The sequence below is a fragment of the Adiantum capillus-veneris genome, chromosome 7, assembly GCF_014529385.1.
Source record: "Adiantum capillus-veneris isolate H3 chromosome 7, ASM1452938v2, whole genome shotgun sequence".
In the NCBI taxonomy this organism is placed as follows: Eukaryota; Viridiplantae; Streptophyta; class Polypodiopsida; order Polypodiales; family Pteridaceae; genus Adiantum; species Adiantum capillus-veneris.
This window is the reverse complement of record NC_140937.1, coordinates 103,700,461-103,772,549: the sequence shown is the minus strand read 5'-3', so window position 1 is coordinate 103,772,549 and position 72,089 is coordinate 103,700,461. Positions and strand designations below refer to the sequence as shown.

Here is a 72,089-nt window from a genome sequence, read left to right as displayed (position 1 = left end):
TCTTATTGGTACGCCATGCATACATATCAAAAAATAGAATAATAAGCCCTTGGCTTCAAGGACAATCTCAACTATGTGAGCCCCTGCTATACGTGCCTTGCACGATTACACTAGCATGGATACATCACAATGCATCATTGCGTAAAATGTGAGCTTATATCCACGTAGTGCCAAATATGTGTGTCATTATCCTTAGCACATAAGAGAAGACTTGCTTCGCATGAAGTCTGGAAAAGCACTTTTGCTTTGCACAATAGAGATATTTTTTTTCAAATGAAAGGTTAAAATACAAAAGAATCAAGCATAAATTGAAATTTATTAACCTTGTCGGCCCTCTGAGACGAGTGGTTGTCTCTTGAATCTAGCTCATAGCCATGTATCCTGAGAAATTTATAGCTATCGGATGTGCCCTACATGCCATCGTGGCTTGGGTCATACCGACATCCAAGAGAAAATCATATATACATGGTGCCAAGCTTCCCGTAGTTCGTATGCTAAGAGAATATTCCAAACTTTGGAAATTTCTATGCAAGATTCCCTTAAGTGAAGCTTTGCTTCGCATAAGTTCATAAAAAAGATGAGACAGAATGCGGCTTGAGTGCTCATACCTAACAGGTGCTCGTTGTGACACAGATATGTCAAAGCAAAAAAGAATAGACCTTGTTGAGATTTTGTAAAGAAAATCAACCTTGCCAAAGCGTACATCTTATTGAGAATCCTTAGATTGCCCAATCTTCAAAAAGATAGATCATGAAGCTTAGCTATCAAATTTCATCTTACTGCCGATCTCTACTCGACTGAAGCAACATTTGCTTGTCAAGTTGCCATTGTAGAAAATCCTGCAAAAGTGAATAAGTTCAAAATTGAAACTTAAATGTAACATACTTATCGATTTCTGTAACCATTGTCCTTGGCATCGAAAGTTGGAATATCTGGTCATATAATTCTGCTTCCAATTTACTTCACGTACCTATTTTCGTGCACATTGGCAAGATACAATGTCTTTGAAGTGATTATGCATCCAATGCGTGGAGCCGTGCTCCTAGAAACCTTGCTTTCCCCCTTCTCTAGGTAGCACAAGGAGGAGATATCAAAAATATAATAGCTGACATAATACACAAGCCGGTTATTAAGAATCCTTGTATGGAGCCTTGTTCCCTAGTTAACATTGATGTACCGTGGTGCATCTTATGCCATTTTCATATTAAACAGAGTTTAAAGGAAATTAACCATGCCAATTGTCGACATTGTCGAGTAATAGACCGGATCGAAAACTTAAAAACATCTACAATAATTGTAGAAACAAAGCGTACCTCGATTGCTCAATACTACTGGCATGTACCATACTACTGGAATATGTTACCATATACATGTGGTATCGATGTGTGTGAACACACTAGGACCGCCGGGACATTTTCTTCCCTCTTTAGGAGGTTTTTTCTCCCGAGCATTGTATATTCGCCCATCACTCTAGGGCTATCTATCTTTCCATTGCATACTAAGTAACACGTTCTCTATTGTGTGGCTTGAGTTTCCTTCGTCTTCTCCAAGCTGTGTGCATTTCTCTGCAACCCTAATTCCAACAATTGGTATCATAGCAGGTTACATCCTCCCGGGCTTAGTCGCCAGCTCCTCCAGCACACGCCTGCTCACTTTCTCCAATTACAGTGAGGTTTGGCGAGCGTTCGCAGCTCATATTTTTTTTTCGGGCTCATTTCGGCCTCCGTTTTCACTACAGGCAGTACTGCACAGGCTATTTCGTCATTTTGTACATAATTTTTTTCAGTGCCGTTTTTTGCATAACAAGTGCCTTATAGTCTTCTACGGTTTGTGCTATATAGCACAGGTTGCTCCCGCTCCGTTTCTCCTATTTTCGGGCAGTTTTCACATCAGGTGCAGCATTTACCATGGCTGACAACAACAATACAGATGTTTTCAAGATGTTTGCTGCTGAGGACAAGTTGGATGGGGACAACTACCCTATGTGGGCTTATATGATGCAACATGTTCTTGTGTCAAAGGGTGTCTGGAACATTGTGCAGGGCATTGATGTACGTCCTGGTTCTGAGGATGTAGGCGATGTTGAGGATGTTGCAGGTCTTGCTACAAGGATTGTAGCTGTTAGAGTTGTTTTGCCTACGGCAGAACAAGCTCGTTGGGATGTTAAGGATGCGCAGGCTCATGCATTGATTGCGTTGTCTGTGAAGCGCACCATTGTTCCTCACATCCGTTCAGCAAAATCTGCAAAACAGGCTTGGGATATTCTAGCAGGTCTTTATGCAAGCCGCAATGAGGCTAAAATTGCTTTGCTGCGTAAAGAGTTGGAGTCGAAGATTATGCATGAGGAAGATGATATGGACACTTTCCTTGCTAGTGTCAAGGATATCAATGAGAAGCTTATTTCTGCAGGTGAAGTCATTTCAGACAGTTCCCTTGTGCAGACTGTTCTTGATGCCTTACCAGATTCCTACCGGACTTTTGCTAGTACTTGGAGACTTATGACCCAGGGAAATCCAGAAGTTGTCAAGTTTGATGCATTATGCACATTGCTGTTGCAAGAGTCACTGTCCAAAAAAAACAGGACTAGACAGCGTGCAGTTGAACAGGCTTTTATTGCTTCTCAAAGAAAGGGTGGTAACAGCAATGCAGCCACTTCTTATGGTTCTGCTGCGAGTGGCAAAAATTATGTTCCTAATGCTTCTGCTGGCAATACTTCGTCTGGCAATTCTGGTGATAAGGGCAAAAAGAAGATGCGTTGCCATTATTGTAAAGCCAATGATCACTTGATCAAGTCGTGTCCTAAGTTGAAGGCCAAAGAGGCTAAGAAGAAAGAGGGTGGCTCCACTGCAAATGCTGGTTCCACTACAAATGCAGCCATTGTTGAGTCTTCTGTGAAAGGAGACTGTGTTGCTGATGTTGATGCAGAATGGGCTTTTAGCGCAGAGTGCACTTACAATCCTGCTGTCCATGATGCATGCTTGTCAGTTGCTGCAGATTCACATGTGTGGTATTTTGATAGTGGTGCTACAAAGCACATTACCTCACATCGTGAATTGTTTACCTCTCTCGACTCTGTCCCTCATGGGAATTCAGTCACTTGTGCCAGCAATGCCTCTTATCCGGTTCAGGGAGTTGGAAAGATTGTGCTTACTGCTGCAAATGGAAGTTCCTTTACACTTGTTGATGCACTTTATGTACCTGGGATCAAGAAGAATCTCTTGTCTGTATCCGCACTTGCTAGACTTGGACTTGTAGTCAAATTTGTTCCGTGAGCTGTATAAGCTCACTTTGTATGACAAGTGTGGACAAAATTTTGCAAATGCTGTTGCAGATTCAGGGCTATTTCAGATGCAAAACTTTGGCATGCACGTTTTGGTCATCTGAATTTTGCCAGTTTGCTGCGTTTGCAAAAATCTGATATGGTTGCTTCTTTGCCGCCTCTTGAAGCACCTGTCAAACATGTTTGTGAAGGCTGTATTCTGGGTAAGATGTAGCATTCGAAGTTTCCAAAGGATGGTTTAGTTCGGGCCACATGCAGGTTGCAGCTTGTGCATAGTGATGTTTGTGGCCCATGCAAACTCCGTCCTTGGGCAATTACCTGTACTTCGTGACTTTCATTGATGATTACTCCAGGCATGCATGGGTATTTCCACTTAAAGCAAAGTCCGAAGTTTTTATGTGCTTCAAACAATTTCTGGCTATGGCTGAAAATGTCTCGAAATGTACTATGGGCACCCTCCGTTCCAATCGAGGGGGGGAGTATATGTCTCATGAATTTAATGCATTTCTGGCTAGTTGTGGGATAAAACACCAATGTACAGTGCCTTATACGCCTCAGCAAAATGGTGTTGCTGAGAGGAAAAACAGGTCACTGACGGAAATGGCACGATGTATGGTCAACATTCAAGCTTTACCGCATTCTTTTTGGCTTGAGGCCATCATGTGTGCCACTTATGTACTTAACAGGTGTCCTACGAAAGCTTTGCAGACTATTACTCCATATGAAGCATGGCATGATAGAAAGCCTTCTATTGAGCACGTGCGTGTTTTTGGCTAGTTGGCATATGCTTTGGTGCCACAAACACAGCGCAGAAAATTGGATGATAAGGCTGTCAAATGTATTTTTGTTGGTTATAGTGCTGAAAGCAAAGGTTACAGGTTATATCATCCGCAAACAAAACGTATTCTGGTTTCGGGAGATGTAGTGTTTGTGGAAGATTGTGTTCAGCCCTTGTTGTCATGTACTAGAGACAATAATGTAAGCTCACAAGACATTTATGACACTTTGTTGCCTCTTTTCAGTGGTGGAAATACGAATGTAATTTCCAATGAGGCAAATGTACAGCCTATGGGGGTCTCTGAAAATGTTACAGATCAGCCTATTACTGATGCAGATGTACATGATGTACTTGATGAGGAAAGGGCTGAAAATGAGCAGGCTAGAGGTATGCCAAAATGGCTGGTGCACACATTGCGTGACAGAAATTTGATGCACCTTTGTCTAGTCGTACTCGTTCAGGCTCTTGCCATGCATCTTATGCATAAGATTGTTATGCTTTGGCTGTGTCTAGCTTACATGATGTTGAGGAGCCTCTGTCTTTTGATGAAGCACAGAATTTAAAAAATTGGATGGCTGCCATGCAATCCGAATATGATGCACTTATAGAAAATGATACATGGACTTTATGTGATTTGCCTCCTGGCAAAAAGGCCATTGGTACGAAGTGGGTTTACAAGTTGAAATGCAAGCCGGATGGTGAGATCGATCGCCATAAGGCTCGACTTGTTGCAAAGGGTTATGCACAGCAAAAAGGCATAGATTATGAAGAGACTTTTGCTCCCACTTGTCGTATGACTACTGTGCGTTTTCTATGTGCATTGGCAGCTCATTTTGGTTGGGATGTACACCAATAAGACATTGTTACTGCTTTCTTGAATGGTGACATATTTGAGGAAGTTTATGTAGCGCAGCCTCGCGGTTTTGTCATAAAAGGACAAGAGGACAAAGTGTGCAGATGTAAGAAGGCTTTGTATGGGTTGAAGAAATCTCCTCGTGCTTGGTATGAGAAAGCTGACACTCATTTGGTTAAACGAGGCTTTTGTAACAGTCCAACAGAAAGCACATTGTATGTAAAAGCGTGAGGATGATGTACTTCTCATTGTGGTTCTTTATGCCGATGATTTGCTGATCACTGGACCAAATGAGAGACATATTGCTGAATTTAAGGCTGATTTGAATGCTACTTTCAAGATGAAAGATTTGGGGCTATTGCATCATTACTTGGGTATACAATTTAAGCAGTGTGATGGTGGTATTGCAGTGTGTCAGAAAAGTTACATACAGACATTGCTATGTAAGTTTGGACTTGAGGATTGCAAACCTATTTCCACTCCCATGGAAATTGGTTTGACGTTGAGTCTACATGATGCTGGCGATCCTGCTGATGTCACTCTTTACCAAACTGCTGTTGGCTGCCTCATTTATGTATGCAATATGCGGCCAGATATTCAGTTTGCAATCTCACAGGTCAGCAGATTTATGCATAGCCTAGGGTCTAAGCATTGGCAGGCTGTCAAAAGGATTTTCCGCTACCTTAGTGGCACTTTACATCTTGGCTTGTTTTATCCCAAGGGGAGATCATTGCCGCTTGACTTACATGATTTTTCGGACTCAGATTGGGCTGGTTGTTTTGACACGTGAGTGTCCACAAGTGGTTTTTGTTTCATGCTTGGCAGTTCATGTATATCATGGTTGAGCAAGAAGCAACCTACTGTGGCCACTTTGAGTTGTGAGGCTGAGTACAGGGCAGTCTTCGCCGCTACGGTTGAGTGTGTATGGCTCATACGCCTTATGGCTGATTTGGGTGTTGGACACAACACTGCCAACACTATCTACACTGACAGTCAGAGCGCATTGGCAGTTGCGAGAAACCCAGTTTTTCATGCTCGCACAAAGCACATTGAGGTGCATTACCACTATGTCAGGCAGAGGCTCTCAGCAGGAGAGATCAGCTTGGCTTATGTGCCAACACAGGACAACCTTGCAAATCTTTTCACAAAGGCATTATCTCGTGAGAAGCTTGAAGCTTTCCGCAAAGCTTTGGGCTTACTCCCCTTTGTGGACTGATCATTTCCTCAGGGCATGGCACTTCCCTTTACTCATGTGCTAGCTCTCATTCACCGCATCACTCCAGGGGGATTTGTTACCATATACATGTGGTAGTGATGTGTGTGAACACACTAGGACCGCCGGGGCATTTTTTCGCTCTTTAGGAGGTTTTTTCCCCCGAGCATTGTATATACGCCCATCACTCTAGGGTTATCTATCTTTCCATTGCATACTAAGTAACACACTCTCTATCGTGTGCCTTTCGTTTTCTCCAAGCTGTGTGCGTTTCTCTGCAACCCTAATCCCAACAGAATATACCCGTGGAATCCCATTGGATTTGTCTTGCCGATAATGAATTGAGCATGACCATTTCTGATTGCATCAAATTTAGTATATCGGTCTTGGAGCCATGTCCCAAAATCTGGAACTAAAAAAAAAAGCCAATCTCCGCTCCCTACCTCCCTATATATATACCATTGTCCTGGTAGGATTCCCTGCCCATATAGCAATCGGTTCTTGGCCTGGTCTGTGACCCCCCCAGGGTTTCCCTTGGCATGACAACCATTGTATGTTGTACATTATTATCAAGAAAAAGACGGATTACCTAAGGCTCATCAAGAAGATGTGCATGGTGTTTCATATAATCCAGTCACTTCAATCTCCTATGACAAACACCCTTTTTGTTAGGAGAAACACGTGTCTCATCCCTCCACAATGTATAAATCAAATCTTCATTTGATCGGATATTAGGCTATGGCGGTGTTGCTTTTGTAACATGCAACTAATAAGAACATGCCACTGCTGGCATCAACATCGACTCAGAAATTTGCCTTGTACAAGCCTCGATGGCCAATTTTGGACCCGTGATACTTTTACAATAGGAATTGGCTCTTCTAAGTTCAACATCATTGACAATGCCACATTCTTCAAGAATAGCTCCTCATTAGAACCTGACTGCTCAACAAGAGTTAGAGTGTTGTGGACATTGGAAAGGATTTCCCAATGAATGGTAGCCTCCTCCATCGCAGAGTTCTCATAGATTGCTTGCAAGGTAGGATGTTTAACAACTAGAGTCAAGATTCCTTGTTTCACTTTGTTATGGCATAAGCCGCACATTACGGTCCTGCGGATGTCTGAACATTGCGGACTAGGAGTTCATGCGGCTTTGGGACAGTTCTTCATAAAATATCATGGGACAGGACGGGGTTTTGCATCGTTCTCGATCTGCGCTGGACCAGCGGGTGTATTTGGGGGGACATACCAGTCTTTGTGGATATCTCTCATGCAATCAATATATCATTCTCATGTAATTTTGTGTTTTGTTACATATCAATGAAGAAGACAGTGTTCTATTCCTGTGTATTGTCTTCTATTTTGTCTTCATATACCTTGTTGTTCATATAATGTAAGGAAGTGTCCATTCTCGTAGTGCTTATTGCTCCATTGTAGAGCATTAGGCATTACATTTGGCGACCACGATGCACGATGGGTGACCTGCTATGAACATGCATGCACACTAGGTCGTAGGGTCCTCCTGACCCTGTTGTTCCAGTTTTAAGAAGACGACAAAGGAGAGGCGGTGCGGACAAATTCATTTTTTCTACACCTCAGGCTGAGGAACATGTGTCTCTGTCGCCAAGCCCAGTGCGTGGTCGGCGTATTCAGCACGCGCAGCGTACTTCGTGTAGTCAGTCATGTCTTCCTGCCATGTGCTCTCCCTCACCCACTCATGTTGCTCCACCACCGACTCCGGTAAGCAGTCTCGGGGTTTCACCGCCATCGTCCCCGCCTTTTATTGTTCGGCAGCTCTTTCCAGGAGGGGGTACAATTGGGCAAGGGACTATGGCGCAGCCAATGGCGGATGGTCAGATTAAGTATAGTCACTTTCGAGGTCTTTCAAAGGAAGAACCTGATGCACATTTGCGACAATTTAATAAAGTGTATGGATTAAATAATCCTGGCGCTGTGGTTCCTCTCCATCAACAATCGGTGTTTGAATCCACACTTTTAGGAAAAGCTGCAAAATGGTTGTGAGAGTATCCTGATGATCACTTTCAAACGTTTGTTGAAGGGTCCAGAGCGTTCTTGCGTCGATTCAAAATGTAAAAGACAGTCCCTCAACATTTGAAAAAGCTTCGGACGTTGCGTCAAAAGTCGTTGCCAGTGGAGGATTATGCTGCAAATTTCCGGATGCTTTTGCAATGGGTACCTCAGGCACAACGGCCGGTAACCGAGGTGTTGAATGATTATTTTTTGTGAGGACTCAATAAGAATCTCAGAACAGTTATGGAAACAGTGGATAAGGTAACCACTCCACTGGATAATGTTATTGCAAGGGCTGTGTAGCAGGAGAGGCTTTAGAGGATACAAAATCACCAAGGACATCAAAGAAAAAGGATCTCAAGAAATCTAATCGTAAATCTCAAGGAAGTGGCAGTGATAGTTCGGAGTCGGAGAGTGCAAACCCAGAATCCTCAGATTCAGGCAATAGTGGTTCGGTGAAAGAATCGAAGGAAGCACCTCGAAAAATATCCCAGCGTAAAGGGAAAGGTGTTCCATCCAAATTGACGAAATCTTCTACCATGGTTAAAAGTTTGAAGGAGCTGTGGTGTACTCAGTGCCGAAATCTGGGACATGCCGCTCAAGAGTGTGCAATGAATCAGACATGGTGTGCAATTTGCACAGCCAACACCCATAATACAGTGGAATGCTATTACAATGGTCGTGGTCGTAGGAGTCGGGATTCTTCTACATGGCAGTCACAACAGTCAGGACATGGACAAGAGCCTGCGATGGCGTTGGCCCACGCTCATGCATTAGAGGTGCCATTTCAAGGACCAGCCGATGGACGGGGTCAAGGAGGGGGTCGCGGTCGCGGAAGAGGTGGCCGAGGTCCTAGTCGACCCAAGACCTGCCTTTTCTGTTTGGGAGATGGGCATTGGCGGTCGGAGTATTCAGAAGCTATGGGATATGATCAAAAGAAACAGGAACGTGCTGCTGGAAAGCAGCCGAGTGTGGCTGTGGTTCAAATTGAGGGGCTGGACGAATCTGACCCGGTGGTTTCGTTGATTACCTGTTTTGGCAAAAATGTGATACTAGCAGTCGATGTTAAGCTCCTGGATTGGGCAACTCAAGAGGATGTACGTAAAAAGACTGTAACTCGGATGCCACATTCAATACCACCACTGCAATCATGAGGACCATCGGTGCCCTCTTCAGAAAAGAAAGAGGGAAAAGTCCGAAACAAGGCAAATACCATGGAAGAGGATAATTGGGATTGTATTTGGAAGGAGGTTCTAGAATCACCATTACAAGTACGATTGGGATCGTTATTGAAATTGGTTCCTAATCTTCATAACACTTTGCTGAGTCAAAAGTTCAAAGCAATGAATGAGATGGAAGTTGATATTGCAGTAGCTGAGAGTGAGCGGGAGCATTCCGGAGCTTTCAGTAAGATATCATGGCACATAGATCGACAAAGTCCTGTTAGAAGGAGGTGCGGGAGTGAATATTATTATTCAAGCGGCTTGTGAGCGCTTTGGTCTTAGTGATTGGGAACCTGCACCCTTTGTAATTCGCATGGTGGATCAAAGAAGAGTATAGCCAGTAGGATTACTTCGAGGCATTGTGCTGGATGTGGCTGGTTTGTCTTTTGCTATTTTGTTAGTAGTGTTAAATATTGAGGATCACAGTCAGGATTATCATATTATTTTGGGGAGACCATGGTTACGTCAAGCCAGGGTAAAGCATAATTGGGAAGCAAATATGCTGACAGTTAAAAAGGGTCGCAAGAAAGTTCGGGTGATGTTGGGAACATGCAGACAACCAGTTCAGGTAGCATGGCCTGTGATAGCGGAGACAGTGAATATGGTGGAAGGATTAGAATAGGACGAAGAGGAGCAATTCCTGAAGGATAACCTTGATTTAGTTTCTCTCTATCTTGCAGATATTTCTATGTTTTTGGAGGGGATATCTTTAGGGGATCAAGGAATAGTAGAGCAGGGGGGCAAGAAAAAGTCTTGCCTATTCCCAAACCATTGGAGAAGATTATTAGGCAAGAATAAGAGTTTGAAGCACAGATGAGTAAAGTAACAAGGGTAAAGGAGGATGAACTAGAGACGGTCTTTCTAGGAGTTCAAGAGGAGTCTCAGTCAATTCATATTAGTAAGCAGCTCGAGGGCAAGTTTTTGAGGAGACTTGATTAATTTGTTGACAGAATTTAAGGATGTTTTTACATGGGAATATGTAGATATGAAAGGATTGGATCCAAAGTTTATCAGCATACGATTCATTTAAAACCAGATGTAGTGTCGGTGAAGTAGCATTCATATAGGATGAATCCAAATGTGGCGAACCAAGTTAAGGTGGAAATTGATTGGCTGTTGTTGTAGGTGGGTTTTATTACCCCTATTGACAATTCAGAATGGATTTCTCCTATTGTGGTCGTACCAAAGAAAAACAAGCAAATTCGAATCTGTGTGGATTATAGGAAGCTGAATGTAGCTACTGTTCTAGACCCTTTTCCGCTTTCATTTTTGGATTCTATTTTGGATGATGTGGCAGGGCATGAGATGTATTCTTTTCAGGATGGGTTCAGTGGATATAACCAAACTCAGATGGTTGAAGGTGATCAGGCTAAAACAACTTTTATTATAGCATGGAGTGTTTTTGCATGCACAATAATGTGGTTTGGATACGAAATGCGCCCTCAACTTTTCAAAGGGATATGTTTCAAATTTTTGGTCCCTCCTTGACAGATTTTATGCGAATCTTTCTCGATGATCTCAGTGTCTTTGGAGCGCAATTAGAGCATTTGAAGCAATTGTAGTTATGTTTTATGAAATGTAGAGAGGTGAAATTTAGTTTAAATCCTCTAAAATGTGCATTCGCAGTGCGAAGTGGGAGATTATTGGGTCATGTAATTTTTTAGGACGGCATTTCAGTGGATTTGAATAAAATAGCAGCTGGAAGCACCTTCGCCAACGAATTTGAAGCAGTGTGCAGTATTTCTGGGCCAAGCTCGTTGGCATGGGAGGCATTTGAGATTTGTCGCACATTTAGCAATCCCTACTAATCAGGCAGCACATTCCAAAGTTTTTGAATGGACGTAGGAATGTGATATGGCCTTTAGGAGATTAAAAATTCAGTTGTCCAAAGCTTCGATCATGATCCCTCTGAATTGAGGTCAAGATTTTCATGTTTTTTCGGATGCTTCTGACAGGGCTATTGGCAGTGTGTAGATGCAGGAACAAACTCAAGGGTGGTTTCGACTTGTCTGTTATGCCAGCATACAATTATCATCCGTAGAAAAAAATTATTCAGTAAAGAAAGAGAATGTTTAGGGATGATTTACTTGGTGAAGAAGTTCCGTCATTATCTGTTGGGCCAGCGGTTTTTCTTTCATGTGTATCATTTGGCTCTTTTATACCTGGTGCGCCAACATAATATGACAAGAAGATTCGCCAGATGGGTGCTCTTGTTACAAGAATTTGATTTTGAGGTAATACATCATCCCGGAGCCCAGCATGCGGTTGCTGTTTACCTGTCCCGGCTAGATTCTGGTGAGCCGCCGACGGGGGGTTGCTGATGAATTTCCGAATGCGCTCTCTTTTTGATAGGAGTAGTTGCGGATGAGCCTCCAGTTATACAATCATCTTGGATGATTCCCAGCATTCCCTGGACTTGGTATGAGGAGATGTTCCATTTTCTCGACAGTGGAGAAATGCCTTCATTCTTGTCCAGACATCAACGTCAACGGATGGCTATTTGAAGCCGGAATTTTGAGATTGTCATGGGGAAGTTGTATTATCGCACAGTAGTGGATGTCCTGCTAAGATGTGTCCTACCACACGAACAAGGATCTGTTCTAGAGGAGGTTCATACAGGCATTGTAGGGGGGTCACTTTGCAACTTTGATCACGGCAAGGAAAGTGCTACAATCTGGATTATGGTGGCCAACATTGTTTCAAGATATGAGGGGTTTTGTACAACATTGTGATGTGTGTCAGAGACTGGGGCAACCTACTAAAATGTCCAAAATGCCTTTACAACCAGTATTACCCTTGGAGCCTTTTCAGAAATGGGGATTGGATATTATTGGTCCTTTTAAACCATTCGCAATTAACACTAGTAATAGGCATATTTTGATGGCCACAAATTATGCGACTAAATGGGTGGAAGCATGGCCTTTGAAAGATAGTACAACGGTTTTTGTAGCTGGGTACTTATATAAGGATATTTTTTCCAGATATGGCTGTCCCATTGAGTTGGTTAGTGATCGGGGTAGCCATTTCTTGAATAAGGTGATGGAGAGAATATTATAATTTTATTTTGTGTTACACAGGAAATCTTCTCCATATTATCCTTAGGCGAATGGGCAGGCAGAATCAACTCATAAGCAAATGGTTCGCATCTTGACAAAGCTAGTTAATTTGCATAGAATGGATTGGGATGTCAAACTTCCTTCCACATTATGGGCCTATCGTACAACATACAAAGTGGCAACATGACTAACTCCTTTCAAATTGGCATTTGGAATGGAGGCAATTACCCCAATGGAGCATGTGGTTCCTAGATTGCGGATGCTGATTGCGGATAGGCTTCTTCCGAAAGATTCCATTGTTTATCGTTTGGATGTTTTGAAAGAATTAGATGAAGAGCGATTGAGCAATTTTGCAGTGTTGAAAGATCTGCAATCCTGGTGGAAGAAATGGCTAGAACTCCCTAAAGCACGGCAATTTTTTGCGGGTTCAGTTGGTTCTTGTATTTAATTCCCACCTTGGGAAGATGCCCAGGAAGCTGAAATTACAGGGGTCTAGGCCATTCTGGATTATTAAGTCATCTGGGCCTACCTCCTCTTATTTGGTTGATTTACAGGGGGAGGTGATTTCTGTTCCGGTGAATGGGTTCCGATTGCGCCATTATTTTTCACCTACCTCGATTAAGTGCCCCTTTGCTGTGGTCTAAGAGCCGGAAGCCGCCTTAATCATGATTGGGGATTATATTTAACATGCAATCTCAAAAAGCAGAAAAAGGGCTATGATGGTTGTGACACCGTGGCATGCCCTATTTTGAGAACTCTTTGTGAGTGGTTTCGTGCATGTAGTAGATACTTTATATTTTGTTCGCGCTATTTACAGGGATTTTGCAAGGCTGCACTTTTGCGTTCTTCTTTTCTCCTGTGTGCCTTTGCCACCATGATGGCTTCTTTGCTACAGTGCATTCCGTTTACTCATGTGTAGCAGCTGGCTCTCAGACGGGTGGACGCATGGTTGCAGGATTTGCGGCTGCGTGTCTTTGTCAACCTCAATTGGCAAGGTATTCCTGGTCACCTGCAGGCTACGGCTTTGATCGAGCAGTTAGCTCTTGGTGATATGGTGCATGTCAACAATCTGCAGATTCAATTAACAGCTGAAAGAATTTCAAGATGTTGTTGCCTGTCTAGCGATGGTGTTGTGTGGCTTCACATGTTATTCCTGCTTCCTGCTGTGTAGAGGTAGATCTGGAGTTCGGATTGAAAGTGAAGGGCGAATACAAGTTGTCAGGGCTCACTGATGCAGCGATAAGAGATGCATATCATTGGTTCTTGGAAGCAATTTGGTTGCAAGCCAAAACCTACACCATTTCTGCTAAAGCGCATAATGTATTGCATTCAACGAGCTTTGGGCCAGTGGCTTGGGCAACGGTCGTCAGAGAACGATTGCTAGAAGAATGTCAACGAGTGGTGGGGCAGATGGGACGCATTACCGCAACAAATACCAAGGTCGGGCAACTTCTTACACTAGTGTTTCCCTTATAGGAAGTTTTTCCTCTTGCCCTTTGCCCTTTGTGCCACTTCAAGGATGATAGATTTCTTGCACGCAACACCACGCAGTCGGCACAAGCTCCAAGTTTTGTGCCTGTTGAGGGTTTGTCTCAAACATCTGCTCGAGTATTGGATGTGGCTGGTGTTTCTACTGCAGTGGTTTCCTCTGGTTCATAGGAGATGGCCACTGTAGGGACATCGAGCCAAAAGTGAGGACGGGAGGAAGTCCTGCTTTCCACACCACCTCCTGCTGCGACATCGTCTCTGATCAGTGGCCGACTGCCAGAGGATTCCGTAGTTGCGCACTGGCGTCGAAGAATGCAGGAGCGGGCTACAACTTCCAATCCAGTGGGAACTGGCTCTGCGGGTGTGGACACTTCCTCACAACCAGAAAACCCTGATGTTATTAGGGTAACTGCCAATGTGGTGGGAACTAATCCAGTCACTCTACCTTGGGAGACTCATACCGCAAATCTCTCGGATCAGCTCCAGGCGTACAAAGCCTTTTTGCCGCGGATGGCGGATTCCCTGCGGGTCAGTTTGGCCAGTACCGCAACTGAGGCTCGGTATTACCCTATCATTATGTTTCCTTGCCAACGCAATTCATTCCAAGGGATCCTTGGCTAGAGCACCCTGAGATAGATCCACAATTGCTGGCGGAGGTTTACAGGGCCCATCGGCAAGATTTTCGGGGATTTGGCTACATCAACATTTCCTCCTCACCAGAGCGTGAAGAGGAACAGCGACCGGAGCCTTCGACATGGAGAGGCTAAAGTTGTGGGTTCGCGCAATCTACCGTGCGTGCCAGGCGTTACGGCATAAGCCGCACATTGTGGTCCCGCGGATGTCCGGACATTGCGGACTAGAAGTTCATGCGGCTTTAGGATAGTGCTTCATGGGATATCATGGGATAGGACGGGGTTTTGCACCATTCCCGATCTGCGTTGGACCAACTGGTGTATTTGGGGGGGCATACCAGTCTTTGTGGATATCTCTCATGCAATCAATATATCATTCTCATGTAATTTTGTGTTCTGTTACATATCAATGAAGAAGACGATGTTCTGTTCCTGTGTATTGTCTTCTATTCTGTCTTCATATACCTTGTTGTTCATATAATGTAAGGAAGTGTGAGGGTATCCATTCCTGTAGTGCTTATTGCTCCATTGCGGAGCATTAGGCATTACACACTTTAGTGGAAATGCCTTTAGCCCTCTATTTAAAAACGTTCACAATCTCACAAGCAATTGTCTTCTTCCGTTCATCGTCTAGGGCATGCACAACAACCTCTTCTTTTTTCTCAGTTGCACCCCTCATTGTTTTCGCTTCCTATCTCTCTCATACTTCTTGATCACAACAAGGCTTGGGTAGAGAGAGAGAGAGAGAGAGAGAGAGAGAGAGAGAGAGAGAGAGAGAGAGAGAGAGAGAGAGAGAGAGAGAGAGAGAGAGGCCCACAATTTCGAATGATTGCAGAAAGTGTATGGCTATAACTGAAAATAGGCTTGCATGACTTTTTCCATGAATTTAATTAACTATTTTTATTTTGAACTAAAAATGATACACTAGAATCCCTTCTAACAAGCATTGCTAGCTAGGATTGTCCGGGACATGCTATTTTGGTATACGTTAACATGCTTCTAGACTTAGGTATTTGTGATCACATAACACCATGACAAAAAAGAGGGTGTTTGTTAGCTCAAAACACTTTTTGATGACTAAATAATCATATTTATCTACTTATTTTTCGCAGATATTCTCTCTCCCTCTCTATAGGGCGTTGGCTTTAAGAGGTAGGCTGGGAGTATAAGGTATTCAAGATTTGAATCACACAGTTTGTGAAGTTTTTAAGCCTTCTAATTCATCCCTTATCGACAAGAGCTACACATGTACTGCTTTTAGTAGAGTAGCTTGAAAAAATCCAACCTTGTACACCGTGTCACTCGCCAAGTTACTCATTTGTTATGTGTTTTACAAGTTAATGTGTAATTTTTTAAACTTGCAATTGGTATAAGTCATGAAGATTTAGGTTAATTAGTTTTTACCATCATCCAATACAAAAGCATTTCAAACATATATCCACACAAAAAAGTACAAAAGAATAATCGATCATAGGACCTCTATATCCAATTCAATTCTTTTTTGGAATAAATGTTTTATATTTCTATTTCATGATGCTATCTGAGACAACATAACAAACAACATTGCCGACGAAACTGGCAAATCCCAAGGTTCACATTGAGACCGGCCAATATCGGAGAAAACTCCATGCCTAACATGAGACCATGGGAGAGACTTTGGCCACTTGACATTTTGAGAAAGAGTGGCATTTCGATCTACAAATCCACATACCAAAAAGAAACCAATAGCTAATAAGCTCATGCAAATTTTTTAGAGGTTTTGGGAAACCACGAGGTCACATCCCAAGTGTGACTTGTTTTTACGTAACTTGGATTTCGAAAGAGCAACATAAATGAGACTGTAATTGCATCCACCAAGTCAGTGTTCGATATGAATCTACCAAGCCATTGTAATTGGATTGTTGGATAGTCCTAAAAACAACATCTCCCAATTTCTTGTTTGAAGTGGTATTTGAAGATTTTGCTCTTGGTAAAAGCAACGCATACCTTCCTGCAAAAATCCACTTCCCTTCAAAACCCACCCCAGCCTCTAGAGTCTATATCAACGTAATAGTCCTTGTTGCATTGGACACTCGATGGCGAACGAATTTTTACGTCTCTAGCTGACGCGGGAAGGAGACACCTCCCGCCCTGGCGCGCCGGGCGATCCTTCAAATGCCGTTGTCGTTCTTATCGTGTCAGCGCCAGACTTCGTACCTCCCAGCACAATTCTCCACAGTCATGTCCTCCATCTTTGAGCAGAAGAAAGCCCTTCGTTCCCGCATCAGGCGTGAACTGCGCCTCCGTTACCCTTCTCTCGCCCTTGAAGAAGGTACACCTTAACATTGTTCAGCTTTATCCCTTCAATGGTAATCGAGAAGCGTGCAATGTGCTTTATGCATCCGCCACTTCACGGGTTTTTGCACAGCCTTCCTGTCCACTTCTTACCTGAGCTGATATGCTCACCCAGCACTTTGAGCAACGTTGGGGTGCTAGGGTATTATAAACTCAACGGTAATTGCTGCATTTTTGAAGTAGATCATCAGCATTAACTTGTCATTGGAACATCCCTTCATTCGTGGCATTTTCAAAATTTCCACTTTATTCACACAAGTAGCAGTCACGAAAAGTTTTCTATTGCAATTGCTTGCAGATCCCATGATTCAAAAGTACATTTTGGAGTCTCCATGGTATAAAAACAGTCACCACATCTGCGCTTACATAAGTTGCCCTTCCATCCGAGAAGTTGGCACGACACAAGTAGTCTCTGATATTTTCCAGAAAGCAGAGACAGGTGTGTGATCAAATTGTTTCTAATTTTCTTTTGGGTTTTTGTTGTGTAAGGTTCTGTACCAAGTGTCACTCAATCATTTTCAATTAATGAAAGTTTCCTTTGTAGTTTTTTGTGTGCTTTATTCCTGGAAAAATTTTGAAGCTTCAAAAGTATTCAAGAATATGCTCCTAGATCTACCAATTTGAATTTGAACTTGCTGAGGGAAGCATCACTTTTAGTTGGCATGCCGCACAATTCATCCAGTGGATCTTGCCCAAGAGTAACATCTATCAGTGGTGAGTGAGGTAAGAGGGAAAGTTAATACAATCCATTCTTCCATGTATCCCCTCTGACTTCTCCCATCTATCAGGGGTGAGTGAGATAAGAGGGAAAGTTAATACAATCCATTCTCCCATGTATCCCCTTTGACTTCTTGGTCGGAGACTTTTATCTCAGATGGATACCATATGCTTGTGAAAGGTGACCTTCATGCCAAGTTTGCAAAGCTCATGTACTAATAGGAGCTGGAATCACAGTTGAGAACATACAATACTTCAGAGAGATGTGTTCTCCCTATGCCGTTTGAATAAGCTCCATAGCCTCCTCACTGTGTGTAGTGACCAATGACTTGTATCAATGATAATTTTACCGTCATATGACCTGTCACATGGCTCTATGTGCAAGGTGGACATGCTAGTACTACATTAGGTTTGTTTATTTTGGAACCCTCTTTGCATAAATAATTTCTACAAGTGTTTGATGAATGTGGCTACACTTCTGTTGGCATCCGACAACACTAGCATGTAGCTTAGGATAAATGGAAAGTCGCTATCCACTTCTCAAGTCACATGGATCACTGGGTTATGAGATACGGCCCTCTCAATACCCTAAAACTATGCATGTGCACATGTACACTTTGAGGAAAAGTCAACAGCTACGACGGAAGAGTTTCAGGTAAAAGAGTAGGTCATACATTTTGTATAACAGGACAGGTAGGGACAGTTCTGAATTCAGAATTCAGAGTGGGAATACCAAGAGGCGCAGGTAAGACATGATCCAAAGGAGAACACGCTTTGAGCAGTTTAGATACACCTGACGATGACTATTCAGTTGGAATTTGAACAGAAAGAAAGCTAAATCTTTGGCGAGAAGAAAAGGAGGGGGGCTACCCAATTGGCTTTTACCAGACGATCAAGAAGTAGACAAAATGAAACCTAGGCATAGAGGCTTATCCAAAGGGGATTAAGATCAACAAACATCTTGAAAACAAAGTCAAGGAAAAAGCAAGACAGCCTTTCTCGAAATATTGAGCTGTCAACTAAAGATTGCACCAGGAGATAGGGCCAAAATAACTTTTATCATTGGATGGGGTGCATTTATGTATCAGCTTATGCCATTTGGATTATGTAATGTCCCAGCAACATTTCAGAGATATATGATGGAAATTTCCAGCGAATTCTTGCACAAATTTTGGCAATCTTTGTTGAAGTTTTCACTATCTATTCATATGAAGAAATGCAACCTATTCTTGGAGATTGTATTTGAGTGATGCAGGGTAAAGAGGATTTGTATATTTGTCACAAACGGGAGCGCATAACAATATCAAATATTCACGGATAAATAGAATTTATCACTTAATAATGAAGCCAATTGATATATATATATATATATATATATATATATATATATATAGAGAGAGAGAGAGAGAGAGAGAGAGAGAGAGAGAGAGAGAGAGAGAGAGAGAGAGAGAGAGAGAGAGAGAGAGAGAGAGAGAGAAAAGATCGACATAGTACTGGGACCAAAAGATGGGTTGGTCCCCCCCTGTAAAAGTTTCTCTATTACTGGGGAGAAGTCTTTACAAGCACTCGAATTGAACGTATTACCACGTTCGTTCTAGAATGAGACTTGATGGTACTCGGAAGCTTCGGCTTCCTATTCTCAAGGCAAAACCCTATTTGTAGGAACTTTCGTTCATCCTCGAGAACTAAAGTTCTTACCTCTGGATTTCACCTTCCAGACCTAGGGCATGGCATCCCTACGTTCCATTTTCGACTCTATTACCAGAGTCCCCTTCCCCCAGACAAACTTTGCTTTCTTGGTCGTGAAGTTCGTCCTTGGGAATCTGCTCCCCTATCCAAACTCGAGAGTTCACCACTCTCAGATCCCTCGATCGTCTTCGAGATTCCGGGTACGAAACCCTTGGGCTGATCTGGCTCTAGCTCCTCAGAGCGCTTTTCTCTTGCAGAGGCTCATGCCTTCCTTTGCTCCTACTCCCTCGCATTGAGGAAGTACTCCTGTAACAGAAATGGACACTCCAAGTCAAGAATCAATCACCACAGCACCAAATAACCACTTCAAAACAAGTTACAGATCACAATAGATTTGCACTAGCCCGGCGGAGTTCCGTGCCTAGAGATATTGGCCCCAAAGACTGGCGCGCCTTATGTCAAAGTACAAAGAGCGGTTAGGGTTTCACTCTCAGACTCTGTGTCCAGATGCTCTGCAGAGTGAGCCCCTCACCGCGTATTTACAGATTACAAGGGATGCCCAAAAGCAGAGCCCCAAAAGCTGTCAAAAATAAAAGCAAAGTTTCCCTCTCTCTCTCAAGAGAGTAAAAAATAAAGCAGTTAATTGCTCTCTCTCTCTCTCTCTCTCTCTCTCTCTCTCTCTCTCTCTCTCTCTCTCGGCCAATTTGCGTCGCGCATAGGGTTCCTTTTCAATTCCGTAAAATCCGAAAATCCGTACGCTGGCCACGTGGCAACTTTTAGGGTTTCAGCCAGAAAATTAGGGTTAGGGTTTCCAAAATTTAGGGTTTTTGCAAGTTAGGGTATTTGGTAGAATTTAGGGTTTGCAAGAATTTTAGGGTTTTTGGCAAAACTTAGGGTTTGCAGGAATTTTAGGGTTTCTGTAGAAATTAGGGTTTTTGTTGTCGGTAGCCACGTCATCACTTTGTGACATACCCCCCTCTTGAAAGCATTGTAATCGACCGCGATTACGCTTGCAAAACCGACATAAGCCATAAACCGTCTTAGCAGACACTGACTGTTAGTATCTACATACTAGGAACACACATCTAGCACATGTACCAAATCGACAGTCACATCACACGACATCACAGGACATCACTAGACATCACAGGACATTACATGACATTCAACATTCATTCGGATCTTAGACCATGATTTATCGGCAATGTAGCTAGCAATCGCATCTAGGTCCAATCGGGACCTCATCGATGTCTGATTGACTAACCCCTATTGCAACCATGTCTATTCGAGATTAATCAGACCAAAATGCTGCAGTCGTTTCGTCTATTAGTTCCTCCACTTAAAAGAAGTCAAGAACAAATCAATATTATAATCAGGAATTCCATTTCATTAAAGTCATACAACAGAATACTTTCAGCTTTCAGTATCCCTGAAGCTCAAAGAGACATCAGTGACTCTAGTATCTAAATCAAGGCATCTGTTGACAAAGGAGCGGAGTGACTCCCCTCTTGTGCATCCCACTGCACCATATCTCCAGCCAAGCTGAATTCTGGGTTGCGTTTGGAATAGACTATGCTAAACCAAAAGCATCGAGGTAAAGTTTCACAATCTGAGGAGTATCTGCTAGGTCCTCCTCCTCCATCCAATTCGCATCCAATGCAGGATAGTTCTTGAACTTGACCAACAACCGCCTTCGGACTTTACCTTTAGTCTTCGTATCCTTATGTGCCAAAATCTGTTCAAGAACAAGGATCTCCTCGTTTTCTTCCACTTCGGGTTGCTCATCAGGCTCCCCATCATCAGGCACATCACCCTTAAAAGGTTTCAAGAGACTCACATGGAATGCATTGTGAATCCTCCAAATATCTGGCAGTTTCAAACGGAAGGAGACATCATTTATCTTTTCAGTGATCTGGAAAGGTCCGTAGTATCGCATACTAAGCTTTGGAAAAAGCCTCTCCTTTCCCTTTTTCTTTCGTAGGCGTGCCTTCTCAAAACGTAAGAGCACCCAATCATCCTCCTTCAATTTCAAGTCGCGACGATGGCGATCCGCTGCCTTTTTCTGTCGTTCTTGAGACTTCTGCAAAGTCTCGCGAACCTTGGCAAAAGCCGTATCCAAATTTCGCGTATATTTATCCGCTTCAAAAATCTTATCTTTCGTGCTTAGGAAGGGTGGAACCTTCGCAGCATCTTCAACAATCTCAAATGGCGCCTTCCCCGTCCAAGAGTGTATCGTGTTATTGTAGGCAAATTCCACCAAAGGTAGGTACTTTTCCCATTGAGTCTTCTGATCCGAGATATAAGACGTCAATAAATCTAGAACCACTGAATTTGCAATCTCAGATTGCCGATCAGTTTGCAGGTGGAACGACAACGAGAACTGCAACCGCGTGCCAATGTTCTCCCAAATTGCCTTCCAAAACAAACTCGTAAATTTGGGGTCTCAGTCGGAGACAATCGTCTCAGGCATGCCATGTAATCTGAAGATCTCGGCCACAAACAGTCTCGCTAAGTGATTCGGCTTGACTATTTTCTTCACTGGAATGAAATGAGCTTGTTTGCTAAATCTATCAATAACAGTCCAGATACCATCGTGACCACTCTGTGTTCTCGGGAGATCAAAATTGAAATCCATTGGAATACTTTCCTAGGGGGGGTGGGTATAGGTAAAGGTTGTAACAATCCCTGTGCCTTATGCCTGTCAAACTTGACCTTCTGGCATACTAAGCAACTGCGCACAAACTCTTCCACATCCTTTTTGAGTCTCGGCCAATAGAAGTATCTCTCTACCCCCTTCATGCTGGTAGCAATGCCGCGGTGACCCGTAAAAGGTGGACAATGGCATGCAGTCATAACCTTTTCCCTCAACGGCTGTGTAACGCACAACATGGTTTTTCTCATCAAGTAGCCTTCCCGAATGGAGTATCTTGCTACTATCTCCCCATCTCGTATCTGTGTGAAAATATCCGCAAAATCTGTATCTGTGGCATATTGGTCGACCATATCCTCGAAGCTCCTATGATGTATTGCAAAAATAGCCAGAACCAACGGTTTCCGAGACAAAGCATCTGCCACCACATTCTTCTGTCCCTGCACATGGACATCTGCTTTTCCGAAAGCTGCTTTTGTGACAAGTAGTAGCGCAAACTCTGATGGTCTGTAAAAACAGTAAAATCCGCTCCGAGTAGGTAATGCCGCCACTGAGTAAGAGCATGGATACCCGCCAAAAGCTCTTTCTCATAATCTGTGCTGCCATCTCCGGCCTAGAGAACAATCGGCTCTCGTAAGCAATGACATGGCCTTCTTGCATTAAGACTGCACCCAGAGTACGACCACAAGCATCACAATATACTTCAAATGACTTTTGCAAGTCCGGCAAAGTCAAAACTGGTCCCGTAGTCAATTTCTCTTTCAATGTTTGAAAGGCAGTCACCTCTGTGGATCCCCACGAGAAAGGGACTCCTTTCTGTGTCAAGATATGCAAAGGGGAAGCAACCTCTGCAAACTTTCGTATGAACCGCCTGTAGTACGAACACGGTCCCAAGAAGCTTCTAACTTCATGGACATCCTTCAAATCGGGCCAATCACGTATAGTCTCTATCTTGGCCGGATCCATTTGCACTCCTGTTGCTGAGACAATGTGTCCCAAAAAGTGTATCTCTGGTAGGAAAAATTCACTTTTCTTTGCATTAATCACTAACTTGTGATCTCGTAATGCCTGAAAGACCTGAAGCAGATGATCTTTGTGTTCTGCCTCATTCTTGGAGAAAACAATGATGTCAAAAAAAGTGCCAACAAATAGCCTGTACTCTCGAAAAATTCTGTCCATCATTCGGTTAAATGTCGTAGGAGCATTGGTTAAGCCAAAAGGCATCACCAAAAACTCAAATAACCCAAAAGAACGTCTCTCGGCGCGATTCGGATCTGATGATATCCACTCTTCAGGTCAATCCGGCTAAAGCACGAGGATCCTGTAACCTGACGAGTATATCATCATTCCTAGAAATCGGAAATCTGTTCTTGATGGTGATTTTGTTGAGAGCTCTATAATCGATGCACATTCTCCAAGATCCGTCTTTCTTCAAAACCAACAACACTGGAGAGCAACACGGTGAAGTACTAGGCTGGACAAGACCCTTTTCCAAGAGGTCTTTCACTTGGTTCATAATCTCTTCATTCTGTGCTCGGCTCACATGGTAAGGTGGTTGGTTTGGTGGTGTGCTTCTACGTATCAGATCAATGGTATGATCTTCAGGACGTAGGTGGTAACTCGCCTGGTAGGCCCTCTGAGAAGCAATCGGCGTGAGAGTGGAGAAAATCTTGGCGTTTTTTTACAAGTTTAGACATATTTGTCCTATCATTATTGCGCAATTCTTTCATAAAGATTGAGTAAACAAACAGACTGGATTTCATTAATATTGAAATGCCGAAGCTGATACAATAGCGACAGACTCGCCCTTTAGTTCAATATCAAGTACAATGGTTTTGCTCTTCTCTATAGTCAAAGTCGCTTTCCTCGCTCGATAATCGACCACTGCGTTGTTCTTGTGGTACCAGGGAATCCCTAAGAGAACATCAGAACCCTCCAAAGGCATTATGAAGAAGTCCTCATGCCCCAAATAGCCCTGACAATGCATCCGAAGTTTGCCAATGGCAGGTGTAATGGCTACGTCCCTGTCGGGTGCCGCTAGAACTGCCTCCGTAGGTGGTCCCATCCGATCGGGAGTGATCTCGAGCCGCGCCGCCAATTCCGGTGAAATGAAGTTGGCCTTGGCTCCTCCATCAAAGAAGATCAGGGCCTCTTGATCTTTCACTTTGCCCCAAGCTCGGCAAAGTTCTGTACTCTCGGCCATGGTGTCGGGATCGGTACCCACACAATCTGGAACCAGTCCTGTTTCATCTTGCCTTTTCGTCCACGTTCCTTAGTTGCTCTCAAACTGTTAGGCTTGCTCTCGTCCTTATCATTCCGTTCTTTCTGTGCCTTTTTAGGGCACTTCGTGGAGATATGTCCATGTTCCCCGCATCCAAAGCACTTCCCTGCTCTTGATGTGTCGTGCATCCTTTTTCTCTGGGTTGCTCTTTTTCTTTCTACTTTCAAGAAGTCTATTTTGCTCGTTGTGTCATGGCCGCATCTGTGGGGTAGGTCAGACTGCTAGAGTGAATGGCAAAGCCCTGCTTCGCATGACTCATCAACTCTTGAATAGAAACCGACTTCTGTTCCAAGCAGTGATCTCGGATCTCTGTAGGTAGACCCAAGGTGAACCGCTCAATCTGTCCTTTGACTGAGATCTTCTTGAATGAAGAGGCGGGTAGAAAAGAGCTCCAGAATCTCTCACAGTAAGCATTGATTGTATCTTTCTTGGTCATCCGAAGATGGTTCCAAGCAACTCGTATATCTCGTTTATACTTTTGCGTCAACCAAGAAGAAATAAAAAGCGTTTTAATTTTCAGCCATTAACTGGCGCAGTCTTGTTTAAAAGAAGCGTGGACCACCAAGTGCGAGCATTCCCCTTAAAATAAGAGGCAGCTCTCCGAATCTAGGAGTGCTCTGAGTAGCGTCCTCCCGCGAAAGCGATGTCAAACTGCTGTATAAAAGACAAAGCCTTCAAAGCATCTGAGTATCCTAAAAAAGTGTCAAATTTGATCGAGTGGCCACCTTCCTTAAACTCTTGGACTTTCTTGCTTTTATCTTCGAGAAAGTCATACTGGTTGGCTTTATAAAAATCTTCTTGTTCGCATAAAAGTTTCTGTCATTGGAATCCGAGCTGTCTGTAGACGAGTCCTCAGTAGAACTGTCAGTCTCTAGGCAAGATTTAGCCTTCTTTGCCTTTTTCTTGCCCTTTCCGAAGTGTTGTTTCTTGCTTTGCTTTTTACCTTTTTTGTCTTCTTCGCTCGAATCTGAAGAGCTAGAAGAACTGTCAGAAGAAGAAGAAGAAGAATTGGGTACTCCTTCAAAGTGAACACGCTTCTTCTGTTTCTTTGCTTTGTCAAATGTCGACTGACAACCCAAATATCCCGGGAAGTCAGTGCTCTTTTTCAGCTTTTTGTCGTGCTTCTTAGCTTTCTTTTGCGCGTCAAAAAGCTAAGCAATGCGTGCATCAACCACCTCTTCTAATTCCTTCTCTGAATATTTCTTGTGAGCAAAAGGTTTCTTGAGAGCAAGTTTCGGGGGTGGTGTAGTGGTTTTCTGCCACTGCTCATGCACTTCTTGAAAAGAAGTCTCGCTCATATACTTTGCAAACTTTGGGTCCTTCGCAAAATTGAGCATTGCATCGCCGATCAACTGACGACGCTCCATCCGATCAACTGACGACGCTCCATCTCTCGCCGCTCCGCCTGAGTAGGCCGAGGCGGGCCACTCTCTGTCGGAATCTTCGTTGTGATCCCTGCTCGCATCTCTAGATGCAGAGGGAGTCGACTGATCCTTGCGTGAAGCCATAGGTGCCGTGGAAAAAAAAAATGGGGGATCAGATTTCTCGTAGAAGAGAAATCGACCGTGCTCTGATACCACTGTAACAGACTTGGACACTCCAAGTCAAGAATCAATCACCACAGCACCAAATAACCACTTCAAAACAAGTCACAGATCACAATAGATTTGCACTGGCCCAGCGGAGTTCCGTGCCTAGAGATATTGGCCCCAAAGACTGGCGCCCCTTTCGGTATTTCTTTATGTATTAAATCAATGTCAAAGTACAAAGAGCGGTTAGGGTTTCACTCTCAGACTCTGCGTCCAGATGCTCTGCAGAGTGAGCCCCTCACCGTGTATTTAAAGATTACAAGGGATGCCCAAAAGCAGAGCCCCAAACGCTTTCAAAAATAAAAGCAAAGTTTCCCTCTCTCTCTCTCTCTCTCTCTCTCTCTCTCTCTCTCTCTCTCGTAAAAAATAAAGCAGTTAATTTTCTCTCTCTTGGCCAATTTGCGTCGCCCACAGGGCTGCTTTTCAATTCCGTAAAATGCGGAAATCCGTACGCTGGCCACGTGGCAACTTTTAGGGTTTCAGCCAGAAAATTAGGGTTAGGGTTTCCACAAGTTAGGGTTTCTGGCAGAAATTAGGGTTTTTGCTGTCGGTAGCCACGTAATCACTTTGTGACAACTCCTGCAAGCAAACAATCAATAAACCAAAACATAAAAATGTTACCTTCGATGCCTCGACACTCGGAACGCAACTCGGTTCACGAGAAGCAACTTCCCGGAAGAGATTGCTCTGTAGAAACCCGTCTCCCAATCCTACACACTGAAGAGGTGTGTTCTCGGGTTCCTTCTCGTAAATCAACCTTGCCTACAACGTTTATGGGCTGAAAACAGAGAAAAAAACAGCAGCTTGTCCCGATGGAAACTCCTTCCGTAGGCATTTCTTCGCAATGGAGCTCGCGTGCATGGCCTTGACGTCATCTGGTACAGTTGGGGCAGCCATGGGCATCACTGGCGAGGGCGTCTTTGTGGCTGAAATCTGCAGCAACTCCATCTTTTCTCCAACGTTGGCCTTTTCTGCTGCCCTAGAGTGCGAGAGAGAGCATGCTTTTATATCTGTTGGCAGTTGGCCAGAAAAGGGAGACCTTCCCAGCAAGAATAGAGCAGCAAGAGGGGGCGCCAAAGAGAGGGATCGATTTGCTTTTCTTGCTAAAAAGAGAGAGTGGGATCGCTTTTTTTTTGCTAATTTTGGCCAGCAGGGGCGCCCTCTTTTCTGATGCTTTGTTTATGTATGAGTGGGCTGCCAACTTATTAAGTGGGCGGCCGGCCAGAGTTAAAAATCATTTGAACCTGATAAAAAACTTTGTAAAACATTGTGAGGTAAAAACTAATGCTTACACAGCACTCCCTAGGAGTCCTTGAATGCAACCTCATGCACAGATGCAATGTAGACATAGACTTCCTCGCGGAAAAGCATCAGCTTTCCCGAAAAGCAACCTGCTTTCACAAAAAGCAAATCTATTTCCTTAGAGTTTCCTCTGAACCCATCTTCATTCAAGTGCTTGCCCATTCCTTGTGCACAATTTTAGCACAGTTCGGAATTTCCTCCTGACTATGGATATTCCCTTTCCGATGCACCCGTCACCCACCTTGTGACGCATGAGGAATACCCATCACCTAGTCCTTTCCTATCGAACATACGGTACAATCTCCTTCGCGATGCTCTCTGTCACCCATCCCATGACGCATCAGAGATGTCCGTTTCCGAATGGTTGAATACTTCTTCCCGATGCTCCCTGTCACCCATCCGATGTGACGCATCAGAAGTACCCGTTCGTGGTGGCCTTATAGATATCCCTGTTCATAGTGCTCCCGTCATTACTCTGAATGACGCACTAGAAATATCTGTACTTGGATGTTAGGTGTAGTGGAATGAATGTTTGAACTTTGCTCAAGATGAGTGCTCCGAATTGTGCTCAAGGGTTCCTTTTTATTATGGAAGGGAGAGCCTTCTGTTTCTTTGTAAAACCCTCCTCTGAAGGCCCCACTCTCTATGGCGAGAGCGGTCTACTATTGATTGCACAAATCTCTACAATGCTTGGACTTGCCGACGATGTCGAGGACGATGAGGACGACGACGAGACGGGCTGAAATCTGAAAATTCCAAGGGCTGAAATTTGCAACTCTTTATCTGCTGATTCTGACTCTATGTCGATGACGACGATGCGACGACGACTCGCTGAAAACGCAGATGCTGAAATCTGCGTTTTCCGGGCTGAAACTGCAAACTTCGATGGATCCCACTGTGGGGCGAGGAACTGCTGCGGGAAGGTGAGATCTGCGAGGTTTGGGACTTGATTTGTGGTGTCTAAAGGCTGAAAATTGAAAACGCTGGTCCTATGGTTGATTCTGTCGCGATGATCTGCAAAAATGCTGAGGTTGTTCTGCAAACCAAAAACGCTAGGCCTGAAAACTGACCTTGCGGAGAAATCTGCTAATGCTAGGAAATTTGTTGTGTTGCTGTGGGAATCTGCTAACGCTGGGGCTGATCTGCTGTCTACTGTCGTCGGGAATCTGCAAGTGCAAAAACGCTGGCTGATTTGGTGCAAAAACGCTAGGCCTTTTGTTGAGGGAAAATGCCAGAGTTGTCGCGGGGGTTGGTCTTGCTGAGAAGTTGCCTGTTAAGCAAGGTGCTCTTGCTGCCTCTTCTGCCTGAAAGTGCTAGTGCTAGGTTTTTATTTATACAAAATTAGCAAAATTGCCCTACCTACTTTCCAACAAACGCCCCTAAAAAAAAATAATAAGTGAAAAATGTCAAAAATAGGGAAAATAGGCCTATGCACTGTAAAAATGCTACTAATGGGATGTGACTGGAATCTGATGGTCATGCTGTGCGCAACCAGAGGATATGCATCTAATCTAAGTGTCTGGACATGCACGGTCTGCGAACAGACTCACAAAAGTGCCAGATCACTTCCTATTCTAGACTGACTTGACTGAACTGAATCCTGGTCATGCTGTAGCTTGTCCACGGACACATAGGGTTGGATGTGTCGCGTGACATTGGATGTCTCCAGTGAGAAAAACCCTCTCACATCAAATTCCAATAATTCATTTAGAATTATTTTTTCCTCATGTTCCAAGCGAGAAAACCCTCTCACTTATAGATCCAATAATTCATTTAGAATTATTTTTTTGTCAGATAAAGCCAATTTAGCAACATCCCTCTCACTTATAAACAATTGTCCTCAACTGTAGAGGTCCAACTGAATCGCCCGGGGAGAAACTGGAAAAATTTTAAATCTTGCTCAATGGTGAGTTGAGCTGGTCCTTTCTCAAAAGAGAACTAAAAAATTAAATTAAACACAAACTCAATAATCCAATACTTACCTTACTGGCTCATGTCCTTCCTCCTAGTACCTCGAGGATATCCTTCTTTCCAACTGTCACAAGGCGGGCACCACGTGCCAATAGAAAAGAACCACCCCAGAGAGTATTGGCCCCAAACCTTGGCGCCCCTTTCGGTATTTCTTTATATTGCATCAACAAAGTACAAGCTGGTACTCCAGACTTTGCACCTTCTCCAGGAAGCATGCCAAAGAATGAGCTCTAATCTCATATTTAAAGGCCCTTGGCCTAAAAAGCAATCACAATGAAAAGCCTTCAAAACTCAAAAGCTCTTGGTTCAAAAAGTAATGCCAAAAGATGCCAGCTTTTCGTAAATCGCGTTGGTGTTCGTACAGCAGGCCACGTGTCAGTCCGCCACGTCAGCAAATCAGGGTTAGGGTTCCTGATTTTAGGGTTAGGGTTTCGGGTAGAATTTAGGGTTTTTGATTTTAGGATTAGGGTTTCAACAAGATTAGGGTTTCATCAGAATTAGGGTTTTGGGCAAAATTAGGGTTTTTGATGTTAGGGTTAGGGTTTCAGCAGAATTAGGGGTTTGACATGTCAGCAGTTTGTTACATCTCCCCTTCTTGAAAGAGAGTAATCGTTCGCGATTACAGCATATCTGCAAAACAACTTAAGTTAGCTCAAAAATTTTCGAGGGTCATTCGGAGGGACAATCAGTTTGCTCTTTTTATTAAGGAGTTAGCTTTTCCTTTCTGCTCTTTTGATCAAGGAGTTAGCTTTTCCTTTCGGTTGTTTTGATCAAGGAGTTAGCTTCTCCTTTCGTCCATATAGGAACTTTTGATATTCCGGCATAGTAAAATTAGCCATCACACCCAGACCGTACTGATCTTCCACGGGTGTCTTGATGCACTAAAATTACATACCTAGGCAATCTCATCCAATTAGGAATATTCAGTGGTTGGCACATCACAATGTAACACAAATGCTTACATATGCATGTTACAAGACATAGAAACATAAAGCCGCTGATGAACACTCCTCTCGTATATCCTAACAAGGTTCGAGCCGGCAGATATTCAACGACTCCCTCATCACTCCTCCCGCATAACCTAAAATGGTCTGGGCCGGGAGATATAGAGGCCTTTTACAACCAAATGCCCCCCAGACCAGAGCCTGCGTCGTTTGGAGGTGCTGAGAGTAACCACTGCTCAGATTTCTTAATACTCCTCCCGCATAACCATCCAGGTCTGGGTCGCGAGTCATAAAAACAATTATTTTACAAGCATACAACCAAACGCCCCCAGACATCGGCTTGCGTTGTTCGGAGGTTTTCAAACATACAACGAAACGCTCCCCAGGCATCGGCTTGCGTCGTTCCGAGGTTCAAACAATACCAAAACAGTATTTCTCACTTCTCCACCCGGGAGTAAACTCACCAAGCATTGAAACTAGTATCAAACTAGAGTCAAACAATTCAAATCGGCACTAAAACAGGTTCAAAACAGATACCATCCATTTCAAACAGGATCACCAAACAAGATCAAACAGAACTCAAACTTTAAAAGCAATCTCGACATTAGTCGAGCTCGAAAAGTCGATTGACTTTCCATCTTGAAACCTGCACCAAACATTAGGGTTAGGTTCCTTCCATGAGGTCGTAGCGGAGCACAGCATGGTCCGTCAGCTCTTGGACAAACAATGTTGCTTTGGCGGTGATGGTAGTCCCAAGATAGCAATCGCACTAAACCTCCAAGGTCATCTGCTCGTGAAGAGACATCTACTGAGAGATGCCGAGAAATTTCAAGATATAATCTGCTAGGGTTTCCATGGCAAGCATTTCAGGATACCCCACTCTGCCAGAAGTTGCACTCTGAAGGAAGATGTTAGAAACCATTGAAAGCTTGCCAAGTACTTTGAGTATGTTGCTTGGTAGCTATCAACATCTGCATGACACTGCCTCTGAGAAAAACAGTGACTCGAAACAAATCCTGGATCCTTCTTTTGCAAGTGATCTTAATGGCTTATGCCCTGTAAGACATGAGCGGTGAAGACGGGAGCGCGCCCGATGCGCGATGAAGTAAGGGTGAGAGTGGCTAACAGATCCCTCAAATAAAATTCCAATGATCCCTCGAGTAAAATTCCAATAGCTCTCTCTGCTCTTTTGTCGGACCGGTATGCTTTCAGAAAAGCACACGCCTGATGCTCTCATACCACTGTCACAAGGCGGGCACCACGTGCCAATAGAAAAGAACAGATTGAACAGACCTTTAGCACTTCAATAACAACTGAACTGAAAGAGAGAGAGACGACATGCGACACGGAGTGGCGGAATTCCACCCCTGAGAGTATTGGCTCCAAACCTTGGCGCCCCTTTCGGTATTTCTTATATTGCATCAACAAAGTACAAGCCGGTACTCCAGACTTTGCACCTTCTCCAAGAAGCATGCCAGAGAATGAGCCCTAACCTCATATTTAAAGGCCATTGGCTACGTGTCAGTCCGCCACGTTAGCAAATCAGGGTTAGGGTTCTTGATTTTAGGGTTAGGATTTCGGGCAGAATTTAGGGTTTTTGATTCTAGGGTTAGGGTTTTAGCAGGATTAGGGTTTTTGATTTTAGGGTTAGGGTTTCAACAGAATTAGGGTTTTGGGCCGAATAAGGGTTTTTGTTTTAGGGTTAGCGTTTCATCAAAATTAGGGTTTTTGATTTTAGGGTTAGGGTTTCAGCAGAATTAGGGTTTTGACACGTCAACAGTTTGTTATACCAACAGATCGGAAGTTTCCTTATTCGAGACTCTGTTCATGTAATCCCTGACTTGCTTGTGATTCTATCGGGCAAACCGATCCCAATCTTCTTTGATGCCTTCCTCAAAGCATAGAGGAAAAAAATTTGTTAGAAAATTTAGCCTTGAATTGAATCCAAGTCTTGTTGTAAGTTCCTTGCAGAGCTTTGCTATACCACCAAGTACTTGCAATCTCCTTGAGGTGTTTGATCCATGCCTCACCTTCGACGCTTCAGAGAAATTGCCGTTTGCAAAACGCAGTTTCAAACTGTCGAACGAAAGTGGTAGGTTTCGGGACATCTTCCCTTCCATCAAAAGTATCAAACTTGACTGGTGTGTTCTGAGGTCTAGAGACCTTCTTCATATCCTTCCCAAAATGACGGGATTTCTTGGCTATGGTTCTGGATTGATGTTCATGGATATTTCTTGGGTTCTGAAGGATCTTGAGCATTTTGCACCTCGGATTCTCTATGTTCTTGAGCATCATGCTCTTGTCGCCTTCTCAGAGAATCCAAAGTCTTCCCGACTTTTTTGAAAATTTTCCCAACTTTGTGAGCTTTTCCTACAGGGCTTAGGGTTCCGTTCACTTACTTCTCTCTTGGCTCGTCATGGCTTCTTCCCGTATCATCCCGGGGTCGTCCTCCTTTATAGAGAACAAGAGGAGACTATGCTCTAATACCACTGTCACAAACGGCAGCGCATAACAATATGAAATATTCACGGATAAATAGAATTCATCACTTAATACTGAAGCCAATTGAGAGAGAGAGAGAGAGAGAGAGAGAGAGAGAGAGAGAGAGAGAGAGAGAGAGAGAGAGAGAGAGAGAGAGAGAGAGAGAGAGGGGATCGACACAGTATTGGGGACCAGAAGATGGGTTGGTCCCCCCCCCTCGTAAAAGTTTCTTTATTATTTGGGAGAAGTCTTTACAAGCACTCGAACCGAGCGTATTACCACGTTTGTTCTAGAATCAGACTCGATGGTACTCGGAAGCTTCCACTGCCTATTTTTAAGGCAAAACCCTATTCCTAGGAACTTCCGTTCCTCCTCGAGAACTAAAGTTCTTACCTCTGGATTTCACCTTCCAGACCTAGGCATGGCATCCCTACAATCCGTTTCCGACTCTATTACCAGACCCCCTTCCCATAGACAAACTCTGCTATCCTGGTCGTGAAGTCCGTCCTTGGAAATCTGCTCCCCGATCCAAACTCAAGAGTCAGATCCTTGGATCGTCTCGTAGATTCCGGGTACGAAACCCTTGGGCCGATCTGGCTCTAGTTCCTCATAGCGCTTTTCTCCTGCAGAGGCACATGCCTTCCTCTGTTCCTACTCCCTCGCGTTGAGGAAGCACTCTTGCAAGCAAACAATCAGCAAACCAAAACATAAAAACGTTACCTTCGATGTCTCGACATTCGGAACGCAACTCGGTTCACGAAAAGCAACTTCTTGGAAGAGATCTCTGTGCAGAAACCCTTCTCTTCCAATCCTACACACAGAAGAGGTGTGTTCTCGGGTTCCTTCTCGTAAATCAGCCCCGTCTACGACTTTTATGGGCTGAAAACAGAGAAAAAAACAGCAGCTTGTCGCGATGGAAACTCCTTCCATAGGCACTTCTTTGCGATGGAACTCGCCTACATGGGCTTGGCGCCAGCTGGTACAGTTAGGGCAGCCATGGGCATGGTGGCGTCTTTGCGGCTGAAATCTGCAGAAACTCCATCTTTTCTCCAGCTCTGGCCTTTTCTGCTGCCCCAGAGTGAGAGAGAGAGCATGCTTTTATATCTGCTGGCAGTTGGCCATAATAGGGAGACCTTCCCAGCAAGAATAGAGCAGCAAGAGAGGGAGAGGGATCGCTTTGATTTTCTGGCTAAAAAGAGAGTGGGATCGCTTTTCTTCTGCTAATTTTGGCCAGCAAGGGGGGCGCCCTCTTTTCTGATGCTTGATTTATGAGTGGGTGGCCGGCCAGACTTAAAAATCATTTGAACCTGCTAAAAAACTCAGTAAAACATTGTGAGGTAAAAACTAATGCATACACAGCACTCCCCAGGCGTCCTTGGATGCAACCTCATGCACAGATGCAATGCAGACATAGACTTCCTCGCGGGAAAGCATCAGCTTTCCCAAAAAGCAACGTGCTTTCACAAAAAGCAACTCTTTTCCTTAGAGTTTCCTTTGAACCCATCTTCATTCAAGTGCTTGCCCTTTGTCAAACCGGTGACGTGGCAACCCTAGAAAGTTGTCCCAACTTATGGCCAAGTGACGAGGGGACCCGGAGGACACTATAAATTAAGTAAAGCAGTCGTTGACGTGGCTGGCATACAGATTTCTGCGAATTGTGCTGATTGTACGAATCTCCACAAATCGCACTGATTTGGCAGTTTTTGGAAGACTAGCTGCTTTTGGAAATTTAGCTTTTATTTTCAAAAGCTATTGGGGCTTTGCTTTTGGGGCATCCTCTGTAAGAATAAATAAGCGTTAGGGGCTCACTTCTCTAGGCATATGGACGCAGAGATTGAGAGTGAGCACCCGCGTGCTCTTTGTACTTTGCACACAGATTAATATAAAATTAAATTCCGAAAGGGACGCCAGTCTTTGGGACCATTACCTCTTGGCACAGAACTACGCTGGGCCGTGTCGTCTTTTGTGAACTGTTTTGAAGTGAATCTTTGTTGTGTCGCGGTAGAATCTTGACTTGGGGTGTCCAAGTTTGTTACAGTGGTATCAGAGCACGACCGATTTCTCTTCTACCGGGAAATCCGATCCTTTTGTCGCGACACTTATGGATTCCAACAAGAATCAATCGACTTCTTCTGCATCTGTTGATGCGGGAGGAGATCACGAAGAAGATTCAACCGAATTAACAAAGGAAGAGTACGAGCCACCTCGGCCTACTCAGTACGAACTTCAAGAGATGGAACGTCAACAGCAGGTTGGCGAGTGCACAAAGCAAATGATTAAATTTGGGAAGGACCCTTAGTTTGCAAAATTTTTGTCTTATCAATCCATCGCTGAAGTGCACACTCAGCCACGGAACCACCCATCAAACCGGCAATCAAGAAACCTTGTTCTCGGAGGATGTTTACAGAACAAGATGAAACCGGCCTGTTCAATCCAAAAAGGGCGGTAGACTTTACTTCAAACCTTGATTTAGCTTTCACCCATTATTAGTCGTCTATTTTACCTGTACTTTCAAGACACAACAAAGGGGAGAGGGATACAGGCTGCTAGATTGCACCTGTATGAGTAGACCGACACCAGATTGGCCCCTAACTTAGGCGCCCCTTTCGGTATTTCTTTATTGTTCAAAAGAGGGAATAAACGTTGTGGTTCCCTACAAGCTGCCCCGCACAAACTCGGCTGAATTTCCACTGTTCCGGCCTGATTTCGGCAGCATAACTGTACTAGGACACTTCACAGTCAGTATTCCCACGCATTGACTGACCTTCCCAACGCATACGGGCACTTTACAAAACCTGGCGAGAATCTGCAGCACGCTGAATTCTCTGTTTTCAGCCCCGAAAATGCACCAGATCACCTGTACGGCGGTCCCCTTGCGTCCCCGAACCTCCTGGGGGTATTAGGGTCCGTTTAGGGCCAAAACCCTAAACCTGCAAAAATACACAGCAGGCTGTAATTTACTGTTTCGGGCTCCGTTTCGCGTGCCGGTCACATCCGTAGCAAGTCCTCGAGCTCCCGCACCTGTAGGGCTACTTGCCCTTTGAATCGAACGAGATTTCTGGCGTGAAACCTCTCCGAATTCACCTGTACCTGCAGGGGATTAGCCGCTAGCTAATCCAGTACCTGTGCAAGAGGCTCTTGCCTCGGCAATCGCGCATGAACCCACACAACTGTACATTGGTCAAATGAAAAGCCCACTAGTGGGGCATAACATACTGCCAAAGGGGAGAGAGAGGGCAATGCATAGCGTGCAGGGCATCACTCCTGGCACCGCACTGTGCATAAGAGGGAAAGCAAGCACTCTATAGCTCTTAACCTGTGACAAAACTGAAAATGAGGCTCTCCCCCTCCTAAATTCAGCGCCAACTCTTGTTGCATGAGGCAAGTGCACCAGAAGGTGCCACTTGGCACATTTATAAGCATTTTCCCGTTTCGGGGTTGCCGTCTAAAAATATCCCAACCGGTTGCCCAATTGACTTCACGGTAGAGTAAGAAAATGTTCCCCTTGTCATTTCGGAGGTAATGACGTCAACACATTTTCAGGTCCCAAAATAGCAGTTCCCTAAATTTTAGGAGATGCTGCCATTGTATCTTTCTAGGTCATTCGACCCCTCTTTGTACACTGCGGCCACATCCAGAATTGAAATGTAGCCTCTGTAGCAAAGGATTCCAGTATGGCTAGTCAATGACCCCACTTTGGCTAACCATAGTCTTTGTCCAACCTTAGTGCTCTCTTGCCCTCAAGCCTGGACTCCCTCTGAACAGTTCCACACTAGCTATGCAATGCAGGGCAGTTAGATTTCCTGAGGGGTGTTTCCAAAAAGTGAAAGTAAATAGATAATAAGAAAGAAATCAACAAAAAGGATAGATAGTAGTCACACGCTGGTGACACAAGAACTACAGGAGGTGGTTCAGACTCAGATCAATCAGCTTTTGGACGCGAACAATCAATCCAAAAAGCAAGTGAAAAAGCCAAGAAGGGAACTTACTACCCTGGTTATTTGAGCTGTCAATCTTCTTTTGCATCTACAAGAAAGCTAAAGAAGCGTGTACGCTTTGAAGGACTACCCAGTACTTCTTCTTCCTCTTCTTTTGACAGTTCTTCTAGCTCTTCTGACTCGAGCGATAAGGACGGAAAGGACAAAAAGCGAAGCAAAAAGCAAAGCTTTAGAAAGGGCAAGAAAAAGGCAAAGGAATTCAGATTTTGCCCAGTTTCTGATAGCTCTACAGAGGAGTCATCCTTTGACAGTTCGGACTTTGATGACCATATGTTTTAAGCAAAGAAGAAGCATTTTTACAGAGCCAACCAATATGACTTCCTTGAAGACAAAAGCAAGAAAGCAAAAGAATTCAAAGAAGGTGGACAATCGATTAAATTTGAATCCTTTTCTGGGTTCCGAGATGCTTCGAGGGCTTTGGCCTTCATCCAGCAGTTTGACATAACCTTCTTTGGAGGGCATTACTCAGAGCACTCCAAGATTAGGAGGGTTGCATCTTTTCTTAAAGGCAATGCTCGAATATGGTGGTCCACTCTTCTTCTGCGGAAGGAAGCTCCAGTCAAGTGGTTGAAATTCAAAAGGCTCTTTATTTCTTCTTGGTTGACCCGGGAGTACGAACAGGATATACGAACCACTTGGAACCATCTTCGGATGACCAAGGGAGATTCTTTGGACGCTTATTGCGAGAGGTTTTGGGACTCTTTTCTACCAACCTCTTCATTTAAGAAGGCTCTTTTAAGGAACAGATTGAGCAGTTTTGCTGTGGACTCCCTATAGTGATCCGAGACTACTGCCTTGAACAAAAATCGATACATTCGGGAAATTTGACTTCCCCCAATGATGGGATTCTGACTTAGAGAACTTGACAGACCTCCAACAATGAAAGTAGAAAGAAAAAGAGTTCCCAAGAAAAGGAGGAGCTTGTTTTGGAGGGCTATATGGGAGAACATTGAGACACGGTTGCAGTTCTTATCATCATTCCACCTGCAGATAGATGGGCAATCTGAGATTGCAAATTCAGCTGTTGTGGATTTATTGAAGTCTTATATTTTCGATTAGCAGACTCAATGGGAATTTTTTTTGCCCTTGGTGGGATTTGCCTACAATAACACGATCCACTTTTCGACGGGGAAGGCGCCATTTGAGATCATTGAAGGTGCTCCGAAGGTTCCACTCTTTCTTAGCACGAAAGATAAATTTTTTGAAGCCGACGAGTACACGAGGGACTTGGACATTACATTTGCCAAGGTTCGGGACGCTTTAGCGAAATCTTAGGAACGACACAAGAAGGCAGCAGATCGACACCGTCGCAATTTGAAATTAAAGTAAGACGATTAGGTTCTCTTACTTTTTGAGAAGGCACGCCTAAGAAAGAAAAGGGAAAGGAGTGGCTTTTTCCAAAGCTTAGCATATGGCCCTTTCCAGATAAAAGAAAAGCTAAATGATGTCTTCTTTAGATTGAAGTTGCTCGATACTTGGAAGATTCACAATGCATTTAATGTGAGTCTATTGAAGCCTTTTAAAGGCGATGTGACGGATGACGGGGAGCCAGATGAGCAACCCGAAGTGGAGGAAAGCGAGGAGATACTCGTTCTAGAACAAAATTGGCACACAAGGACAGAAAGATAAAAGGTAAAGTGATTAGGCGGTTCTTGGTTAAGTTCAAGAACTATCTGCATTGGATGCAAAGTGGATGGAGGAGAAGGACCTAGATACTGCTCAAATTTTGGAACTTTATCTTGAAGCATTCGGTTTAGCATAGTCTACTCCGATAGAACCCCGACTTCAGCGAGGGTGAATCTAGTGCAGCGGGTTTGCACAAGAGGGGAGTCACTCTGCTCCTTTGTCAACGGGTTACTCCGATTTTGAACAGAGTCACCGACGTCCCCTTTGGGTTTTAGGGACACTAAAGGGTTGAGTAGTATTTTGCTGTATGACTTTATAACTGGGATTCCCGAAAATGAAAATGATTGATTTGTACTTGACTTATTTGAGTGCAGGAACCGAAAGACGAAATGATTGCATCATTTCGGTCTCATAAATCTCTATAGATATGATTGCAATAAGGATTAGTTAATTGGGCATCCGCTGTCGGAATGTGTGCTGTCTAGTTGGAAAGGTGCAGGACCTCTGGTTGTGAGAGTTCGTGATGAGAGCCACAAACACTTTAAGAAAAAGCGTTTATGTAAAATCAGGTGACTGAAAATCTAAGAGCGTGCGTGACAGCAAAGTCACAAACCCTCTTTCCTATCGTGTTTGGAATTTGCTTGTTTTTGTAGTTGAGATTATGATGAGAGGATCACCAAATCACATTCAATTTCACTTAAAAAGACCATTTAAAAACACTAAAGTTTCAGTCAATGCTCATACAAGCACAAACCTCAATCAAAACCCAAACCTCTTTCATGGTATCATGTAGTCTCGCCCCCAATTACATAGTCGTAACATCAAACAATTGAAAGGAATGCTCGAGCTTCCACCTTTACGGCGACGATTTTCTGATTTTGCAGAGATTTAAGAGCTTCTATATTGAAGCCCACATACCTTTTTGATAAGGGGAAACCCTAATTCACTCCCTCACAGGCTCAGATACAAGATTGTGAAGAGGCGGGATTGCCCTACACATAGATTGAGCAACCATGGAAGCAATTGATAAATCGCAGGTTTTTTCAGTAAAAAGCAGACCTCCTCTCTTCCCCACGGCAATATGAGCTGACGTGTCAAATTTTGGGCCATTTTGCCACTTTGGACCAAAACTAGGTCATTTTCAACTCATTTTTGACCCAAAAAATGCCATTTTTGATGCGAAAAATCCCTAACGGAGTCAGAAAAATCCCTAAATTTGTGGGATCACTCGCATAAGCATAAACAGCCTAGATATATATCATTTTTTCATCAATATACCATTTTGGATCACTTTCCATGCATTTTTGCAATGGCACCTGTTAGTTGTTATTTTTGACAGTTTTTGCCCGCATCAGTCTTTATAGGCGAGATGAGTGTGCCACCATGAAACACTTGAAGTATGTACATCATAAAAATAAAACCAAAATATGCATCTTATAAAGTGGAAAAGCACGTAAAGGCGCCACATCCAGGGCCACGACTCCTTAGATAGGTATGTACATGATAGCAACCGTAGTAGCCGCTTCAACATATATCACAATATGTACATGATTGCTTTTATTTACATGCATCGAGAAGTGTCAAAAGTGAGGTGAATGTTTTTATTTCACACTATGTAGGTGCCATGGCACGACACCGTGATGTTCGCAATCCTCCTTGAGAACTAAAGTTCTCACCTCTTGATTTCACCTTCCAAACCTAGGGCATGGCATCCCTACATTCTGTTTCCGACTCTATTACCAGACCCCCTTCGTGCAAACAAACTCTTCTTTCCTGGTCGTGAAGTCCGTCCTTGGGAATCTACTCCTCGATCCAAACTCGAGAGTTTACCACCCTTAGATCCCTGGATCATCTCCCAGATTCCGGGCACGAAACCCTTGGGTCGATCTGGCTCTAGTTCCTCAGAGCACTTTTCTCCTGCAGAAGCTCATGCCTTCCTGCATAACAATCAGGAAGTACTCCTGCAAGCAAACAATCAGTAAACCAAAACATAAAAACGTCACCTTCGATGTCTTGACACTCGGAACGCAACTCGGTTCACGAAAAGCAACTTCTTGGAAGAGATTATGTGCGAAAACCCTTCTCTTCCAATCCTACACAGAGAGGAGGTGTGTTCTCGGGTTCCTTCTTATAAATCAGTGCCGTCTACGACATTTATGGGCTAAAAACAGAGAAAAAAGCAGCAGCTTGTCGCGATGGAAACTCCTTCCGTTGGCAGTTCTTCGCGATCGAGCTGGCCTACATGGCCTTGGCATCATCTGGTACAGTTGGGGCAGCCATGGGCATTACCGGCGGCGGCGTCTTTGCGGCTGAAATCTGCAGCAACTCCATCTTTTCTCCAGCGCTGGCCTTTTTTGCTACCCCAGAGTGATAGAGGGAGCATGCTTTTATATCTGCTGGCAGTTGGCCAGAATAGGGAGAGAGTGGGCGCCAAAGAGAGGGATCGCTTTGCTTTTCTAGCTAAAAAGAGATAGAGTGGGATTGCTTATCTTCTGCTAATTTTGGCCAGCAAGGGGGGCGCCCTCTTTTCTGATGCTTTATCTATTAGTGGGCTGCCCACTTATTAAGTGGGCGGCTGGCCAGACTTAAAAATCATTTGAACCTGCTAAAAAACTCTGTAAAACATTGTGAGGTAAAAACTAATGCTTACACAGCACTTCCCAGGAGTCCCTGGATGCAACCTCATGCACAAATGCAATCCAGGCATAGACTTCCTCGCGGGAAAGCATCAGCTTTTCCCAAAAGCAACCTGCTGTGGCATCTGCAGTACCACCAACCCACTCCTTGACCTGGGTGTGCACGCAGGGCTGCCTAGGGTCTGGATTCCAAAGTGTGGTAAGCACACAAGATGCTCACAAATCAGCCCATGTTTCTTAGTTATTGGGACTCATGTAGTCAATGGCCAGTTGACACTGGTTGTTCCTGCTGCAAGTACCCATCTTGATGTCTGGGGATGTCAAGCTAGACATACAACAGATGTCCGTTCAGCATAGTGTACAAGTTGCAGTGTGTACTTGATGCTATCAAACTCCATCGTTGTTGTTCCTCAGTTTTGTGATTTTGAGTATTCTGGCTACCTTAGATTTGTACAAGCTAGAAGATTAGCAACCACTTACTAAGTGAGTTTGACTTTTCTTGATGGACCCTGATGTGTTATGGGTCAGCTATGCACATGGACTGTCTGTGAAGCTGCTAACATAATGTGGTTGTTGCAGGAGGCAGCCGATTGTATCCTAATAGCATGTATCATATGTATAACTAGCCTTTTCAATGGCGTTTTTGACAGAGCATCCAAAGTCTCTGTATGTTCCTTGGATTCAAGACAAGCAAAGTCACTTGAAATTTTTTCACATATGCTCCAACGAAGATTTGGCTGCAAATTCAATGGGGATCTTGGAACCAATTCCAGTGAAAAGTGATGGAAGTCCTCGAGAAGATGGTATTTGTTATACTTGATTTGCAGTTTTAAGAAATCTGTCTTTATAGCCAGAGTTATTAAGATATGTCACATCTTGAACCTGTTAATTAGTTTTCTGTTGATTGTATTGCAGTTATGCAAGCTGATGTGCCAATTGATCTTATTCTAATGCCTGGTAGTGACTTCTAAAATCTTCTTTGTTTCCTGCTGGTTGATCATTTGCAGTATAATGATTTTTCAATTGGAACTTCTATTTTTCGCCACACATATAGGACTCGCGTTTGATCGGGCAGGGCGGCGACTTGGTCGTGGCGGCGGGTATGTTTGTCTTTTACCGTTAATCGGATTATGTGTAAGCTCCACCTGTAGTCTGTTCAAGTCGGGTTCACTGGGCTAAAGCTATATGGGTCTGATTTATTTGCAGAAGTTTTGCTGCAGGTACTATGACTGTTTTGTGAAGGAATACATATCGCATGCAGAAAAGAAGGGCTGGAGGTCCCCGTTGCTGGGTAGGCACCGATACCTTTCAAACGGTCCACAAATATTTATTTGTTTATTTCATTATTTATCTACAAATATACAACACAGCGAAAACAATCCGATTAAGATTTAGGTTGTCAGTGTTTTGCCCCTGTTTGTGCAACATAGCAATACACTCAAGATGGATAAATTTACTTCCTCTATTTCCTTACAGTGTGCATTTAGAACCCTTGAATAGAGTACTAGTTTAGAACACGAGGATTACATTTGTGCTTTATGGAAACAGTGAACCAACACAATATGTTAACAATGCCCATGTTTGAACAATGCATGAGTCTGCAGGCATGTCCATATACAGAAAGCACATTCTCACTGTGTTCAAGTGCTAAGGGACCATACTACTAAGTTAAGAACAGGGTGTGATGTCATTGGCCAGGGTTAACTAACTTTAGGCGGGGACAGATTTAAGAGAGGAACACATTAGTTTTGTTCAAATTTGGAATCCGCATGTAAGTAATAGGGGACCAAGGGAAGTTTGTACGGGGATTTTAGGAGCTTGTTCTGGCTGGACAATGCAAAGAGCTTGGTGGTTTCTCCATGTGATTATCTGCATAAGTGTGTCTGGTAAGATTTTGTTCCTGTAGCTGATACATAGAATCCCATACAATGCTTGGGACCATCACCACCCACTGCGTTGTCATTCTCTGGATTAGTACTTCTAATGTATGTTGTCAGCAGTGTTGTGGTTCAGAAGAATGAAATGCGTTAAGTACATTTTTTGCTAAAGGTATTCTCACGAAGAAGATTATCTATGCTTGGTTCGTTGCATAGTTGATTATTCTGGCTGAATATTTTATTGCATGCTTGTTTTCAAAGGTTTGTGCTAAGAGAAGTTCAAATTTTCCATAGGAGTAAGGAACCACATCTTCTAGTCAAATGAAGTTTGCAATGCTATTGAATGCTACATGTTCTTAAATGCTTTTCTACTATGGACAGTGGGCATGGCTTACTCTTTGCAGATCCTGGATGAGGTGATCCCTACTGATGCCAAAGACATGCCAATTGATGCGCTGGTTTCCTCATCTGGAATGCTGCGCTTTTCAGATCACGCTCTTTTGAATCAGATATAAATGCCAGGCATTTGAGAAGTGGATATCGGTGAGCGAGCAATTCTGTTTTGACCAAAGGAAGTCTGAAATATTTGAATGATGCACCATTAAACAAGTCTCTTTTGCTATGAAGTTTTTTGATGGAGAAAATAATCAAGTATAAATAGTGAAAAGCTCTGCAGTCTCTTTTGCCACAGAAGATTATCGAGTCTAAGTTGAGAAAGCTCAGCAAAGATGATCAAGCCGCTTTGTTGCGGTTTTCAGTTGGAGCAGAAATTGCATCGAGAAAATAATAGCGCTTCAGCTCCCACATTGTCCTCTAGGGGCTTGCATGGCTTTTTCAAGTTTGTGGTGCCCAGTGGTAAAATGCACATCACACACTAAATGGCTAATTTTGAATGTTGAAAATTAGACCATTTAAAAAAAAAAAAACCTTCCGTTTCCCTGTTTCAACTTTGTGTTGATCGTCTTTCTCTCTTGCTATCAAATGAGTTGAAGGATGACTTATGGTTGTTTTCTCTTTTGGAATGTGGTGTATGTCGTGATTTTGTAACGTTGCTGCGCAAAGGCAATTGGTAGTCCCTTGTTAGTAAAGTACTTCATACATAGATTTTGTGCAGAGGTTTGTTTGGTTTCTCAGCAGCAGGAATCCTTAATTTTGACATAGATCCCAGTTTGGTCTGGCTTCACAGGAGTAGTGTTTGCAGGATCTTGTTAATGTATCTTTAACTTTAGTAGAAACTTTATGAATGTTTTACAAACCATAAGAGGAATAGTGTCTCAGGTAAAATTAGCATCTTCCATGTTCAAGCCTCAAGCATCTACTTTCCTATGTAGAACATCAACAAAATTTATGGTGTTCCAAAAGTGGTCAAGACGCTCAAGAGGTTCGAGGGAAAGCATCCATCAGTACAACACGCTAGGGAATCAATTAAATTTATTAATTATAGTTTGGCGCATAAGCACATGATTATAAGTTATGCTGCCAGGCTGAATGCTTCTTCCGTTTGCCCTTTTGCAAGTTACCCCAGGGTCTCATTTGGGTTCTGGGTGACTGAGTAGTAGTCCCATGTGATTGTTTGGAGAGGGGTAGACAGTTAGGGATGTGCCATCGTACTAAACTCCGTGGAACCAACTTAATCACAAGTTTAAAAGATACATATTTGAGATGTTTAAAGCACGGATATGTCTTAGGAGCACGGAAAATAGATGTTTGAGATGCCAAGCACCCATCATTACAGTGTTGAAGAATATATAAACAATTTGATTATCACAACAATTTCATTTCCATTATTTGCTACACAGGGACACTGCCTTTGAAGCGTAACTTAGAGTGAAAATCACTTATCTTGCCTCCAGAAGGATGTCATTTCTTACTTACAACGTACTATAATGGTCCCTAGATGTGTGAGGTCCTAAAGGATTGGCTTGCAAATTGCATACTTGTCACTTGAATTGTGCTTTGCATACTTCAATTGCGCTTTACTTAAGGCATTGGACCTTAATGTCTAGTTCCTTGCCGCCGCCTTGACTAATCTCATACGTGCATCCAATTTGTTCCACCTTTTTGTTGCATCCAAAGCCTAAACTTCTTTTCTCATCCTAGACAAGTTCTAAGCCAAGGTTGTCCCAAGCTGAGAGTTGGTTTTAGCCAAGAAGCAATCTCCAAATAAAAAATCAACAATGTATGGCATTTGTATATGAATATTGCTCATCATGTTTGGACCTTTGCTCTGATGGCAGGTCTCTCTTTGACCACCTCTGTCAAAGTTTTACCTAAGTGTATGATAAGGTGGGGAGCAAAGTTGAGCATGATACTAGCCATGAACAGAAACAAGCTTGTAAGATCAGACCCCAGTCACATCCACATGTGTATGCATGTTATACCTAAGAATAAAATGCCACCGAATTAATCAGGTCGCTTTGCCCGATATGTCTTAACCACAACATCACGTACCTCGAAAGCAGTGCGGGTTTGCACAACAATATTGTACAGATGGATGGTCTTGAGATGCCTAAATTCCAAGTTGGGCAGAACAAGAAGCTGTGAGAAAGGTCCACTCTCTGTGCGGTTGTAGCGACGGATACAAACAAAGCAGTCCGTGTCTCGCTCCCATCCAAGGGCAAAAAGTTTGGCCTCGAGGGCATCATATGAGGATATCACCTCGTCAGTGGCTCTATAAACAAGAAGCTTGCGAGCTGGTGCCCAACTGTCGGATCCATCAATGGAGACGCCTGGCACGGATGACAAGACTGTGCTGGGTGGGGCAGAGGCAGCCACTGCCTTCTCCATGTGCTCCATATCCTGGAGGATGCCATACCATACCTTCCCTGCTCTCCTCATCATTTTGGAGTGTTTCTTCGGCCCTTTTCTTTCTCCCTAGCTTTGTACTCCTGGGCCGTTCACAGGGCATCCTCATATTGCCGTATTACCCTCGGGTTGCACATTCTTCATGTACATGGCTCCTTACCTGCCACCAAGTTCACTTAATACGTATGTGTGTGCGTGTGTGTATGAGAGAGAGAGAGAGAGAGAGAGAGAGAGAGAGAGAAGGAAGCAGCGACGACGCCCTGGTGCTTTCAAAGGACATACACCAAACGACGAATTCTCACAAATTTACAATATTGTAACTTTTTAGCGAAGAATAGGAAATTAGCTCTAAAGAGAAAAAAAACGCTAAAGGGAAAATAAGCAAAAGAAAAACATTTATTAATGTGCACTCAACCATCTCTTTTTATGGACACAAAAAATCTTGATTTTCCCACTTTGATGGGTCCTTTCATTTCCTACTCACCTTTCATTTTAAACACTTATGTTTTGAAAGGCTTTTTATTTTTTCGAGATTTAATTGGTTAAAATTTTATACATACATGGTACCTTCGTGTCTCTCTTAGAAAATTTGTAAAAAGTCAAAAAATACTTTCATTAGATAGAGGTTATTGTGATGACATTGCCTGAGGCTCAAATGAGACACTAGGTTGTTCCACTGTGAGATTGCAGGGGACTAGATCGTGCAATTCACCTCCCAATCGTGTGCTATATAGGCCCTTGGCCTAGCTAAATATAGAATCCCCTTTAATGCACGTCCGTTCTGGCTCTTGGCCTTGTTCGGTCCTATGACATTAATCCCCCCTTGGAGAAACGCTTTCGTCCTCGAAAACAAGAGTGGTGAAACACTAATGTTTTCCAGAGTGGTATCCTTTGTGGATCTAACTGTACATTTGACTGGAACACGGTTCAGTGGGAGGTTCAACGAAATCAATAATAACATCTTGATTTTCTACATTGTTGTCCCTTTGCAATTATCTTGGTGTAACCGTCTCATAGCGTATATACTGATTTTGGAACCCTCTTAAGTATGCGAAACGAATTATCACAACTAAGTCGTACCCAAAAGAGTACCACTTTCACTTTCCATTAAAGTAACTTGGCCATGTAACTCATCAGTCAATTTTAAGTCCTTGACTTGTTATCTTCTCGTATTACTAAACAACCTCATCATAACCAATGGTCAAGGTTGAGAACTTGAATTATACTTGAAGAGACTAAACCTAGTCGTAAACTTGTTTTAATTTATAATAAGCAAACTCTAACTAGAGCAATACATGTTTACTAATTGGATTGCTTGGTGCTAACGTACGTACTTTGCATATCCTTTAATACAAGATTACGCTTTGTAATTTGCCTATCCCCGTGGATATTGACAGTAGCATAACTGTTGTATCTGCCTATCCCTTCAATACTGACAGTAGCATAATCGTTGTAATTTGCCTATCCCTTTGGATACTGATAGTAGTGAGGTATTTGGGATCTCTACGGTTTATAGACAGTCTTCCAAATGACCGGTAAATAGGGATCACAATATCGTACAACATTGCTAAGAAAATGACAATGTCATGAATAACCATCTTGGCTAACTTGAAAGATCCACAAGCACCCAAACCGAGCCATGACATCTATTGGTGACTGGTAGACCTAAACATAATTTTATAGAGAGTGCACATAGAGTGTAAAATGCTTCATAACACTAAGGTGATGAATATGCATGCCGCTCCAAATCAACCTTTGCTAAACACTAGTGTCCATAACACCGGGCGTGCATGCATTTAGCAAAAAACAGATCCGAACATGTATATGCATTACCATATTGGCCAATACTTATGGCCAATGTGATGCTCCTAGCACACATCAAAAGAGGAGTGTAAATAGTTCTGAAAAGAAACTAAATACTTGCTACTGCAATCATTTGCGAGCCGTACTGAAACGTTTGAACCATAACAGAAGGTAAAACATTAATCACTTCTAGGGACAAACAGTGAAATCTTTTCATTAACAACTCATAGCCTTGCTATATGCATAAACAACCATCCGTTAAGGTTGGTTAGCAGCACTTGTACGTTTACAAGTCATTCTGAGTATCCGACAATTTTTGGCCATTGACATTGTTCCTGATACGACGTGCAAAAAGTGGTTTAGAAAACGGATTCGACTTGCACCTACTAGGGACATTGTCGTGACACATGATTGAAGTAGCGACGCCAGTGTTAGTTCCAAAGACTCATATTCTCCACATGTGGAATATGTCTCATGTAAGGATGTCTAAAAAAAGAACATCCTTCAAGTACAAGATGTAATTGGGTAACTGTAAACAACATGCGACGTGCGTGAGAGAGACCCTCATTATCCATGCTCCACACTGGCTAAACCAAACTCCTTGAGTTTCTAGACCATGTTGTATCCCATGCGAAAACATGTGTCAAATCAAACCCTACAAGTGGATCCATAGCTGTGTAATACAGAAACTTATTTTGGACACTACAACCCAAATTTCTTGGCTCTTACATGACCTTGTCATTTCTCTTAAGAGCAAAAATGGATGACAACATAGTTTATGCATCCTATGTATAAAAAGAAAACAAAAAGAAACAAAACCAAATCCGATGCGTACCTGGAGGTTGAACATAGTGTTCACTTATCCGTAGTGAAAGGCATCTGCCCAAATTCCCCGACTGCAAAGGCTTGGGAGCACGAATTTTAAATGCAAGTAGTATTGCACGTGTAACCGTGGGGGTTACCATTGCAATCCACACCCCTTGGTTAAAATCATCATTGTCAAACCCCTTGGGTAGACATTGCATGAAACTGCTCAAACTAGTAGTGGACGATGACCAACAGAGTCGATCGTCTCTAATAGTGAGGAAAATCAACTTTGAAAGTTGAACTTGTCTACTACCCCTTGGCACTTTGCAAACTTATTTCCTTGAAAGTACAACTGTGATGAGATCAAATCATGACTCTCAACACCTATGACGTGATTGTGTATTAGCTGGGTCATACCCTGACCACTCCTAGATACATAACCAATGCTACAAGTAAGCAGCAGATCTTCTTCAACTGGAATCTTATTCACAACTAAGTCGTGAAGGAAGATTCTTCCTCCATGAAGAGAGATTACCTACGTGAAGGTACTCTTAATCTATTCAGGCCTTTCCATGAATGACTAGCTTGATAGCAAGGTGATGCCTACTTACTATCCTCAAGAAGCATCAAATTTATTGGATGCACCACTAGTCTTCTCCTTCCTCCCTGGCTACTCCTCCATGCCCCTCTCCCCTGAGCTCTCATACCAGTGTTAGACCGCAGGGGACTAGATCGTGCAATTCACCTCCCAACCGTGTCCTATATAGGCCCTTGGCTTTGCTAAATATAGGAACCCCCTTAATGCACGTCCGTTCTGGCCCTTGGCCTTGCCCGGTCCTACCCTTGGCATGACATCCACGTTGTCAGATCTCACTCGTAGACTAGCTCAATAAATCCTACACTATTGTGCAGTCAACTTAGCAAGCTTCTCACATACTGCTTTTCAAGCGAACTTGATTTCTCTTTTTTCTAATTATTTTTTATTGTATTAGGTGAACGGACATCGTAGAAGGTGTGCCTTGGGGACGTGGGCACTCACCAGAGACAACGGGGGACATGTGGCACTAAACGTAGTGGGGTGCAGGTTGTCACACTGGGGAGGATGGATCGGGCAGTGTTGCAGATGGATCTTGAAGTTGCACAAGTAGCAACATATGGAGCAGTGGATAGAGGAGCTACAGGCTAGTGAAGAGAGGTGATGCTAGCAGCATGGAAGGTGTGGTAGGCACACGAGGGTAGGCACACACGATGGAAAAGATTTGTGAACAAGTGGTAACCACGATGGGTATGTTGATAGCACTTGGGCAGTGCAATTGATGCAACAAGACTTTAATGGTGCAGAGTTGAAGGTTGGCACAAGTTTCTCACGTGGACATGCTCCTCAATGAGCTGATCAAGGATAACGATGGTGGGAATGCAGTCTGAAAGAGACCGTGACAGAGAGAACAAAAATATAGAAGGGGTGATAGCCAAAGGGATGCGGTGATTGAAGGACAGCTCGTAGATGATCGAGATGATAAAAACCCTAGCTCTTCTAAAGGGCATTGACTTTAGAAATTTGAGCTATTCAATGTATACCCTGGTAGGGTCTCACATGACATGGATCATGGCTACTTTGTGAATCTTGTGGGGTTTTTGTGATCGAAAGGAAGGGGCTATGTATGTGTTACAAATTTCCACAAGTATGGTTGTTGATGCAAAAGATGGTGTGAAGAGGTATGGGTAAAAGTTGACTCCATGACTGAGAATACAATTAGCCTTTGTATGAGGGATGTAGACCAAAAGATAGGGGAAGATCTTCTACCGATGAAAGAAAGGTCTCTTGATGAATCTAATCCCTGTAGTATGAATCATCCTTCAACATGACCCAAAGGGCTTCCTAGGAATATCCTCATAGACGAGGACAAAAATGGCTCTTCTTGGCAACCACCTAAGAATGAATTCACTTGAGAGATGGAAAGTTAAGTTCTTGATAGCATCAAGGGTCTTGGTTGTGAGGGATTACCCCAATTACAATGATGATGGATCTGGAGTCTTATATTGATCAAGAGGAAAGTGCCCAAGACGAGCTTGTAAGTGAGCTTAACGAAGATGAACCAACCTTATTAAGAGGGAACATAAGGTACCCCATAGATGTTTCACCTATAAAAATTGTAAGAGATCTAGTTGGTTTACTTAAAAGAGTAGAAACAATGACACAATTTGCTTTAGCCAAAATAGGGTTGCAAGCGTAGGAGAAAAGGACCATGGTTATTCCATCACAAAGGTTCTGAATTAGTCTTTGGAAGATCCCATGCCAAAGAGTGGAGAACAACATCTCACTCAAGAGCTTTGTGGTGTAAGACTCTCTTCGTATGACATACCGGGTGGAAGAAGGATGCATTTGTTAAGGTACTCGCATTTGGCTAGCCATATCAATACAATAGCAAATACAAAGTCTTTCAATTTAAAACCTGAAAAATAAGCTAATTAGAGCAATATATAAGAATGGAAGCAAATTGACAATGGGAGCATCTATTGTGTCAACAAGTCGCAAAGGTTTGTCATCTGTATCCAAATCTCCATGTCTACGGGTTTATTTGGACCTCACAACTAGACTATGGGGTAGGGCACGACTTTCGTTTTATATAATTGATGGGGAGACATAGTGCTCACTCTCCACCATGTTTCTGTATGGCACTTTTGTATGCCATGCACCAAATATAGTATGTAGTTTGTTTCATCTCCTCATTGCATGACAAAAAGTTTAACTACTTGACAAACAAACGTTCTCTATCTTGCACACTCTGTCAAAATGCCTACTCAATGACCAAGTCAATAGTCCAAGTTCTTTTTCTATTTCTTTACACTACAATCTAATCTAGGTTAATAAACTATTTCTTACCGGCAACAACACATAAACACTAAATCGTAACAAAAAATTTCTATGGCATGTCCAACCAAGAAAGACTAGTTTACATATGGGAGAGAAGAGGAAAAAGATGCTCATGAGATTATTGTTGTTTCTATTTTTGTATGGTGACTATTGAAGTGTTGAGCCTCGTTCTTTCAGGATATGTCAGCCCTCAGTAGATGTGACCTTGCACAAGACATTGACACGTGTGACAAAAAGTAGCAGAGAGAGAGAAGAAGAAGAAGAAACATCATGGGAGAGAGAGAGAGAGAGAGAGAGAGAGAGAGAGGAGGGTGGAAGATTGACCTAGCTGTCTAATAAGTCATCCCTACAAGTGTTGTGGCATCACATAAGAATAAGTAAGACATCTCACTTATTCTTATGTGATGCCACAACACTTGTAGGGATGACTTATTAGACAGCCAGGTCCTTCTCCCCTCTTTCCCTGTGTGTGTGTGTGTGTGTGTGTGTGTGCACGCGCGCTCACGCTAGATATCCGACTGTTACGTCCAACGTGGAAAGGAGCTCGCCAACGTGGAAGAAATGTGGCGTTGCTAGGGAGGAAAGAAGGTGGGTAGGTTTCCCTTGTTCAGGTCCATAGCCATCTGGAAAGTGCAAGCCTTGCTGCTCATGGAAAGGGCCCAAGGGGTAATAGGACTCCCACATAGACCCTATGAAGGTACTTTTAAAGGGCCCTCTAGAAAAGTAAGGCGTGCCTCATAAACGCCCTAAAAAATAAAGGATCCAAAAGGGCCCTATAACTATATTTTTTCACCCTCAAAGTTGAGGTGTGCTTCAACCAACCCCTACATGAAAGAAATGCCTTCTCATTAGGCAATTGAAGGTCAAAAAGGTTCAGCCATAGTAGGCAACTATGTTTAATGGACTTTGGGATGGCCCAGATGCATTGGAACCTGTAGGACCACTGTTTGGTATTCCAAGAAAGCTTCCACATGTTGTTAAGCTTCAACACTAGTTGTGGGTCCATTAATGGAGCTGAACCTTTAGAGTGGAAAATATCTCTACAAAACTTTAGAAGGTTTTTTTGGTGTTCCTTGTAAATGCATTGCAGCTCCTCCTTCTCTCTTGAGGATTTAGCTGCAAACCAAATGAGCACAGCCTTGAGAAATCTTGAATGTTGCTCAACTGTGAGTCAATTTGTGTCCTTGTACCTCAACACATTTGTGAGCTCTCCTAGATAGGTGCCACCTATGTGCCTTTGAGAACCAACCATACCAAATGGAGTCTTGCAACCACACTGCAAGGCAAAGAGTCTAGCCTTGAGGGGCTGGCTTCCAGCCAGCTTTCCTGTCTGCCCAGGTTTTTTAGAACATGCAAGTCAAAACAGAGCCCCTAGGAGTAAAGTCAACATTAGGAATAAGAAGATCTTCAAGTGTGAGACCTTGCTAGGCTTTAAAAATCAAACTCTCAATCCATTTACATTACTATATTTTCTATCGTTTAAAAAAAACATAGATTTTAAACGTCTTTAAATACACATCTAAAATCAAACTCTCATACCATTTACACTACTGTATTCGCTATAGTTTAAAAGTAACATAGATTATAACCTCTTTAAATTCTAAATATTGAAAATAATTTTTTTTCAACTGTGAGCTTTCACTTTATAATTGAATCATGATAAAAAAATCATTTAATCTATCTCAATAACTTCCAACTGTGAGTAAACTTTACACAAAGCAAGATATCTTTGAATATCCTGCCTAAATTACCTCTAAGTGTGAGTGTAACTCTACACATGGGAGGCAAGCATAATTCACCACTTATCTAAATCTCTTCTAGGTGTGAGAATACCTTTACACAAAGCAAGAGATTATTATTTAATCTACCTAAATTGCCTCCAGTGTGAGTATTACTCTACACATGACAGACAAACATTAGATAAATCTAACCTAAGTTACTTCCATGTGTGAACATAGTTCAACACAAAGCAAAAGTAACTACTAACTTTAACTATCTAACTTAAGTTACTTCTAGGTGTGAACATAGCTAACTTTAACTATCCTAAATCACTTCTAAGTGTGAGTTCCTTCTACACAAGGCAAGCAATCATGAACTACTCTACGTAATTTATCTCCGAGTGTGAGATATACTCCACACAAAGCAGGTAAATTTTAAACTCAAAACTCCATATCCTAAAAAAAACACTTAAATCTACATTTAACAATTTAACTTTTTACCCTAAGCTCTAAATTTTTACTTAAATTGATAATTGATTACAAAATTTATAAATAAATTTTTTTGATGTTATAAAGCTCACCTACAAATGAGCTTGAAGCACTCTTTTCACAAGAGAAGAAGAGAGCTCAAATAGAATGAGAAAAACAGTCGGTTTTCATGTATATAAAGGACTATAATTTGATCAAATTCTTAAGAAATTATGCGAAATGTCATAATAATCAATATCTAATTCTCCTAAATGATTTTCTCATGTTAAACTGATCATTTAATATGGGAAGTGCCAGGGGAGAAAAAGCTAGAATACTGGTTAAGCTAGCAGACCGGCCATAGTTGGGATCCAAAGGAGGGAAAATAGGGATCCAAAGGGGGGGCCATCTGCAAAAGAGCTATGTGCAACAATGGGCTCAAAAGACCTTAAGGCTCAGCCCATTAAGACTTCCAAAATGCTAAGGTTCCAAAATTTAAAGGTTGTGTCCAAAGGTCAAACATTAGGGGAATTGGATGCTTTGTGTGTGTCACAAAAAGTCTTCATAATCCCTACATAGGAGGGGCCGAGCCTTGCAAGTAGGGGATGAGAGAGAAACTCACACACACACACACACACACACACACACACACACACACACACACACACACACACACACACACACACACTCACAAGCTTCATTTGTACACAAGGGGAAAGAGGGACACATGTCAGGTCCCTAGCTCAAATGCCCACAAGGTGTATTCAAATCCTATTGGATGGCCTTGGAGGTGGACCAATGAGAATTAGGCTAGAGTAAATCTAGTTTAATTAATTTAAAAACACTCACTAAAAGAACCAATAAGAATTAAGATCTCTAGAAGACTATTGGACAGTCTCCCAAGGGGACCAATGAGCATTCAACAGCCCAATGGTTTGCCTGATTCCTATTGGCCAGGAGGAAAAGGGTCCAATGAGAGTTTAGTTGGATTAAATAATTACCTAAAGCTCTCACAAAAGGGGAAAGGGGGACACATGTCAGAAGGCTATCACTTATGCTGCTTAATTTCCATTGGCTGAGGCTGGGGAGGTCCAATATGGCTATAGCATGAGTAATTAGCAAGGGGGGTCGACCAAGAGAAAGAGGGGGGCTGATTTTTGGAAGGCGTTATCGCACACACACTCGCACTATCTTATGTGTGAAGCAAAGAAGACTCTCTCTCCTTCTCAAGCTTTAATGGAAAGCTTACCACCTACTCCAAGCTTGTGAGAAGGGAGGCCTACACCAACAACTCTTGGCTTTGTGATGCAAATCCAACCAAGAGTCAAGCTTCAATGCATGCTCATCTCCTCTACCAAGCTAATTACTAAACTAAGTTATGCTAATATGAGTGATTATGTGAGGAGATGTACATCTTTCTTGTAAGAATACTCCTTCTTCCTGTCAATCTACTCTCATACCCCGCTAGCTCTCACCATCTTCGAAGGTGTGTGAGGTCTGGGTCTGAGACCGTGAGGGAATTGATGTTGTGTTTGAGAAGTGTTTTGCTTAGTGCATGAAGTTTCCATCTTCATTGCACTAGCTAGTATTGAAGGAACACATAGAATTGTATTGTAAAATGTCTCTCTTGATGGGAGAAACCATAATACAAAGCCTTTTGGAGGGGGGACCGGCTCCATGCAAATCCGGTCCTCAAATGTTGTCAATTGCTTAATTTATCTCTCTTTTGAAGTATTGTTCATGCTATCTAACTAGGTGTTATGATTTTTTGTTGCTCTCTCCACCCAAGCACTCTTGTTATTCTCATTAGGAATCTATTCTAATGAAATGCTCACTAAGTTCATGCTATTTTCTGCTACATACAAGTTACTAGGCCATTAAATGTTACACGAAACAATTTTTTTGTTGATGTGGCATTGTATAATACAACCGAATAAAGATAGGTGCCATATAATGCATCCCTTTAAAGCGTATTATACGGTGTACGTACACCATATAATATACATTGCAACTTAGGTCAAAAGACATTGTATGTAAAATAAGAGAGTAAGAGAGAGAGAGAGAGAGAGAGAGAGAGAGAGAGAGAGAGAGAGAGAGAGAGAGAGAAAGAGAGAGAGAGATTTTATTATCGTCCTTGGAGGACAAATATGACCTATGGGACCAAAGCTACATGTAATGTAGTATGTGTGCGGCTGATGAGTGATTCTCAATGCTCCAAAACTATAGTGATGAGAGTCGCAATGGGGAGCCCACATTGTGGATGGGAGAGGAAAGTGTGTAGGTGTAAATCATGGCTAAAGATGTGAGGGAAGCAAGTTTGGATGTGACCAAAAGTTGAGCACTCTACTAGTGTGTGTTACTCAAACTCTTGAAGTTGCAGTGAGCATAATGTGCACAATCGATTTGACTCTTCTCCATTGCCCCAATGCCCTGTCTCGCATTGAAGGGAGTGGGAGCTAAGACGAATGGTTTCAAAAGTGCATATCGCTGACAAGGGGATAGAATTGAGCATGTAAGGGTGACTCATACGATTTCCTCTTTCAGCGAAGAACATGGGGTTGTAGTTGGGGGCAAGATGGGTGGTGTAATGTATGAAGCATGACCCACTGCATTCCTCCCAAGCCGTAATACATTGGTCTTGTAGAAAAGCTTCATTCACTTGCGATTGAGGCATCATGTAGAAAGTGTAATAATCCATTCTCCCAAACCACTTCTTTATGTCTTGCATCCATCCCGTGCTCAAGATCTTGCTTTTATGCATCTTTGAACTTTTGTGCTTGCTTCCCATGCAATTGTAGGAAGTCGATGTGAGGGGTTTTGACGCATCTTTATCATGTACTCAACAACCCTTCCATGCCCATAACCTCAATTGAAAGATTTCCTAACCCAAGAAGTAGGAGCACTTATAGTGTTTGTGTCTTAACTTTGAGAAAGCTTGTAAGAAAACACTTTTGGACATTCTCAAACTCTTTCAAAGTAGAGTTTGATATGGTCCTGTCCTACACTTCAACTCCATAAATAAGAATCAATGTCACCAATGTGTCAAGAACGTACTTCTTGAGAACTCAACACTTGATGTTTCCCGCATTACACATGCTCTTAGATGCATGGCATGCTCTATTTCCGGCTTCCAAATGACTCATAGCACATTCATGCCACTTGTGATTGGCCGGAACCTCAAGGCCAAGGTACTTAAAGCTCTCAACAACTTTAAGTGTCTCATTGTTGTGCACAATGCCTTGCTTCTCCTTATGGTTGATTTTCACAAGCATAACCTTTGTTTTGGATTCATTCACAATCAGCCAACTATGCAAGCAAAAGTTCTCAAGGAAAACCATAAGCTTTTGTGCATCTTCTAAAGTGTGTGCTATAGGCACTACATAATCCGCATACAACAAAATGTTGGAAGAACTTAGGGTTAGCTTCATTAAAGACATCCAATGGTTAGTGTAAAAGTCCTTAGACCTTAGGTTAAAGATAGGCCTATGCTTGAGGTGCTTGATGATTAAAATGCATGAGATGCTTCATAACTAAGGTGCATGCTTGAACCTAGGCATGTGTTTGAAGTCAAACCTAATCCCTACAAGGAGGGGGTGAGCCCTTGAAGCTAGGGGCATGAGAGAGAGAGAGAGAGAGAGAGAGAGAGAGAGAGAGAGAGAGAGAGAGAGAGAGAGAGCTCATAATCTTAAGCAAGTTAGGGGGGCAAGTTTCTTGGGCTTGAAAGTCAACATGCAAGCCTACAAAGGAGGGGGCGAGACATGCAAGTAGGGGAGGTGGTTGAACGGCCTCTCCTTCTCCCAAAGGACACCCCTCTTCAAAGAGGCAAATAGGACACATGTTAAGCCCCTAGCTACGTTGCCTCCATAATGTGCCTAAAGCCTATTTGTTTGCCCCTTAGAGAGGTCCAATGAGGATTTAGCTAATTAAATTAATTGATTAGGCATTTATCAAGCCCTCTCTCTCAAAGGGGAAAGGAGGACACTTGTCCAAAGACTACCTCTACTGCTTGAATTGACCCAGGCTTGTGATTGACTAGGCTTGAGAGATCCAATAAGATTTAGGCATGAGCTAGAAGAGGGGTCTACCCAAGCAAGGAGGGATCTTTCTTGCATGGTATACTCTCTCCCACACACTCACACACACACTTTCATTGTGGGAAGTGCAAAGTGCAAGAACTCCATCTCCTTCTCCAAGCTTGTTGAGAAGTTGAGAGCCTACACCAACACTCTTGGCTATGGAATGCAAATCCAACCAAGATACCATGCTTCAATGCTTAAGCTTGCCATCTTCTTCATCTTCATTACTATGCTATTATGCTATGCTATGCAAGAAGAGTGATGATAAGTGAGGAACTATCTCTTTCTTGTATGCTACTTCTTCTTCCTCTTCCGTACCCTCATTCCCTGCTAGCGCTCTTCACCTTTGAAGGTGTTTGAGGCCTTGGGATTGAGGCCGGGGATGGTTAATGATTTTACAAAGTTTATGTTATGCTTGTGATGCATGAATCTTTCCTTCTTCATTGCATCATCTAGGTCATAAGGAACACAAAGATTGTATTGTACCAAGTCTCTCTTTGTGGGAGAATCTATAATACAAAAGTCTATTGGTGGGGGAACCGGCTCCACATAAATTCGGTCCTCAACTGCTGTCAAGTTTCTTATTCTCTCTCTTTCGAAAGTATTGTTCATGCCAAGTTAATTAAGTATAATGGTTGTGTTGCTACCGCTAATTAAGTTCACCCTCTATGTTCTCAAAGTAGTCTCATAAAAATTCTCACTATAATTCTCTTAATTCCACTATTCTCAAAGTTCATAGGCCCTTTCCATTACATTGGTATCATAGCTTTTGGTTTCTCTTTTCTTGCTCAAGAATAGAGGTCCTCAAGTTATCCATGAAAGGTTGGAGATGTTCATTGCAATAGGGTAAGTGGAACATGGATCTATTATCTTGGTTGAAAAGGACTTACTTCGAGGTACACCATTGGGAACTATAGTCTTAATAATGAAGTCTCTCAGGGCTTGCCTTTGGCTTAACCTTTTTTGAGCTACTAGTAAGCTCAACAGGAACCATAATCAACCGAGCAATGTTAGACCCTCTCCACTAGTCTTTGCAATCAACAATGTCTAAATCACGGGTGTGGCTGCTTGAGAATTAATTTTCAAAGGTAAAGAAGAGTAGCAATTGAGGTTTTTGAGGGTACCAAAGCAGAAAGTAATTTATACATAAGTTTATTTAGCATGGCTTCCAATAACCAAGAGAGTAGAATGAATATTGACAACTTTGATTTTGCACATGAAGGTGCTAATGATGATGCCACCATGTTTGTTAATTGTCTTGTTACTAGGCTGCAACAAGCTATGGGCAACCCTGCTTTGCAAGCCGAAGTTACTCAACAACTTTCTGCTTATGAGATTTCCCTTCCTCTCCAAGAGGAGAGAGAGCTTAGAAGGCCTCTTGATGAGACTCCCAGAAGAAGACTCTCTCTGATAAGAGAGGAGGAATCCAAAGAACAAGAAAGAAGCGAATCCCTAAGTTTCTCTGAAGATTTGTCTCCAAGAAGATGGCAGTCTAGACGATTTCCAACTCCTCCCAAGAGGAAACGATCAACCCATAGTCCTTCTCCTCGTCACTCTGAAAGGGAAGATAGGAAACAAAGGAAGAAAAAGGCAAGAAAGAGGTCACCCTCTTCTCCTTCTTCTTCACCTTCCTCCTCTTCTGACGAAAGCAACAACTATTCTCCTTGAGAATAAAAGAGGAGAGGACATCGCAAATTCTACCCTGCGTAGAGAAGGTCTCAAAAGCTCAAGAAATTCAAAGAGGGAGAAAGGGGTATCTCTTTTCTTACCTATGATGGCACCTTTGGTGCTACAACAAAGTATTGGCCTTCATCCAACAATTTGATGCGGCCTTTGGAGACGAGGGCTTCATAGAGTCCTGTAAGCTACGTCATGTAACTATGCACTTCCAAAAATCTGTTCGTCACTGGTGGGCTAGTCTTCATGGTAGCGGCGAAGGCCCAAAGACATGGAAAGCTCTACGAGTTTCCATCATAAAGCAATTCCTTGCAAGCGATGAAAAGGACAAAGTGCTTACCATATGGTGGAGTTTGAAGCTGCTCTTTAACAAGTCTATCCACAAATATGTGGACAAGTTTTGGGATTTACATCTCAAGGATGCCTTCTTTCAAAAGATAGACTTTTGTTGCGAAAAAGCAACAATTCTGTGTGGGATTACCTGAAGAAATGGTCGAGTGTGTCAACTCTCAATGGCCTAGTTCTATCAGCAAAGTAATCCACCATACTGTGGTTGCTTCGTGTATCACTTTCCAATAAGGGGCTAAAAGGAATGCCAAGCCCATAGAAAACAAAGATCAAAATGGTGCAAAGGGGAAAAAAATGCCCCAAACTCTTCCCAAGGCAATTCCAACAACAACAACAACAACAATTTGTCCCTGTGGGATTCACTATATATACAAAACGAGACACCACCTGCGAGCGAACAACTTTGATAAAACCCCTATATACGACTCATATTAAGAAATATGACCCCTTTCTATGCTTATACAAAAGTCAATGCAAAAAACTATCATACCCCTATCTTATATATAAACTTTAGGTCTTACATGATCTAACTAAGTAAAACTAGTCAAAGAGCGTGTAGTGACTGACAATGTACTAAGGAACCACTTTTGTTCATAACTAGATGTACCCTCAATGTGTTTTAGTTTGACTTTCAAACTATGTGCCCGTTCAGCCTGCACTCTAGCTATTCGTCCAATTCTGACCCATCTAAATTACTAAAAAAACATGGTTGTAAAGTTGTGTTAGGTTCTCCATGTAAATTTGCATCTATACAAATTCTTTATAGCTTTCATCCCTCAACAAATGAACTATAATAACAAAACAAGCAAACGATACTTACAAAGCAGTGTTGGTTCTTGCATGTATCTTGGTAGCTATTGACTCACAAGTTTGAGGGAAGACTCTTTTGGGAAGCCATGATTTTCAAACACAAAAAATTCCTTTTATTTTCTCCTTTTCTCACTTCCCCCGTGCCCCCCTAAATATGATACCCCCTCCCTTATTTTTAAGGTTAGGAGATAAATTATTGGGGGCCTACCCCTAACTTATACGCTTATGTAACTTGTAAAAAAACCCCCCGCCCCTGCACTTACGTGGTGCGGTAAGTTTTCCATGTTGAATCCCCCGGGAATCTGTCCAAGGAGAAGGGAGTTTACACAAGTAAAAATAAATTCTCTCTTGACGAGCTAGAAGCTTTTCGTAAGGACCACAAAAGCTTTAAGTGTGGGGAGCAAGGACATGGCTATCGTTCTTGCCGCAAAAGGAATGCCCGCAATGAGACTCCTAGAGCTTCCACAATTGAAGCTCCAAAAGAGGATGCTCATTGAAAAGGATCACCTCTCTCCTATGCTTGGGGAAAGGTAAGGGATCATGATGCCTTCATCTTGTTTGACCCTGGGTCTACTCACAACTTCATATCAACGGAGTTGGCCACTAAGTTGGGCATTCAAGCTTTTGAGATGAGAGATACTATAACTGTCGATGGAGCTTTCAAGGGACAACAAGATTTTGTTACTCCCTTGATTGGGAAGTTGAGGCTTCATGTCCAAAGCTATGTCAACAAAGAAGACTTTTTAATCTCTCCTCTACAACATGAGGATGTTATCCTAGGGGCACCATGGTTCAACCGCATGGCTACCAACATGAAGTTCCCTGAAAGGAGAATCTACTTCACCTACATGGAAAAGAGCATGTATATAGATGCTAATGAGTCCGGTCGTACTATACCACTTGTAAATTCACCTGCTTTTGATAAGTCAATAAAAAGCTCAGTTTCTATGTATATGATTTTTATCAAAGAGTCTCTAAATGATGCTAATGCTCTATCACATGAAAATGGTAGGAATCAAGAAGAGTTAGACTTGTCTAATATTCTAAATGGATTCCAAGATGTTTTTATCGATGATATCCCCATGGAATTACCTCCAAAACGAGGGTATGATGACCATTGAATTGAGCTCCTACCAGGAAGATCACCGCCTAAAAATCCTCCTTATCGAGTTTCCCAAGCTCAACAAGAGGAGATCATGAGGCAAGTACAAGAATTGGTATACAAAGGGATGGTGAGGCCTAGCTCCTTTCCCTTTTGTTCTCCACGCTTTCTAGTGGAAAATAAAGATGGTACATACCGCATGTGTGTGGACTATTGAGCACTAAACCATATCACTATCAAAAACATATTTCCCGTACCGTGGGTAGAAGATCTGTTTGATAAGCTACAAGATTTGACCTACTTCAGTAGGATTGATCTTAAAAGTGGCTACTATCATCAAATAAGGATAGTGAATAAAGATATTGTAAAGACCGCGTTCCGTACAATGTTTGGTCTTTATGAATAGCTTGTCATGCCTTTTGGTTTGACAAATTCTCCATCCACATTCAATCGTTTGATGGAGAAAATATTTAGACCCTATTGCAAGTTCACTGGAGTGTTCTTTGATGATATCATCATCTACTCCAAGTCCTTGGAGGATCATAAGCAACATCTCCATGTAATTTTTCAATCTTTGAGGGAGAACAAGCTTTTTATCAATCAAAAGAAGAGTGAAGTTTTCCTCCAAGAGATTCAATACTTAGGTCGTATTATCTCCCAGGATGGTATCCGTATGGATTCATCAAAGTTGGAGGTAATAAAAGCATGGCCTAATCCGAGGAATCTACATGAGCTAATAAGCTTTATTGGTATGTGTGCATACTATAGATGCTTCATAGCAGAATTCTCTCAAATGCAGGACCATTATGTGACTTAACAAAGAAGAACGTAAAGTAATCATGGACTGCTAAAGAGCAAAATGCTTTTGACAAGCTCAAAGAGAAGATTACCTCCCAACCAGTCCTTATGCTTCTGGATCTCTCAAAGCCATTTGAGGTCCAATGTGATGCTTGTGGTGATTGCCTTGGAGCAATCTTGCTGCAAGAAGGGCATGCCATAGCATATGAGAGGTGAAGGCTTAATACAGATAAACGGATCTTGGGTCTATACGAAAAAGAGCTTTTAGCTGCTCTACATGCCCTAGACACATGGAAGCACTATCTATTGATGACTCCATTTATTTTGCGAACGGACCACCAAAGTCTCAAGTACTTCATGACGCAAACCAAGCTCTCCAACAAACAATTGAGGTGGGAAAATTTTCTTTTGTAATTTTATGTTCATATTGCTCACATTGCTGGTGGTAAGCACAATCAAGTGGCCGGTGCACTTTCACGATGACCAAGAGTCAATGCCGTGTCTATAGCAACTCACAATTATCTATCTACTATGGTAGATGAGTATGCTACTGACCCTGACTTAAAGACATAATGTTAGCCCTTGCCTTTGGAAATAAATAAGAACCATTCACCTTGCAGGATGGTTATCTTCTCCATAAAATAGGCTATGTGTTACCCACTTCCTTCGTTGAGAAAGTCATGTATGAATCCCATGCTCCTCCCTATGTGGGGCATAGACGCATTCAACCTATTGTTTGAGGGGTAGAGACGTACTTCTATTGGCCTACAATGAAAGTAGACATACAAGAGTATGTTTCAAAATGTGTGGTATGCCAAAAGACCAAGTATGATAGAGGGAAGCAACCTAGATTACTCCAGCCATTTCCAATCCCTAATTCACCATGGGAGAGTATATTGATGGATTTTATCTTTGGATTACCCAAGTCTATCCATCGAAATACGGGAATATGGACAAGAGTCAATAGGTTTAGCAAGCAAGCACACTTTATTCCTGTCAAAAAGACTATTGACGCACACCAAATGGCAACTCTCTTCATATCCCAGATTTTCAAACACCATGGATTGCCAACCTCCATCGTGTCAGATAGAGATCCTAGAATGACCAGTAATTTTTGGAAAGGTCTCTTTGAAAATCTAGGTACAAGATTCAATTTCTCTTCGTCCTATCACTGACAAACGGATGGCCAAAGTGAAATAGCCAATCTTACGATTCTTTATCTACTAAAGGCTTATGTTACAGAAGTAGATCTACGCTCACAATGGGAGAAGTACTTACCCCTTGTAAAATATGCGTACAATAATATTGTCCATACTACTATGAGAAAGGCACCTTTTGAGATCATAAAGAGAAGTCCATTGCTACATAAAAGTACATGGAAAGATCTTTGATGCCAATGAGTATAGACATGACCTACAAGAATCTTTCCAAAAGATTAAGGAGGCTATATCCATCTCTCAACAAAGGCAAAAGGCTACTGCTGATAAGCACAAAAGGGCCTTAACATTCAGGAGATGGGCTCACAAGGAGTTGGTCTACTGAAGAAAAATGCTTGCATGATGGAGCTTGGAAGACCTTAGGGTTAGCTTCATTAAAGACCTCCAATGGTTAGTGTAAAAGTCCTTAGACCTTAGGTTAAAGATAGGCCTATGCTTGACTGGCACTGAAGTTGGAACAACAGGCCAAGAAGGAAAAGAGCCATAAAAAGAGAAGATCCAGTAGCAGTAGTTCTTTTACTGAGAACTCTGATTCCAGCGAAGTGTCCAGCAGCTCTGAAAGTAGCTCTCACAAGAGGTCCAAGGATAAGTCAAAAAAGGGATCCTGGACTAAGAAGATTGAAGAGATGGCTAGGCAGATTGCTGAGATTAGCCATACCAGACAACCACTGAGGAAAATGGAGACTTGGTGTTCAAAATGCAAATCCAAGGACCATGTTGCCAACGAGTGCCCACAGTGTACTTATTGTAAAGCCTTTGGCCATTTATGGAATAATTGTGGTATTAGGATTCATCACTTTAAGAAGGGCAAAGACCTGTCAGTGGTAGCATATATTGAACCAGTAAAAGTGGAACCCGCCAAAGCCTCTTAGGAGGAGAGACCAGATACCAGTGGTACTAGCAAGGGCGCAGCAGATACCAAGCAGGTACTAACCGAGGCCGATGGCGTGGCAATTTTCAGAGCCGGAGTTTAAATTTCTATACTTGTGGAAAGTATGGGCATTCACGGCTCAATGCCCAGACGCACCTGCACCTGCTGCTACTGAGGCAAAGGCACCAGAGCCAGTTCCAGTATGGGCAGTAACAAGGAACAAAGGAGTAGTAATTGAAGAAATTCTAGATACACCAGAAAAACCAGTCATCACTGTTGAAAGTAGCAAATGGGCTCAACAGAGAGAGGTATGGAATGCCAAGGGTAAAGAGAAGGTGGTAGATGAATGGTAGGAGCAGAGAGAACTAGCGGAGAAAATCACGGAGGATTTAGCCAAGAAGCTGCTAGAGCAGCGAGAAAGTTCTAAAGCCCAAGTCATTCAGAAGATACCAGCCCAATCTACTGAGAGAGATCAGTCAATGTATGGCATACCTGAGACCATGCTGGCTGCGGTACAAAGAATGGTTGGAGAACTGGGAGTTGATAGAAGAACTGGAAGCACTACAAGGGAGGAATGTCAGTGTGAAGATACGACCAGTTCTTCGAGCTCTGACAACCAGTCTAAACAAGAGAAAGAAGAAATCCATGTTAAGATCTGTGATAGAATTCAGAAGCTTACTGTGGAGTTGGAAGATATCAGAAGAACATTGCCTGAAGTGGCAAACATCATCAGACAGCACAGGAAAGTTGAAGCGGAGGCTAGAACAGTTGATCTGACGGCTGTCCGAGATGATGAAGTACCGCTCATTTAGGTGGATTACAAGGTTCGGAAGCAATGGGAACCACTTTCAAGTGTTATCTTGGATGGAGGAGCAGGAGTCAATATAATGGGAGTACATCTCCAGTAGAGGATGGGCATCACGAATCTAAAGCCAACACCATTTAAAGTGAGAATGGAAGATCACATAGTAGTACAAGCTACTGTCATGATTGAAAATATGTAGATAGGAGTAGGTAGGGAAAAATTTAAAGCCAACTTCTTAGTTCTTGATGTGCAAGGGGCATATGGGATGCTGCTAGGGCGCCCATGGTTGAGAACAACACATGTTGTTCACGACTATGCAAATCAAACCCTAACCATAGAAGGGGCCAACGGCAGAATTCAGATCCAGACGAACAATACTAGGAGCTGGAGAAAAGAGCTGAGGCCTAAGGGATTATGCCAGAAGTACAAGGCAAAGAAGATTGAACGAATGTTAGCAGCTCTAAACATATTTCCTCTAGTAGAAATTGACTTGAATGCGGTTTTACTGAACAAAGAGTAGGTCGACAAGCAGAAAAAGCAATTCCCAGATCAATTTACTGAAATCAATATAGGAGAAAGATCAGTTCAGTTAACTGGGAGACTGGAGGAATCGGCTGAAACTGGCACGGTAGAGGAGCCAGTGCATTCTGGAGAGCACACAATGAATCAGAATGCTGATTCAGAACTTAACGTGCCATCTTGGGATTATGATGAGGAATTAACCAAGAGAAAAGGAGGTGGGCCTAATTGGTTGCTTCCAGACAACCAAGAAGTTGAAGAATGGAACCTAGGCTCTGAGGATAGTCCTAGAATGATCAAGGTTAATAAGCATCTCAATCTTATAATGAAGGAAAAGGCACGCAAGATGTTCCAGAACTACAAAGACGTATTTGCCTAGGAACAAACGGACCTGAAAGGGGTGGATCCCAAAGTATGCCAGCACAGGATACCGTTGAAGCCAGATGTCCGGCCAGTACGACTGCAAAGATACCGAATGAACCCCAACTATGCTAAGAAGGTCAAGGAGGAGATTGACAATCTTCTCAAGGCTGGGTTTATCAGAAAAGTGGCCAGTAGCAATTGGTTGTTTCCCATAGTCGTAGTTCCCAAGAAGAATGGGAAATTGAGAGTCTGTGTTGACTTTAGGAAACTCAACGCCCAAGCTATCAAAGATCCATTTCCATTGCCTTTTACTGACATGTTGCTTGATGAGATTGCAGGATATGAAATGTATAGTTTTATGGACGGTTACAGTGGCTATAACTAGTTACAGATCGCTCCTGAGGATAGAGCAAAGACCACTTTCATCACCGAGTGGGGAGCTTTCATGTATCTGGTGATGCCTTTCAGCCTGTGCAATGCACCAGCTACTTTTCAGTGGTGTATGATGGAAATGTTTAATGAGTTCTTTCATCGGTTCCTCGCCATGTTCATGGATAATTTTACTGTATATTCAGATGAGGAACAACACTTATTATTCCTAGAAATGGTTTTCAAACGCTGTCAAGAGAAGCGGATTTGTCTGAATCCATTTAAATCTGTTTTCCTAGTCTGGAAGGGAAAGCTACTGGGACATGTAGTATCCCGTAATGGAATAGAAATGGACAACGATAAAATCCAGTGTGTTCAGCAAGCTAAGGTACCCAGAAATGCATATGAGTTAAGCTCTTTCCTGGGTTATATTAACTTCTACAGAAGGTTTGTGCATAAGTTTGCCTCTCAAGCAATACCATTATATGAGCTCACAAAGAAGACTAGTAAGTTCAATTGGACTGCTGAGTGTGAGGAAAGCTTTTAGAATCTGAAAAAGGCCATTATCAGCAAACCAGTCCTCAGGCAACCAAACTGGGATGTTATTTTCCATGTACATGTGGACGCTTTGGGACTGGCAATGGGGGCGATATTGGCTCAGCCAGATGGAAGGACTGATTATCCTGTTTATTTGCCAGTGCAGATTCAGTGAAGCTGAACAAGGTTATATGACCACTGAACGAGAAGCCCTACGAATGGTTTTCAGCGCTACAAAGTTCAGGCATTATCTGCTAGGCAAACTATTTCATTTCTATGTGGATCATCAGGCTCTTCTGTTCTTGATTAATAAAGTCATTATTCAAGGCAGGCTAATACGGTGGATGATGTTCCTCATAGAGTTTGAATTCAGAATTTTTCATAAGCCTAGCAAGAATCACTGTGGAGCTGTTTTTCTATCCAGAAGTACAGAGGGTTATTCAGAAGTATCATTGAGGGACGAACCAATGGATGCTGATTTATTTCAGCTGGAAGCAGGAGAATCAGTTGACCGTGAATGGTATGATGTTTATCAGTTTCTTTCTCAGGGTGCTTTCCTAGATGACCGGAAGCAGAACCAGAAGAAGGCTTTGGTCATCAAGAGTTTGAAGTTTACCATTATCGGAGGTTCACTCTATCGATTAGGTGTTGGCGGTATTCTTCGGCGTTGTGTGCCTATGGAAGGGAGAATGCAAGTCATCTTAGAAGCACATGATGGCGAATCTGGTGGACATTTTTCCAATGAAGTTACCTACAAGATGATTCTACAAGCTGGGTTATGGTGGCAAACATTAATGGCTGATGTTAGAAGTTTTTGCAAAACTTGTGAAATATGCCAAAGAATGGCTAGACCTACAGCTGCAGATATGACTCCTTTAACGTCAGTACAACCACTGGGTGTTTTCATGAAATGGGGCTTAGATTTTATGGGACCTTTTAAGAAGGTTACCACCCCAGGAAGAACAAGTACACAGTGATGGATACTTGTTACGTAACTAAGTGGGTTGAAGCTAAGGCTCTTCCTAACAACACAGCCAAGTCAACTACAAGGTTTCTATTTGAGAATATTGTATGTTGCTATGATGTCTTGTAGAGATTGTGTCAAACCAAGGGACACATTTTATTAATGACATCATGGAGATTCTACTGGATATGCTTTCAGTCAAGCATCGGAAATCTATGCCTTATTATCCCAGATGCAATGGACAGGCTGAAAGTAGTAATAAGACAATTAAGACTATTCTCACTAAGGTTATGCAGAAGAAGCCACACCAGTGGGATTTGAAGCTCCAGACTACTTTATGGGCGTATAAGACAACTTACAAGGTCACTACAGGGTTGACACCATTCAGAATGGTGTATGGCACTGAAGCTATTGTTCTTATGGATTTTGTTATCCCAAGTCTGAGAATGGCTGTGAAATATGGGTTAGACTTCATCCATAATCTGAAAAAGCACATGGATGAGCTTATGCAGTTAGATGGGCTATGCTGGAACAAGAGATTGTTCAGCAATGAAGGAAGCACTGGCATGATCGTAGAATTAAGATCCGGGAATTTCAGAAAGGGGATCTGGTGCTCCTCTATCAGTCTAGATTGGGTCGTAAGAAGCCAAACCTGAAGATTGCATGGGCAGGACCATTTGAGGTAGACTGGGTTTTCTCCAATGGCACAGTAAGGTTGAAAGATTTATCTGGAGTACTGCTGCCAGGAGTATATAATGGTGCGAAGATCAAGCTCTACTATTGCGAAGCTAGAGAGCATGGCCAGGAACAAGGTACTAGGGAGCTGGGAACTGAAGATCAAGAGATACCAGAATCAAAAAAATTTGGGCTTTTTCATGTGCAGTCAGTTCTAGTTTCAGACCCATTGCCAGTAGGACCAAGCCAGACTGGTACCAGGACTGGTACCAGTGTGATCAAGCCAGAGACTGGGGCCCAGCCCAGTATCAATGGGAACACAATTTTCAAATTTTAAGCGCCCAACGGTCAGATGGCACTCCAGTAGTAATCATTACAAGGATGGGTAGAAGTCTTGTCCAATGCATGTCTACCACGACAACAGCGACGCACAAAAGTCTAGGAACGGCGAGTGGTGGAGCTTTTATGGCGCGAACGCGTATAACAGTAAGGAGAGTGGGAATTTTTCCTCACAAATCTCCTGCGCGATGATTCCCTCTTGTTGTCCATTCACCATCGCCAAGCTCTGAGGTATCTTCGCTCTAGCCCGCAGACTTTGTCTTCTGAGGAGACAGTCGACTGTTGTCTAGATTTGCCAGCAACACTTGGGTACGACTTTGAAGAATCAAGTAAGTCTTCCTCTTCCTCACTTGTTTTGTCATCTTCACAGTGTATGGGTAGGAGGAAATGTTCAGACAAGATGCAGGAATCTCTCAATGAAACCCAAGCTATTGTCACTTCTGCAAAGGCAAGCCTTCCCATCATCCCTTACAGCAAGATTCAGTGTTACGTGTTCACTGACCAAGCTATGGCTTTGCTGCAACTGTGGGATTTACGAGTGGTTCTGCAAGCCACAAGAATCGCTTTTGACGCAGCCATCATCAAGCAGGTTCTCGACTCTTTCAATGCTGAAGATGGCAGTGCTATGATGTATTGCAAAAAGGTGTCTGCCAAACCAGACGACATAGCTTTTGCATTTCGTATGCCAAATGAGCCCAAGCCGTCTGTGGAAACTCCACAACAGATCAACATAGTCTTGAAGGAGGATGAGGTTGCCAAGCAGAAAAGAAAAGCGAGTGGTCAAGGGATTCCAGTGGATGGAACCTTCTGCTGCTTATAGGTTTGTAGCTGAAGCTGTCAGTCTTAAGAATAATCCAACATATGTGTCAGAAAAGGTTTTCGCTATGCTGCTAGCAAAGACATTGGATTCAAAGGTTTCTATCAACCTTTGTCAGTTCTTATCACACAATGTGCTTCAACAAACTGCCAAGTTGAAATCCCAGAGTGTTTTTAAAGCTTGGTATGTTTGGCAATTTTTATATTGGGCAACTGCTCCAGATGCTCATGACCATGTACGAATGGCTTGGAGTGAGAAGCCATTTCCAGTGTCAAAAAATATTGAATTATCTTTGGATGAAGAAGCCACGGACAGTCAGACCACTCCGACTGGTCTGAAAAGGAAGGCTACCCAAGATGAATCTGGCAGCTCGAAGAATCGAGGACGACATTGATGAAGAGCAGTGCTTTCTTGAAGCAGATAGAGAGTCAAGTCAAAACAGTGACTACTAAAAAAATGCTAGTCAGCCAAGCTGACAAACAACCTGCTCACACCGTTGAACTCAACCAGTCAGTATGATAGATTACAGTCACTACTGGTACTGGCAAAGATCAGGCAAAAGCAACTACCTCTAAAAAGGCAGCAGAACAGGTGGATAAGGGCAAAGGTCAACTGGATAAGGGAAAAGGTCCAGCATATCCAACCCTACTGGGTGGTGTCTCTATCCCAAAAAATGAAGAATCTCTGCACCTAACGAAGAGGGACATGTTGCAGCAGTTGCAGACCCATCCACTTAAAGGGCATCTCTTCCTACAAAAATTTGATTATGTTGTCTTACCCTATATGGCTCCTATTACAGTGTATGAGCCCACTGATTCTGACCTAGCAATAGTCAATGATGGAGGTTCAGTTCTCATCCAGTCCTCATGGAACACTATTGCCAACTGTATGGGACAGATATGTTGGACGCGACAGGGTCAAAAGATGAGCTGAATAAGGTTAAAGTTGAATTGAAGGGAGCTGAAGACTAGATTGAGAAGCTGAAGGAAGCACGAGACAACCAGAATCTACATCACAAGCTACTTGAAGCTCATTTAGAGAGTTCTATTAAGCTACTGGAAAGCAATCTGGCTAGGGTGGAGTCTGATATGCACATTATGCAGGAAGAAAGGGATGAAGCACAAAGAGCTGTAGATCGGGCTGAAACGATGTTGAGAATGAAGAGAGTTGATTTCAACTCCTTACTGCTTCGTCATAAAGCTCTGAAGACTATCCTCACTGACAGATATATTTATAATAACTTGGCTGAAATTTTAAATCCAATAGGCAATGCTGTCTTTGATCTGGAGAATTTGAAGTCTCTTATGGAGACCATGCAGAGTGACTTGCAGGACAAAGTTGCTGAATATATAAGGCTCTGGCAAATCAAGCAATTCTAGATTATATTGAACATGCAGAATTCTCTGAAGAAGCAAAAGAAGATAAGGAAGAAGAAGAAGATAAGGAAGTAGAAGTTGATAAGGAGGAGGATGACCAAGACGAAGGGCATACTAATGATGATGATGATGATACCTCTCCTCCGTCTCCAGGACCTGGTACTGGTGGCACAGGGGCAACTGAAGGAAGTCAGTCACAGCCACCAGAATGAAGGGCAGAAGTCAGGCAATTAGCAGCCAGAAGAACAACGACCCAGTCACACTGGGAATCAGCCAGCAAACGAGTCCCAGCATAGTAGGGAGGATAAAGGGAAAAGTAAAGTTATGGCTGAAGGACTAGCAGCTGATGAGCAGAATTCATTATAGCTTATCACACTAAACAAGAGATTGAGACATCAGCAGGCTCCCATAACCAAGCCATATCTGGCGGATGATGATCTCCTATCTGATTTGGAACGCTTTCAGCGACTGTATGTCGGGGCCAGGGAAATGATGGAGCATTGGAAATCAATTACTTTTCATGATCAAGAGACCTGCCATTTACCTGCGCATCCCAACACAGTCCAGCTGCTGGAAAGGGTGCCTGAATGGATAATCACTACTGAAGAGAGAGTGACCACCCCACATTTGCAACGACAGTCTACTGTAGATTGTCGCTCTCTAGCTATAGAATTAGAACTTTTGCTGGGAAACAAGCCAACCTACAAATGTATGAAGGATGTCAAAAATCAGTTGAAAGAGGTTTTGGTGCAGATGCAAATTGCTAGAGGAGTCTTGGATCAAAGGGTGCGGGCCATTCTTGAAGATCAGATGGCCACCAGTAAAGCACCTCATACTAGAATGTCAGTCGAAGAATATGCAATTGCTCTCCAAAAACTGTTTCAGCTAGTGAGAGTAACCAAAAAAATGATGCAGCAAGAGAACCAGACTGTTCTCAACTTCTTAGAATTTGTGCCTGATTCCCCAGTTCTCTTGTATGATTTACCAGCAAGAGAGACAGAATTTCCAAGATTCTTTCCAGCACTTTACCCTCAACATCCAGAACCAGTCGATCGCCTTACATATTTCAAGATTATTGATGAGCTCCAGGATTGATATGAGCGATCGACTGTGGAATGGAAAACTTGGCAAACACATTTCAATGAGGCTCTCCAACTCAATGATATTCAGGAGCTAAAACAAGAGTTGCAGAGGATCAGGCTGTGTATGGGTCAGTGGAAGATTCAGATTAGAGGCCTTACCAAGATTACCAATCAATTGCTGCAACTTACTGTTGAGTCCTCTAAACTGCCTGAAAAGGATAT

The 72,089-nt window shown here is 42.8% G+C and overlaps 2 protein-coding genes across 4 annotated transcripts; one reads left to right on the top strand and one right to left on the bottom strand.

Moving 5' to 3' along the window:
• Nucleotides 1–16,602: 16,602 nt before the first annotated feature.
• Nucleotides 16,603–43,668, top strand: 5-FCL (5-formyltetrahydrofolate cycloligase). Of its 3 annotated transcripts, XM_086516347.1 has the most exons (9): nucleotides 16,603–16,862; nucleotides 17,184–17,324; nucleotides 41,420–41,572; nucleotides 41,685–41,726; nucleotides 41,824–41,869; nucleotides 41,990–42,060; nucleotides 43,028–43,062; nucleotides 43,169–43,189; nucleotides 43,323–43,668. In XM_086516347.1, the coding sequence occupies exons 1-9, from the start codon at nucleotides 16,706–16,708 to the stop codon at nucleotides 43,431–43,433; spliced, it is 777 nt and encodes a 258-aa protein (XP_086372473.1). In that variant the 5' UTR covers nucleotides 16,603–16,705; the 3' UTR covers nucleotides 43,434–43,668. The 3 variants fall into 3 exon arrangements, with proteins under 3 accessions (XP_086372473.1, XP_086372472.1, XP_086372471.1); XM_086516346.1 differs by having other exon boundaries at nucleotides 16,611–16,862; nucleotides 43,028–43,189; nucleotides 43,341–43,668; XM_086516345.1 differs by having other exon boundaries at nucleotides 16,611–16,862; nucleotides 43,028–43,189; nucleotides 43,338–43,668.
• A 128-nt stretch (nucleotides 43,669–43,796) lies between these two features.
• On the bottom strand, nucleotides 43,797–45,719 carry LOC147454356 (flowering-promoting factor 1-like protein 5). Its single transcript, XM_086516348.1, has one exon. The coding sequence runs from the start codon at nucleotides 45,485–45,487 to the stop codon at nucleotides 45,050–45,052; it is 438 nt and encodes a 145-aa protein (XP_086372474.1). The 5' UTR covers nucleotides 45,488–45,719; the 3' UTR covers nucleotides 43,797–45,049.
• Nucleotides 45,720–72,089: the final 26,370 nt, after the last annotated feature.

Coding starts and splice junctions, on each gene's coding strand:
- 5-FCL (XM_086516347.1), top strand. CDS start 16,706: ATGCCGTTGTCGTTCTTATCGTGTCAGCGCCAGACTTCGTACCTCCCA. Junction 41,573..41,684: donor TGGAAGTCCTCGAGAAGATG/GTATTTGTTATA, acceptor ATTGTATTGCAG/TTATGCAAGCTGATGTGCCA. Junction 41,727..41,823: donor TGATCTTATTCTAATGCCTG/GTAGTGACTTCT, acceptor CCACACATATAG/GACTCGCGTTTGATCGGGCA.
- LOC147454356 (XM_086516348.1), bottom strand. CDS start 45,487: ATGATGAGGAGAGCAGGGAAGGTATGGTATGGCATCCTCCAGGATATG.